The following is a 61,197-nucleotide window of genomic DNA, read 5'->3' as shown; positions in this document are numbered from 1 at the left end:
ACTCAAATGTTTAACCTCAAGTTTTTAACACATTAACTTCAAAATATCTGCAAAATGTGTTATACAGCAGGACAATATGGGTATAAGAATTAAGGTAAACATTTACTTTATGCATAAACCATAGCTCCATCCACCATGGAGCTAATCTCCAAAGGCATGGATTTGACCTCTGTTGTGGGCAAGTTTGTCTTACAACCAAAGGTCATACCTACCACTGCAAGGGGATAAGTATATATGGATCACCTCTGCAAATATAAATCTTGTAATTTGAGTTACTGTTGCCTTTTTATACATTTTACTAAGTAACCCTTAGTATTCTGGACTCCCTAGAAAAGATTTTCCAATATTTGTATAGCTTTACATGGAAAAGTTAATACTTCACCTTAAGACATAGATCATAGAAGGAAAAGAATGTTTAGTTCAGTGATTTTCTAGCCAAATAGCTTGATAGTATTTATTATATGCTATGTCTTATGGTAAGCTTGTCATTCTTTCTGATTCCAAAAGTTAATAGCCTTCACTAAATACTTATTTGAAATTTAAAAATTAGCTGGGCTCAGTGGCTCACGCTGTAATCCCAGCACTTTGGGAGGCCAAGGCTGGTGGATCACGAGGTCAAGAGATTGAGACCATCCTGGCAACATGGTGAAACCCTGTCTCTACTAAAAATACAAAAATTAATTAGCTGGGCGTGGTGGTGCGTGCCTGTAGTCCCAGCTACTCAGGAGGCTGAGGTAGGAGAATCTCTTGAATCCAGGAGGCGGAGGTTGCAGTGAGCCGAGACTACGCCACTACACTCCAGCCTGGTGACAAAGCAAGACACTGCCTCAAAAAAAAAAAAAAAAAAAATTTAAAACTATGTCAGCTTTTCCACCTTAGAGCTTTGTTATGCTATTGTGTAAAAAATAGAGAATGAACGGTAGTAAATAACGTTGAATGCATACTGAATGGCCACAAAAATAAGACATTTTATATCTGAAGACTGTGTTTCTGTTAATCTTAACCAGGGACTCAGAAGCCAGAAAGACCTCTGACTAGCTAAAATTATTTTGAGAAGTCTTTGTACCACAGCATCTGACACATGGAGGCACTTAAATAAATCTTCAGTAAATGCTTCATTGTACTTGAAGATCAATAGCGACTCATTCTTCACCAGTCCAAATAGCTAGTTTCAGAAGTCATTTATCTTTTAATATTTTATAATTCTAGGTAAATCCTCAGGTTCTTATTGAGCTCCTATGGTAACAGCCTTCAAGGTGGCCCCAACCATTCTTGACTTAAGCTGTCTATATGCTTGTATATTAATTCACATCAATATGAATAAGGAGGGTGACCTTGAAGGCTAAGTCACAAAAGCTATGCAGCTTTTGCCCAATCAAACCTCTATAAAGTTTCTTCCTGTCATGGTTAACTGTCCTGTTTTCTTCCATAGAATCATTTCTGACCACTCATTTTAGTTCTAAAAGGTCATCTTGGAACCTACCCTTCTTTAGCTTGCCATCTCTTACAACCTAGAATGATCTATAAATTTAATAAATATGCTTTTCCATTCTATCATTTTAAATCATAGATAAAACACTAGTAGGGACTGGACCCAGTACTGATTCTGAGTTAGGAATGACTTTAAGGTTAAAATATTCTAAATAGCTAAATACCCACTTAATAGGGAGGTGTAGTGTGGATGACACTATATAAGTTTGATCTCAGTTTGTTCTGATCTGTCAGATCCATCACCATCACAGAAAAACAATTAGATTGAAATCATAGATACCAGTTTTTAAAGCATATATCCCAATGTCAAGCTTTACACTTTTTTAAAACTATGACAAATTCCAAAAATTATGAAAAATTCCCTAATAGATTTGTCCAAGGGTGTATGGTGAGATTCCTTAATTAAACAACCAAGATACAGCAATAAGTCTTTTATTTTTTGTACAGGGTGCCACTGCAGGTAACCATCAGAGAACACACTGCTATTTTCAAATATACAGAACTGAACAAAAGCATTTTAGCATGCTGCCTTACTGTACATAGAAAACTGGTGAGCATCTTCAGACACTAAGAACAGGAAATAAAATGGGTTAATGCTATTGGTTGATATGTTTATGAATCACTCAGCAGTGCTAAGACAGCCTGTCTTTACCTGAAAGCAGAATTACAATCACTCACTCTGGCAGCACTGGGCAATTCTAAAATTCAGGTCTCGTGAAAGGTAGGCACAACCAACAAGCAAGCAAGGAACAGATGCCATGTCTGCTTCTGAAGGGAGTGACTGATTTTGAACCAGGCTCTGCAGATTTTAAGAACTGATACTGCCATCTTAATATCTTGAGTTTCCCTTAATTTGTATGTTGGCAGTCAACAAAAGTGAGAATTTCTGAAACAAGCTAAATAGGATTAAACAGCAGAACACTGTCCATATAACAGAATTGCTGCTTCACAAGTTTTGCCCAGTTCTCACCTCTTATCCTAAAAAAGCCTCTCATCTGATAAGTTTTAATGAAAACCTCTAGCAACTGTAATAGACTTTTCTCATAACAGACTTTTCTCAACCCAGCTCTAGATACTAAGTATCAGAAACAAGGCTTGTGAAGTGGATGTGTTCACAGAAAAATGCAGTGTTTCTACTGGAGGTAAGTGTCAAGTTTCCTCTTGATGTTGTCAAAGGAATCTGCTCCCATATAATCAGCCTGGCCCTGTTCCCATCGCTCCTTCCGTTCTTCCGAGGATACAAACGGCTGTGCCATAGCTGGGATCTCCCCAAGGGACAGATGTGATATGGCTCCTGAGACATCTTCCTAGAAAGGAAAGCATAATTGACTCTATGAGAGCTGAAAATCAAACTGTTTTAAAGAATGCAATAAATTGAAGACAGAAAACCCAGGATGAATCATCATGCAAAGTAGCAAAAACTGAAAAGTATTACATGAAACAAACAAAAAAGACACAAAAATATAAAGATTATATGATTTTTTCCTAACGAAATGAAGACTTCTTGACTCAGTGAAAACATTGGGAGAACAAAGTAATTAGGGTTAATGTTTAAGTTCTGCATACCTTTCTACAGAAGCCACAAGAGAAAGCCAGTGTATAGACCAAGTCTGAAAGCTGCAAACAGTTCATTAGAAAGTGTAAGATGGATGGGCAAGGGAACACAAGTCTCAAGATAAATTCTCAATCTGTGTGGGCTCTGAAAGGTTGAGAACTTAAACAAAATGATACCCCAACAGGCTACATTTCAGAAAGAATCTAACTAGAGAGCCGCAACACATACTCAGTTATCACACTATAAGAAGGAAAGTTAAACTGGTTTGAGACTAGGTACCAAACTTCTCTGCTTGTTCAAGCTTCATTTGGATTACCAAGTAGCATCTGTTCTTGTAGCTTCTGTTAATTTGCTTAGTTTTGAACAACTTTCAATTCCCATCTTCACCTTTCCTTGTTTCATAATTCTCAGCCCTTATATTGCAGAAGGAACAGGGTAAATGTGCAAGAAACAGAGCAGACCTAGTCTACATTAAATTTGATTCTCATTACATATAGATGGGTGATCAACTTCACATGTACCAATGCTATCCTTCAAAAAGTACTAAGGTGCAAAGGTATTGGAAATCTTAGCAGAGAAAAAGGAAGGTAAATGAATACAAACAAGTATTGCTTTTAACAGAGAAAATGGTGGAAAAATTGTTTTGACTACTTGTTTTCGTTACCGTATATATGTAAGCATATAGGTATGTATTTAAATACAGTGGAACTTTAAGATGTTTGGATATAGGACTGCACTATAGCTGAGGCAACATAAGGAAGTCCGTCCATTTGGATTAGTCCTGCCCTTGCCTTGCACTTGGCAACAGTAATGATACAGAGGACTCTTTCCAGAGTCCTCTCTGTTCACAATATGGGGGCTGTGAATTTATACCCTAAAAGGGAGGCCCCTGAGGTCAAGCTAAGTATACTGGACATAACTTAAAATAGTTTAGCATTTAAAGTATAACTCTCCCTTCACCTGCCATAAAAGGTATTATCTTAATTCTGGGCTGTAGATGGCTACTTTTAAGCATAGTCCATCTCAAATTTTCATAAGGGTAAGTCTCTTCAGACCTGGGTTTGAAGCCCATTCTGCTACTTGACTAGTCTGTTACATAACTAAGACAAGTTATATAACTTCTTTAAGCCTTAGTTAATTTACCTATAAAAGGAGATATAATACTTAATATACTTAACAATACTTACTAATAGTACTTAATATAGTGGTTTTAAGGGTTAAATAAGAATAGCTAACTTTCATTAAGCATTTACTATGTGGGTTTCAAGTACTGTATGACAGGGGTCCCCAACCCCCAGGCCATGGACCAGCCGTGGTCCATGGCCTGTTAGGAACCAGGCTGCACAGCACGAGGTGAGTGGCGGGCGAGCAAGAATTACCACCTGAGCTCTGCCTCTTGTCAGATCAGGGGTGGTTAGATTCTCATAGAAGCGTGAACTCTATTGTGAACTATGCATGCAAAGGATCTAGGTTGTGTGCTCCTTATGAAAATCTAATGCCTGATGATCTGAGGTGGAACAGTTTTATCCCGAAACCATCCCCCATACTGGTCCATGGAAAAATTGTCTTCCACAAAACCAGTGTCTAGTGCCAAAAAGCTTGGGGACCACTGCTGTACAAATATTACGTCATGATCCATATAAAGAACTTGGAGTAAGAATGCAAGTGTTAGTTTTTCTCCCTTTCTCCTTTCTATATCAGTAAATGCTAGTAAGTGAAATGGCTAAAATCTATACCACAGAAAAGAGAATAATCTCTTATAATATTATAATCTCATAGCCAGGTGATTAGCTGATTATCTGATTATAATTCACCACCATTCTGTTCTCTTATTTATATCTGAATATGTAACAGTTTCATTCCTCATCCTCTTCCAATTCTTTCATAAGAACAAACCTCAGAGAAGACCTTTAAAGTCAGAAAAGATGCTAAAGAGGGTTGTTATAAATGTTATCATGTCATCTCCCTCCTACAAAGATACTTCTTTTTCAAGATCCTATAGTAATCATAGGAGTACAAACATAGGAAATAAAAACAATCCTATAAAAGTATTTACTGTATGTTCATATTGTGATTTTCACTGAAAACACATTCTTCTAAGCAGATGGCAAATATAAAGTAGATACATCTAAATGTTTGCAGTTCCTAAAACATTCAATGGGGTGTTGTTTTCATAGACCACTACTTTAGGAATAATCTCAAAATCTTTTCAGAGGAGAATGGGCTAAGAATTCTAGAGTTAAAATATACGGGTATATACAGAAAATTCTAAATAACTATGTTCTCGGATCCAAAGAAATCTGCCACACAGTTTATTTCTGCTACTTCTTGCTGGTAATGTTTCTCCCCTCTAAGATAGTTATTGTTTTCTTTCCACAAAATTTTATTTATCTCTTTGTTTAAAATGCTGTTAAATATTCCACATCTCTATTGATACAACAAGTTTTTTAAAAAGCAGCATTAAATGATCTGAAGAAAAGAAACAGAACCTACCACATTTACATATGAGCAGGTGTCTTTGACAAGGCCAAATTGTTGAAGCAGAGGTAAAACGTTGGTGGTAAAGATATTCCACCACAGGATGAGAAACTCTGGATGAGTCATGTTGGGATCATGGGCCTCACTTTTGATGTTTTTTGTTTTGGGATCGTAAGTATAATTCCAAGGTTTGACTCGTCCCAGGAAATGCACAACTTTGGCACTTGCACCAAACCTGCCAAGTGAACACAAGTTGAAACAACAGTTAGTAGATTCTGAGTACTGACAAAAAGATAAGCAGCACTTAGCAGCACTTTTCTATAGCTTTTTTTTTTTTAAGAGACAGTGTCTCACTCTGTCACCCAGGCTGGAGTGCAGTAGCATGACAGTTCACTACAGCCTCTAACTTCCCACCCTTAGCCTCCTGAGTAGCACAGGCCACCATGCCTAGCTAATGTTTAATATTTTTTTGTAGAGCCAGGGTCTTGCTATGTTGTCCAGCCTGGTCTTGAACTCCTGGCCCTGAAGTGATTTCTCCTGCCTTGGCCTCCCTATTCTGTGGCTTTAACAGTGTACTTTCCATCCTGCAGTAAGGGTTCAAAATCAAACTGAGTTCACTGTGACATTGTGAGACAGATGCTTTTAAAAGTACTTATTTAGTTGTGTGTTAAATACATACAAAAAATGTAAATGTAGCATTGGTTCAGTGCAACACTGAAGCACCAATCCATTGTGGACAGAACAGGCACACCACTTAGAAAGTATTTGGTATTACCTAGTAAAGTTAAAAATGCTCATGCTGTACAATCCAGCAGCTCAGCTCCTAAGCATATACCCTAAAGAAACGCTTGTGTATGTGCAACAAGAGATATAATCAAAATGTTCACAGCAGCACCAGCACTATTTGAAATAGTCAAAAACTGGAAACAACCCAAATGTCTGTATTAGATTTTTGCTCAGCAAGTATACATTACTCCCAGCCTCCTCAGGGGGAGGGCACTTTCCCACCTGATGTTGGACATGTCCTATGGCTTGACTTGACTAATGCAATATGAGCAGAAGTGACAGTGTGCCTTACAGAAGCATTGCTTATTTCTGTTCACCCTCTGAGAAGTTACAACTTCTGCCAGCAGAATATGCCCTGGGTGCTTGCTGTTTCCAGAAAAAAGAAACATGGAACAGATCTGGACCAAACCTGTAGCCTAGCTCCACACCCTGCTGAGATCATCAGAGCTGTCCTAGCCAACCCACCAACATATATGTAAGAAATATTTGCTTATTGTTGAATATGACTGAGATTTTATAGTTATATAGCCATCTTTTATAAAGGAAAAGTTCTGCTATATTCACAGCATGGAATACAATCTAAAATGAATGAACTATAGCTATACACATGATGCAGCAAAAAGATGAATTTTTAAAACATTTCTGTTGAAAAAAGCAATGGGTCAAATAATTACATATATATGATTCCACTTACATAAAGGCAAAACAGGCCGGCTACAGTGGCTCACGCCTGTCATCCCAGCACTTTGGGAGGCCGAGGCAGGCAAATCACGAGGTCAGGAGATGGAGACCATCCTGGCCAACATGGTGAAACCCTGTCTCTACTAATAATACAAAAATTAGCTGGGTATGGTGGCGTGTGCCTGTAATCACAGCTACTCAGGAGGCTGAGGCAGGAGAATCCCCTGAACCAGGGAGTCGGAGGTTGCAGTGAGCTGAGATTGCGCCACTGCACTCCAGCCTGGTGACAGAGTGAGACTCCATCTCAAAAAAAAAAAAAAAAAAAAAAAAGGCAAAACAAGAAAAAAGGTACTGTTTAAAGATCAGAAAACTATAATCAATATAAATTTCACGATGCTGGTTACCTCTGGGGGAAAGGTGAAGCTCTGATTGGGAAGGGACAAAAAGAGGTTCTAAGGCACTGGTTGTGTTCTATGTCTTAACTTGGGTGGTATTTTTAAACAATGCACATTTTTAAATATGTATTCTTTTGTACATATGCTCCATTTCACAATAAAGAATATCTTCAAAAGAGTAGGAGTAAAGTGTAGTCCTGTTCTAGCTGGCAGGAAATCTATGTATATAAAAACAAAAAACAAACGTGAATGTAACAAGTATCAAAGCAAAAATAGGAACAGTGGGTGCTCAGGAATTCACAGCAGGAAGGGCACTATCCAGCTTCAATGGGAGCAGAGGTGCTAAGATAGTTGGATGTGACTTCAAGCTTATACAGCAGATGTGATCTGGGTAGCTGATGATAATGTAGGGAATTCCAGACAGGCAATGGCAGGTATCAGGTGAGCACCTGTGTGCTAGACCAGGTATCCTCTGTTAGAGCCAGAGAGGAAGCTTTGAGTAGGGAAAGAAAAGTAAAATGGGACAGAACCTCAGGTACTGGGCTCAAGTGTTAGATTTCAGTAGATTTATATTACAGGCAACCAAGATACTTGAGCATGATATACTGTTCAAAATAATACAAACTCTTGTAACCTTTCTTATCCCCTAAAGTTTATTAAAAAAAAAAAAAGTTAGGAACCAGTTAAAAAGCTATCAGAGTTTACTATATTAGGAGACCAAATTCTTTGACATGATGGGGAATAATAATATTTCTACAAGGTAAATTTTACTAATGTGTTAATTGAGGCTGTGAGAGACTGAAGTGAGATGCCCAAGGTCACACAACTATTAAGTGGCAGAGATGGGGTTTGACATGGTTTTACCTCTAAGGCATAAACACTTACCATCCTACCATGCTGCGGCTGCTCCAAAAAGCATGCAAGAAAAATACAGCCTATTTGTAAAGCTCCTTCGCCTTAAGGTTAATTGATCATTTCACAGTTTGTTTCTTCTGATAAATGAAGAGGATATTTGATATCCCCAAGCTTACTCTTTATTTTATACAAATAGTATATGTAACACACAGAACACTCTTGCTCTATTTAATCCTTAAAAGGATAAAAATCATAATGCCCAAATTTGTGCACAGATAAAGCTATCGATTAAATAAGCAACTGTTATGCATATGGCACTATGCTCAGTGTGTGGCCCCAAAAGGCTTTTGTTCAAAGAGGAAGATGGGTCATCTACATAAAAATAAGCAAGGTGACAAGTTAGGGCTATCAGGGCAGTACTGACATTAAGGGCTACTGAAATTCCAAAGTCATGAATGCAGGTGGGATTTTCAGAGGTGGTTTTGTGCAGGAAGTGGGGGCAGGGACAATGCATGGGAAAGAGTCAGATGAGTGCCTTCAACAAATGTTGTAATGAGGATGGGGGAACCCATCACAGAGATCTAACACCTGTGTTGCAGAGTGGAGGGAAGGCACTGCCCCATCCCAGCAATACAAACGCGTAAGCCTAAAACCGAAACAGAGCACATAAGAATGAGATATTCCTTCCACCTCCTCGGACATCCACCCCTCCTGACTCAACTTCCCTGCCTGGAGCCACAGCACCTACTTAGATCCTCTTGTTATTAACTGTTTGATCCTCTTGTTTTAACTGACTGCTAAGCTTCCGCCCATGATTTGCCTAGACTTAATATAAATGTCATACATAGTCATAACATGATAGTAATACTAATTAAAATAAGTTAAAACATGAATATACTGTAAACTGTTCTTTTCTAACCTGCTCTCTTGACAGTTCACTAATGACTAAGCAGTAGTAATAATAAGAGCTCATAATAAGAATATGAAGTATTCATATGTCGCAGGCATTGGTTAGTGTTTGCTTCGTTTACTCAGTTAATCTCCACAATGACAATGTGAGGAAACCAAGGCATGAAGAAGTTAAATAACTTGTCCAGGATCCCACGGCTGGTGAGTGACAAGGCTGGGATTCCATCCAGGCAGTCTGGCTGCACAGCCAAGGCTCTTAGCCATGACTAGGCTGCTATTATAAGACATTCCCAGAATTATAAGGGTATTGTCTGAGAGTGACGTTTGTTAATTTATGGACAAATTAATTTGTCCATATGGACAATTAATTTGAAAGTGAAAAAGGTATGCCTAAGCATCCTGGCAATCCCCCAAGTATAGTTAAGGTCCCAGCAACGAAAGTAACCAACAGGAAAGTATGTTACGAAGTAAGCAACTTAGCATTCAAGAAGACTGAAGAAAGACTTTTCAGAAGGATGCAGTTTGCAACAGAGGTTAAGGAAAAAATGGAAGAACAACAAGAAATGGGTGGTGCTTAAGATCAGCAGGTGACCCACAAGTAGACTGTGCTGGACATTGTCTAAGGACCTCCCCAGCTCCTGTCTCTGGATTTGGGTGTCAGAGCTCATGCAGAGGAAGGGCACAATGGTCCAATCCACCTGCACACAGACTGCCCTCTGCTGTAGGCAAGAATATACACCTGAACCTCTGGCTCTGTCTGTAACCCAGCATAGCTCTGGACCGCCACACGACTGGTTCAAGAGGCCTCTGCAGCCCTCCTGGATACCAGCTCCATGCTGGTTAAATACCTCTCCATATGGCCTATGGCCTTCCTCTTGAATGTCAACAAGAACACCAGTTGGAAACAATCCACACCCTGCATTTCACTGTGACTCAGGCACTGATCTCTATCTTCATGAATCCCTGTCTCTGAGTATCTCTTTAATTCTAAATCTGTTACTCCCTGTGGTCAGGGGAAGGATCTTCCTTCCTCAAATTACCTTCTTTACCTATTCTACCCTGACAAAGTGAAAAACTGTATCCGCTGGATAGTCCTTTCATAGACAGGGCAATTTTCATTTTAAGAAATCCCTTGGTAAGACTGTTTAAAGTAGAAACTGGGATCTTAAGGGATCCTAAATGTGGGTGAGACTGCTTTTTCTGTCCTAAGGCAAGAAATCCCTTGGGTGCCAGCAACACCGGGTGAGTGGGGAGAGACAGGAGAGGTGAGCAGGACTGTGGAGGGCAGTACTGCACAGTGATGTAGCCTCCCAACAGCTACCCACATTGCAATGAAACAAATCACAAAGTGTTAGGATGTAAGTAGGTTTCTTTAAAAATTAGTTGGGGCCAGTTTACTGAGTGGCAAACTTGAAACAGACTCAGAAGTGTGAAGGCACAGAGAAGCATGAGCGAGGAGGTAAGAAAGATTCTGGGGCATACAGAAATCACGCAAAGGATTCAGATATCATAGGTATGCTCCGCCCTGTTTCTGTCCAGTAAGGAATGGAAATGCTTTTAGATGCATTAGGATTGACATTACTTTCTCTCTCTCTCTCTTTTTTTTTAGACAGCGTCTCACTCTCTCACTCAGGCTGGAGTCTAGTGGTGCAATCTCGGCTCACTACACTTCAACCTCTGAAGTGCAAGCAATTCTCCCACCTCAGCCTCCCAAGTAGCTGGGACTACAGGCACAGGCCACTATGCCTGGCTAGTTTTTGTATTTTTATTTTATTTTTATTTTTTGTAGAGACGAGGTTTCACCATGTTGCCCAGGCTGTTCTTGAACCCCTGAGCTCAAGCAATCCACCTGCCTCTGCCTCCCAAAGTGCTGGGATTACAGGTGTGGGCCTGACATTACGTGCCTGGCCTGACAGTACTTTAATCAAACTGTTACACACCTAATATCTATGGAAATGGATAATGGTAGTGAGTGGTCGGAGGTTTTAGAGGACCAGCTTTTTATGAGAAGAGCAGGCCTGGATGAGTCACTGAACACGGAAGGTTTGGACCAGCCCAAGAGCCCTTTGAGGGTGGGAAGAGGGCAGAAAAGTGAGAAATAAGGCAGCTGTTAAGTGGGGGGAAAATGGGGCTTCGATAGGAGGGTGAGAGAGAAGTGAAGCCAGATTTTGCAACTTTGTGTAAGGCAGTCATATCACAAGTATGTTCCTAGAACTCATCTAGGGCAGCACTTGGCTTGATATGAGGCATCTTTGCCTGGACCCAACAATGGCCACCTTATATGAAGGTTTAGGAGTCCTTTTAACTCCCATTATGCTCTAACTGTACAACTAAACAGTTATTTACACAGCAAAGGAACCTGAAGGGCTTGCTCTATAAGCTTTCGTAAGACACATCATACACAAAAAGAATGAGCAACAGGTCTTGAACACTAGTCTGTTTTCATACCTAGAGTTTCAATCTAGATATTAATTTCAAGTAATTATTTTTATGTCTCAATTATGTTCTCTGAGAAATGTCTTTAAAAGATCATTTTCTATCATAATCAATTTACCCTTTAGTCTTTAAAAGGTCATTTTCTATCATAATCAATTTACCCTTTAGTCATTTAGGAAAATCGAGAATTACCATACCAAAATGAAGTAAGGGCAAACGTCATAAGTAAAAGGAGAAACTACTTCTTAAGTTAACCTAAATGCAAATTTAGGGGAACACTTAAAAGGCTAACCCAGGATATTTTTCTAGTGTTTTCTCTCTCCCACCAAATGCAACAAGCAGTTCTTAGTCAGAATTTACATTGCATGGCTAAAAGCAAAATAGAGGCTGGGCGTGGTGGCTCACGCCTGTAATCCTAGCACTTTGGGAGGCTGAGGCGGGAGGATTGCCTGAGTTCAGGAGAGCGAGACCAGCGTGGGCAACACAGTGAAACCCTGTCTCTACTAAAATACAAAAAAAAAAAACTAGCTGGGCATGGCGGCGTGTGCCTGTAGTCCCAGCTACTTGGGAGGCTGAGGCAGGAGAATTACTTGAACCCGGGAGGAGGTGGAGGTTGCAGTGAACCAAGATCACACCACTGCATTCCAGCCTGGGCGACAGAGCAAGACTGTGTCTCCAAAAACAAAACAAAACTAAACTAAACTAAATAAAAGAAATAAATAAAAGCAAAATACTTCACCAATGAATTTAAGAAGGGGAAATGTTGATGTCAGAAGATAGCGTTGAATTGACCTCAACCCAGAGTAAGGATAACCATAAGATTCACTGACTCACTCCCTGACTTACCACTAAACTACCAGCCAGGAATTTGAAAAAAAGGTTGGGTACATGTCACAATTGTCTCTAAATTACTGAGAGCCATTCATTCTGACCCAGTAATGGGGATTTGTCTCAGCTTGCATACATCTCTTAAAATAAATGTTCTAATTTTAACTTGATAGAATCTCAAAAGGGTCGTCCAGATCACAAGACATAGTTTGAATACAAGCCAGCAATAATACTGCTTATGTGAGCCGTTAAAATTATCCCTGTGACCTGATGTTACCAAAAGATCAGATAGAATTTTCATGACTAGTTTAGTAGTTGAGAAACAGCCAGTAACATGTGGATGAGACTACAGAACTGTTTAGAACAGAAAAGAAACTGGTTTATGACAGCACACACAGGAGCAATTTTAGTCCTCACTAAGCTCTTTAGGTGCATTGTTCAACCAGATACTGAGAAAGACGGCACTGCTTGTGCGACACTTCTCTGGGAATCGTGGCAGCAGTGTCAGGCATCCTCTTGCCCACTTCTGTGGCTCCTGTTCTCTATTATATTGCGACTCACTCATGCACCTTCTCAGACTCACTCGCCCACATGGGCAGAGCCACACACAAGCCCTTCTCCCACAACAAACTGCACACCTCTCCTCTCTCACGCACTCACAATCTAAGTTAGGAGTCACAAACCCAAGTAACCAAGGAGTGGGGCTGATCATAGAGAGGAGAAGTGGACTTGCTGAGGTGGGGCCTGAGGAACACAAGAGGGTGCATATCCCATCACTAGAAGATAGCTGCTACCCCCAGCAAACAACTGACCAGACACCCACCCAATTTCTTTGCCTTGCAAACTAATCCTCCCAATAATATCCTGGAAATCAGAACAATGTCAGCACTCGAACCCAGACTTTAATAACCTAGACTAGGACCTAGTCAGCAACATTATCTTCTAGGCTGGCCTCTCTTCACAGACCAGGTCAGGGAAGGACTTACAACACCAGGCCACTAGGGAGACTCTCATGGAGGTAGCATATCATTCTTAGCCTCTATTGGCTGATTGCTCATTCATTCATTCAGCCAAAACATAACACCTGCCTACAAGCATCTGTGCCCATACACTTTGCCTTCCTTCATGTTATCAAGGATAAACTGTCCTGGCTCTTTTTTTTTTTTCTGTTTTTTTTTTTGAGACAGAGTCTTGCTCTGTCGCCCAGACTGGAGCGCAGTGGCGCGATCTCGGCTTACTGCAAGCTCCACCTCCTGGGTTCGTGCCATTCTCCTGCCTCAGCCTCCTGAGTAGCTGGGACTACAGGCTCCCGCCACCACCCCCAGCTAATTTTTTTGTATTTTTAGTAGAGACAGGGTTTCACTGTGTTAGCCAAGATGGTCTCGATCTCCTGACCTCGTGATCTACCTGCTGTGGCCTCCCAAAGTACTGGGATTACAGGCGTGAGCCACCGCACCTGGCCTGTCCTGGCTCTTATCTGAAGCCAGTCTCTCCACTTGTGTTCTAGATGCCACCCTTTCACCTATCCAAGGACATCACTCCAGTGTCTCCCCACAGTTTTCTGCATTGTCCCCACCCCCAACATCACTCCTATCAATACAAAAACATGCTGTGGTGACATCTATCTTGACGCAACAATCACCACCACCCTCTCTCGAACCTATATTCCCATCCAGATGCCACCCCATTAGAGCAGATGCCTCAGAAGAGCTGTCTACATTCACTGCCTCTAATTCTCTTCCTTCAGTCTCCTGGACCCACTTGTCAGGCTTTCTCCCCCACCACTCCACCAGACGTCCTCTTGCCAAAGTCACCAGGAACCTCCACATTCCACATCCAGTGCCAATTCTCAGTTGTCTTCGTATCTGACCTCATATCTGTGAGCATCTGACACAGACACAGATTACTCCTTCCTCCTTGAAATATTTTCCTTGCTTGGCTTCTGCAATACCACACTTCCTGAGTTCCCACTTGCCTTGCTGTCTTTTGTTCCTATTCTTCTATTCTCTTGTCCCTATTATCTTCCTGCCACTGGGTCAATCCTCAGGACTCTTCTACTGATAATCACTCCCTTGGCTACATCATCTTGTCTCATGACTATAAGTATCATTTATATGCTGACAACTCTCATATGTTCCAGACTTCTCTCTGGAGCTCCTGACTTTTATCTCTAGTTAGCTATTTCATACTTTCACTAGGATGCTAATATGCACCTCAAACTTCATACATCTAAAACCTAATACATTCCGTTCATTTCTGACCAATCCCTACCCCTACGAACTTGCTTCCCCCATGTTCTTTCCCATTTCAGGAAATGGCAACTCTATCATTCCAGTTACTTAGACCACAAACCTGTAACAGTCACATTTGACATATCCTACCAAATACCGGATTTTTCCAAAGAAACTGGAAACCTGGGTTTTATGTGAAATTCCCTAATTTTTAAAGCATTGACAATTAAGTTAAAAAAAATTCTGTGTAGCACAAACAAAACATACTTGTGTGATAAATACGGTCAGTGGCCCACAGATTTGAAACTTCTGAGGAAGTTATGCCTTTTTTTTTTTTTTTTTTTTTGAGACAGTCTTGCTCTGTCACCCAGGCTGGAGCGCAGTGGTGCAATCTCAGCTCACTCCAACCTCTGCCTCCCTGGTTCAAGCCATTCTCGTGCCTCAGCCTTCTGAGTAGCTGAGATTACAGGCATGCACCACCACGCACAGCTAATTTGTATATATTTTTATATATGTATTTTTGTTTCAGTAGTGTCAGGGTTTCAGCATGTTGGCCAGGCTGGTCTCAAACTCCTGGGCTCAAGAGATCCACCCTCCTTGGCCTCCCAAAGAAGTTATGTCTTCTTGGGCTCAAGAGATCCACCCTCCTTGGCCTCCCAAAGAAGTTATGTCTTCTTCCACTCAATCCTCATGCCTTTAACCTCCCATGAGCTCCCTCTTCGACTGAGATGGCATTCCTCACCCAGACTTCTGCCCATGCGATCTCACTCCTTGTGTCCTTTTTGCTATTGTCAGAGCAGCATCTAAAGGCTGGGTTGGGTCCAATATGGAAGCTTTTCTCTGGGTGATAAAGACTTAGGTAAGGCACCAGAATATGCAGCAGTCAGATCTGAGGACAGATCATCTGATAGAAATAAACACTTCGGATGAGGTCAGAATGACCAGATAGCCACTCTGTGAAATGGGGCCCAAAGAGGCATCACTATCACCGAGAAAGAAGGAACAAGACATCTGTGCAACCACTGCTTGATTATTCTTCTTAACACTCAAACCATGACAGACTGTGCCATGTGCCATACAAGAACTGTACACCTAAGCAGTGGCTAAGTGGATTAGACTCCAAGCTCCCTTATTCATCTTTGAGGCCTTGAGTGAGCGGAAAGTGTGGCACAAGGTACATGCTCCAGGTTTGCCAACTGAATGAACGATCAGCAGGCCAACAAATGGCTAGAAAAAAAGAGTGACCCAAACTCTTTTTGAGTCAGCCGCAGGGTTGAGTGAATATGTATGAGTGTGAAAAGAAATGAAAATAGACTACGGCTTCCAATAACAATAGTTACGTGGAGAGTTGGAGCCAAGGAGGTGTCTCAGGGAGCGAAGAAAAATAACCAAATCAGAACTACACAGGGACAATAGAATTCACAACACTAAAGGTTTAATTTCTTTGGGGAAAATATTGATAAATAGGTTTGATAAGGTCTTAGTGAATGAATCTGATTCTTAAAAAAGAAAGAAATATGAATATCCTCAGAAATGTTTAAAAGAGTAGAATAAATGAAAAAATATTTAATTTTACTATGTCAGGTCTCTAGTCCTATCTAAACTCAAGTAAAGGGTAAAACAAAATATTTATATGGAAAGTATTGGGTGAATGAGGCTTTGTACTCAATCAGTTTGACCAATTAATTTATGTAGTGGTTTGAAGAAATACCAGAGAATTCTGTCTCTCTGCTTTAAGGTGTGTTTTATATAGCATGAGATGATTCCTAGAGAGCGTTTAGTCAGTGGATATCATAGAAAGCAAAAATGAAACTAAACGATTTTTAAAAGACTAATAAGATTTTTTTTGCAGTGCTATGCACAAACCACACTATATGCTATCTGGATGAAACAAAACCTTCAGTTAGAGAAAACTCAAAAAAACTTATTTATTAAAAGCCTAAGAAACCTACTATATATCCCAAACATTATGCTAAGCACTTTTAAAAATATTATTAATAAATGCATTTATGGGCTGGGCACAGTGGCTCACGCCTGTAATCCCAGCACTTTGGGAGGCTGAAGTGAGAGGATCACTTGAACCTAGGAGTAAGACCAGTCTGGGCAATATGGCAAAACCCTGTCTCTATAAAACACATAAACACACATACACACACACAAATTAACTGAGCATAGTGGCACATGCCTGTAGTCCCAGCTACTCATCAGGAGGCTGAGGCAGGAGGATCGCTTGAGCCTCAGGAGGTCAAGGCTATAGTGAGTCGTGATTCTACCACTGCACTCTAGCCTAGGCAACAAAGCAAGACTCTTTCTCAAAAAAAATAAAATGCATTTATGACTTGTTTTCTGATGCAATACTACAAACTAACTTAAAAATTACTAAACCAAGCATTTTAATTTTCAAATTATGCCGTGTTAAAGAGGATCTTCCCTTACAAAAAAAAATACTAATTCTGTTTTTTTATATTTCAGTAGTCATTCGAAGTGATAAAACTATTAGTTTGTTTCCTTTATCTTTTGTTCTAACCAAATGGTACGGAGAGAAAGGCACTAGATGTGCTACTTTGTGGCTTAAATTCATACTAAGTTTGCTTTATACCAGGGCATCCTTTAGCTGAAGCTTCATGTAAAACCAAAGGCCACAATGTTCTAGATATCCAAAACTCTAAGATTCTGGGGTGTCTAAATACTGCTTTGGGGACATCCTAGTGCATGGTTATCTGGAGTTGGTGAGACAAACACTCCATTCTTCCTTCCATGAAGCCGAAGTTGCTCCAGACCACTCCATGGTCTCTAATTCCACCTGCCACCACTCATGCTGTCCTAGGGAAGGCCAGCATACTATAGGGCTGCTTAGTCCTGGAGACCACCAAGGTTATTCTGAACCCAAGGGTGGGCCTTCAAATTCACAGGGATCTTTGGAGAGTAGCAATGATGACCGAAATGCTTGTAATGGGTTACTTTCATTTAAAAAACATTTGGACCACAATTTTATATTACCTTATAATAAAAAAGAAATGTAACTACCTGTACCTTTTCATCCTTTCCCAAATATAAAAGAATATAAGGAAAAATGTCTCTGGATGGGTCTCCTCAAGAAAAGCAAATATATTTTCTGGCAGAGGGAAGGGAAAATGGGTTCTCTGATCTGGTTCCAATATTCCTCAACAGGCAGCAATGGGCAAGACAAAGCATGGCTCTGAGCAGCCTTATCACAGAAACATAGAGCTGACCCCCACAAGCTGCACAGAAGCAGCAGCATCTCCAGCCGGCCCTGGGCCAGCTGAAATCTGGCTAATGGACGGAGTTATTCCCAACTTTCCCAGTGTGTCATATTCTCTGTGGTTACAATAAACCCGGGGGATTTCCAAAATTAGCACTCATTCATTGAGCCAGGAAGAAGAAAACCATCCTGTTTCAGTAATTTAGATCTCAAACTGGTTTTTTGGGGGCAATTCATTTGGAGGATATAAAATCAACTGGGTTCTTGAGAGAAAGGGCCAAGGTTCTAGCAAATTAAGTCTGTCTTACTCCTCAAAACTTAACTCTGCTCCACCTGCTTCTTGTGTGTTAAAATAAAAGTACTGCAAGCAGTGTCTGCATAAACCAGGCTATCCCTGAAAGGTACAACATGCTCAATGGTGCTAAGGTGGAAATCAGATGGAGTCAAACAGAACCACATGCTCACTGTGCAGGACTGAGTGGAATGGTAACACTGTTCAAAAGTCTTTCTCCTCTGCACTGTCAACTTTTTGCTTGCTAAACTGAATTTAGTCAATTAAACTATAAGCAAATGTCCTATTATAGACAAATTCGGCTCCAGGGGTTACACTGTCATGGTTTGCAGGAACACTATTCAAACTAGCAGGGCTATAAGTAAGGATTAAAATGGATCAGGTTCACATTTCCATGTGAGACAGGTTTGTATTTTACAAGGCCAAGGACTGAGAGGTGAAAAGAATGCTTCTCCTATTCCTCCCTTGACAGTGAATCCTGTTGTCTGCTTTACTCACAACACAGTTGGTGTGTTTAAGAGTCTGCTTGTTCCCATTGTACAAAGGGAAGAGAATGTAATATGTTGGAGACATATGCCAATGGAACAGTTAGGGAGGAAAGAACATGAGATGCTTCTAATCCTTATCTGGAGGATGTTGATAGAGTCTTCCCAGAAAAGAACAGAAAAGGAAACATTGCTGCTACAAAAAGCCAGACATGCTCATTACTGTGGTGTAAGACTTATGGAGAGGACTTTGGATAATGAAATACGAGGAGTGAAAGGCCCTTTGTTTTCCGCTAACTCAGGAATGTCCATACGGGACAGAGATTGGCCCAACTCAGTGAAGGGCTTTGCTGCTCACGACTGTCTCAGGATCGACCTGACAGCTAGGCCCCTGTTCAAGAAATCTAAATCATCTTCTTAGTTAAACACAAATGAGTCAGAGGCTAAATAATAGGATCCTGTCCCTAACAGTGAGATAAACAGTGCAACAAGGCTGTATTAGTTGTAAGGTGTATCAGAACTGCACCAGGGGCTGGGAGGAGTGGCTCATGCCTGTAATCCCAGCACTTTGGGAAGGCAAGGTGGGCAGATCACCTGAGGTCAGGAGTTCAAGGCCAGCCTGGCCAATGTGGTGAAACCCCATCTCCACTAAAAATACAAAAATTAGCCGTGTGTAGTGGCACGTGCCTGTAATCCCAGCTACTAGGGAGGCTGAGGCAGGAGAATCACTTGAACCCGGAGGTGGAGGTTGCAGTGAGCCAAGATCATGCCACTGCACTCTAGCCTGGGCAACAAAGTGAGACTTCGTCTCAAAAAAAAAAAAAAGAACTGCACCAGGGAATGTGCGTGCTGAACAAGCACTGAGCACTTTACATGTATTAATTTGTTTCATCCTCCTGACAACCCTATGAGGTAGGGTTGTCCTCCTCATTTTACATATGGAGGAGCTGAGGCACCAAGTCTTAAGTCACGTAGCAGATAAATGACAGAGTGAGGACATATGCCCTGCCTTTCTGGTTTACGAATTACTCTGAACACTATACTGCCTCTCTCAAATAAAAATGACTAACAATCTAACGTGTACTGAGCACTTGGGTAGACCAGGCCCTCTTCTAACCATGCCACATGATTACCTCCCTTAATACCCACAACAACCCTATGAAGACACGGAGGCAGAAAGAAGTTCAGTAAGTAGGCCAAGGTCACCATCCAGGAAGTGCACTGCAGGATGTGAAGTGAGGTCATCCAGCTCCAAAACCCTTACTCTTAGCCACAGCAGCACACTGCTGCCTGCATCTGGCTTAATCCCCACAACAACTATGAGGGAGCTTTTAACACCTTTTTGCAGGTGAAGGAAACCAAAGCTCAGCAGCCAGTATGGGGAAGACATTGAGTTAGGGCACAAACTCAACTCCTCTAAGTTGTAAGTCTGCAGAGCTTAAGAGTCTGTGTTTTTGACCATGACATATTAATAACTTACCAGAGGGCCATGAACCCCAGAAACTGATGGGAACCTTGTCCCAAAGGCAGCTAAGTACCCTAGGGTCAAGCCCGAGGCAACCGATAACATCAAGGCCTCTCCCCACTGTTCTTACAAGAGAAACTTGTAAGCCACGGTTCTTACAAGAGAAACTTTCCTCAAAGTGTCTACGTGTTATTTCCCTTGGAATGACAATGAAGCAGCCCCAAAATTTTACACCCCACTTCTCTGCCCTCAACATCTCCAACAGTAGTTAAACCATTTGCACTTACACTTTAAATGCCGGGAGGTAGGAGTATATAGAGATGCTGCTTAGGTTATAAATAAACGGCAGGTGTTTTCTGATATCTGTCGTTGCCCAGCTGCTAAAAAATGTGTTCAGTATGCCTTGGTCCCCACCTAAAAGAAAAACATATATAAATTAGTTAACAGATCTCTAGGACAGTTTAATAATTTTATAGGAGCACATAACTGGACCTTTAAAAATAGACACTAATTCTATTTTTTTTTTTTTTTTTGAGATGGAGCCTCGCTCTGTCACCCAAGCTGGAGTGCAGTGGCACGATCTCAGCTCACTGCAACCTCTGCCTCCCGGGTTCAAGCAATTCTCCTGTCTAAGCCTCCCAAGTAGCTGGGACTACAGGTGCATGCCACCAGGCCAGGCAATTTTTTGTTATTTTTAGTAGAGATGGGGTTTCACCGTGTTGGCCAGGCTGGACTCGAACCCCTGATCTCAAGTGATACACCTGCCTCGGCCTCCCAAAGTGCAAGGACTACTGACGTGAGCCACCACGCCTGGCCCTCATTTTTGAGTTAAGTTTCTTAACTTAAAAACATTTTAAGGAGTGGCCATTTCCCTGATTTAACTCATTAATTCGACAAATATCTACTGAGCAGCTACTATGTACCAGATACTGTACTAGGCATTGCAGAGTCAACAGTGCACAAACAGATATCGTCACTGTCTTCACAAGGTGAAGGTGGGAGACACCGACAGCAGCAAATCAAATCAACAAACATCACACAGATGGAGATGAATGCAGTGAAGGAATGTATTGTACGTGGCACTACAGGCACACATGGAAGTGGCTTGAGCTACATCTGATGGGCGAAAGAAGGCTTCCACAAGGAAGTGGTGTTTAAACCAGTATCTGAGGCGTGCACAGGCATACCTGAAAAATGCCGATAGGGGAAAGACGGGGGACCGTGTTCCAGGCAGAACAAAAACAGTGCACACCATAGACCTGTGGTGGGCAGGAGCATGAGGCTATGGAAAGAAGGCCTGGAAGGTGGCCTGAGTAAGTGGACTTGGCGGGAATGAGTTGCATGGCACCAGGTGAGTCTCAGAGAAGGCGGCAGGGACCAGACCACATAGGGATCAGGTTTTACACTTTATTTCCAGTTAAAGATTTCAGACTTTCCCCTGAGTATAATAGGACAAAAAGAATCAAAAAGTAAGAGAGAGCAAACTGGAACAATGGAATTGTTTTCCAGGGCCCACAACTGTTGGTTTATCAACAGAGGGCCCAGAAGGCCACATTACCCCTATGGTGCACTCTCCCACCACTGACCAAAAGTCTCTGGGCAGATCCTGCTCAGTCACCACTGTGGCCAGCGTCAGCTACAATGATACAGCAAAGTGTCTGCTCAGCCCTTGGGGCTCCTGGACTTCATATCTTCCTCAGAAAGCAGGGATCATGGCCATTCATTCAAAAGAAATAAAAACAATACAAGACACATTCTTCCATATATTTCATGTGCTTTCTATTTTAGACTCATGAGATTTCAGAAAACACGCTCACAACCAGAGTCTCCCAAGCAGCAGAACAGGAGTTCACGATATGTGTGCATGTGCATGAGTGCATATGTGTGAGTGTGTATGGGGATGGCAGGCAGGGAGACACCTGCTCTAAGCATCAGGCAGGAATACTGCATAGTCACTCCTCTCCTCAGTCTCCTTTGCCGAAAAATCCAGTTCCTTTCTCAACATACAACAAGTCCAGTTGGCTGTCGTTACTATTCAATTTTCCTTAGTTTTCAAGGAGACTTTAAAAATCTAGAGATCTATTTAATTTTTGGAGTTAAGTAGTAAGATCAGGACTTTAGGTTTAAAGTCCAAGTGTACCTTATCCACCCTCTGCGTATTCTATCCTTTCCAAATACCTTCAATCAACTCTAAGAATCAAAGGCATTCACTTATTGTCTTGAGGAAACCCCTCCTTAAACAGCACCCCTGACAGGTCTCTGTTCCTCAAGGGACAAACAACAGAAAATCAGTTTCACTCTTACAAGTTCTAAAGGACAATAAAGATGGCAACAGAATATGCTTCACTGTTACAAAAATGCAATGGACTCAATGTTTAGATACCCCAAAATTCCTACATTGAAATCCTAAACCCAAAGTTGATGGTATCTGGAGTGGGGCCTTTGGAAGGTGATTAGGTCATGAGGGCTCTGCCCTCATGCATAGGATTTGTGCTCTTATAAAAGAGGCCCAAGTGAGGTCCCTCACCTCTTCTGCCACATGCAGCAGTTATAACAAAAAAACAAAAATAAAAAAGCTGTCTATGACCCAGGAAGTGGGCCCTCTCCAGCCATTGAATCTGCTGGCACCTTAATCTTGGAATTCCCAGCCTCTTGAACTGTGAGAAATATATTTCTGTTGTTTATAAGCCATTTAATCTATGATATTTCATTATAGCAGCCTGAATAGGCTAAGACAAATGACAGACATGAGAACCAAAGACAATTTTAGCTATATAGGCAAATTAATGTATTCTGAGGCACAAACTATCAAAGCCAAAACATCATGCCATTCATTAAAGGCTTATTTTTGATTCTACAGATACCCAAATGTGGGACTAGACACTAATGGCTGAGGTACAGAGGCCTGAAGTCTTAACTAATTTCCTTTTACACATAATCATCAAAATACTGCCAATCAGTTCCATGGGAACAGAAAAAAAGGCTAAGGAAATGTTCATAGCAGCTTTGTTCATAATAGCACAAACTGAAAACAGCTCAAATGTCACTCAGCAGGTATATGGATATGGTACATCCATGTGGGATATTTCTCAGCTATAAGACGGAACAAACTAGAGATACAATAACCTGGATGAATCTTAAATTAATTACACTGAGTGAAAAACTCCAATCTCACAAAGTTACATACTATGTAATTTTATTTATATAACATCAAATAATAAAACTATAGAGACAGGAAGCAGATTGATGGTTGCCAGGGGAGAGGGAAAGAATGACAGATGCAGTTGTGGCTGTAAAAGAATATGATGGGCCGGGCGCAGTGGCTCACGCCTGTAATCCCAGCACTTTGGGAGGCTGAGGCAGGTGGATCACAAGGTCAGGAGTTCAAGACCAGCCTGACCAATATGGCGAAACCCCGTCTCTACTAAAAATACAAAAATTAGCCGAGCATGGTGGCATGCGCCTGTAGTTCCAGCTACTTGGGAGACTGAGGCAGGAGAACAGCTGGAACCCAGGAGGCAGAGGTTGCAGTGAGCTGAGATCACGCCACCGCACTCAAGGCAGGGTGACAGAGTGAGAATCGGTCTCAAAAAAAAAAAAAAAATATGATGAAGGGTCCTTATGATGGAACTACTCTGCATCTTGACTATGGTGGTGGTCACACCAATCTACCCATGTGATAAAGTATATGCAAAAGTGCATATACATACACATACACACACAGAAAAGGGAATACATATAAAACTGGTGAAATCTGAGTAAGGTTGGTGGATTGTTCCAATGTCAATCTCCTGGTTGGGGTGATACATTTTAGTTATATAAGGTACTACCATTAGGGGAAAACAGATGAAGCATATATGGGATCTCTCTGTGTTATTTCTTACAACTGCATGGAAATCTACAGTTCTCTCAAAATGAACAGGTTTTTAAAAAACTCTTACAATTAATGTGCAAAATACAATCAGGAATTAGATGCTAAATTCCACAAGAAGAGAGATTATGGCCTTTTGCTTACCATTATAACGCTAACATGTAGCAGAATGCCTTACACATAGGCAAATTATTTATGGAATGAATGCAAGAATCTTGAAGATATTCTGTAGCAGCAGAAAAATTTAAATGACTTATATTCTACCATACAGGAATAGTTAGTATATTAATACTAACTACTCATGGAATATGATTCAGCAATTAAAACTAATGTCTATAAAGACAACATCAGTACACTGTGTAATATAAAGATATACAGCTACATACACATTGTAATTATAACAAAGAACATAAACATTAATTAACATTTATATTACAAGAAAGTAAATAAAATAATAGTAATTGCATTAGGGGATTGATGTAATAGACGTTCCTTCCCCCCTCTTTTTCCTATTATATTATTCTTGTAATGCTAAAATATTAGTAATACAACTGGGGGCAAGAATGAGAACTGTGCTTAGACCTTTTCTTTCTAAACACTCTTTTAATTTTTATTATGAAGTATACTACCAAAAGAAAAATATATGTGTAGGTTATAAAGAATATTAATAATAAAACTCTACACATTTATCCAATTTGAGAACCTGGACATTATAAGACCTTCTTTAACTGAAGCAATTCCACTTAAAATGACTAACAGCTGCCCATAATGCAGTAAAGAAATCTAATTCCACGGAGGCCTAAATCGTAGTTGTAAAGCAGAACTTCCAAATCCGACCTGCGTGAGCCTGGGAAACAGGAGTCAGAGCTGCTGATCCCTCAAAGTCCCTGGCTGGCTGCCTTTGGCCACAAAAGGCCGTTTCTGTTTACCCTCAGGTACCCTACAAACATCATCAGCCCATCAGCTGTGTGCCACAGGGAGGCTGGGAAGCACTGGTTGTACAGAAAACAAGCAGGGAGGAGAAAAGGCACTGAAGCAGAACTGGCGAATCAACGGTGCCTGTTAAATTGGCAAATCCTGAAACACTCAACAAGAACCTTAGCTCCAGAGGGGACAACAAAGGTCATAAAACTTCCAGGGCCACTGACCTCATTATGTGACTACAAAGGTTTATCACTTAGTCCAAAATTGTGAATTAAAAATAAATTAAATGCCATGTAGAAGTCCATAGCTGAATTTTTAAATTCAGCAGTCTAGAAATCTTAACCACCTTTTCCCAAATGCACAGTTCAACATTTTAAGGTCAGGCAAATGTTTTAATGTCATCAGAAAAATCTATGTATGGTGTTACCAATATCCTCTCTTTAGAAAAATCTTTAAATGACAGGACAGTTCAAAGCAGAATACAAATCTAGGCACATCTGTATTAGAAAACATACAAGGATGCCCTAAAGACTGCTGAATTTCCATAACAAAAACCCTACAACTTTTGTCCCATACATTTTAGTTAGACTTCCAGAGGCCGCTTTATCTAATCTGACAGGTTAAGATAATTTTAATCTCACTCATCTCAGAGCCAGCAAACATGATTAGCAGGCATCACTAGCAGCTGTGATCCGGTACGCCAGGGCGTGGTAACACAGGTGAGAGACAGGGAGAAAGGAAATGGAACAAGGGGCACATCGCATCTGTTTTGCGAACAAAAGCAAGTATCTCATTCTGAATCATCCTTCCACCCGGCTGCCCAAATGCTATGTAATCACCTTGCAACTACAGACTTGGTACTTTCTAGGTCTTTTGAGCAGGGTCACATACCTGGTAACCATGGACGCATTTATCAGAAACTGGGCCTATTTGTTTCCTAAGACAGAAACAAGAGTTAAGTGGTGTCTTTTTAAATCTGTGCATTTGTTCAATGCTTGTGTACTCTGCGTGCTCTTCCACAGTTTGCTGGCAGCTGGCTTGTCTACTGTGGATAACAGGGCAGTGAGTTAATTCTGGTTTAGACATGAGCCCCAGCATCTCAGCCAAAGGAATGTTCCCCCTATAATAGTGCTCCTCAAACTGTGGCCTGGGTTCCAGCAGCATGGGCATTACCTGGGAGCTTGACAGAAATGCAAACTGTTGAGCCCCACCCCAGACCTACAGAATCAGAAGCCACATTTTAATCCCTAGGGAATTTGTCTGCATATTAAAATTTGAGAAGTACTAGAGTCTTTTGAAGAACGACTTCTTTATTATAACAAAGGATAATAACAACTCTTAAAAATGTCATTTCTATAAAAAATGTCTAACATTTTATAAATTTGGTATTCACATAATAGGAAGATTCAGATAGGTTCCAACTCTCAGATACTTCAAAATCCAAAAGGGGACAGATAGGCAAAGTAAATAAAGTAAAAGTCCAGGCATGGTGACTCACATCTGTAATCCCAGCACTTTGGGAGGCCATGGTGGGTGAATCACCTGAGCTCAGGAGTTCAAGATCAGCCTGGTCAACATAGTGAAACCCCATTTCTACTAAAAACACAAAAATTAGCTGGGCATGGTGGCAGGCACCTGTAATCCCAGTTACTCGGGAGGCTGAGGCAGGAGAATCACTTGAACCCAGGAGGCAGAGGTTGCAGTGAGCCAAGATCGCACCATTGCACTCCAGCCTGGGCAACAACAGTGAAACCCCATCTCAAAAAAATAAAATAAAATAAAATATAGTAAAATATGCTTTATACTATAATTGAGCTAGAGACAAGGACTGACATGAACACGTGACTCACTTCTATCTATCTATTTATTATTTATTTATGGAGACAGAGTCTCGCTCTGTCACCTAGGCTGGAGTGCAGTGGCGCGACCTCAGCTCATTGCCTCTGCTTCCAGGGTTCAAGTGATTCTCCCACCTCAGCCTCTCAAGAAACTGGGACTACAGGCACGTGCCACCACACCCGGCTAATTTTTGCATTTTTAGTAGAGAGGGGGTTTAACCATTTTGGCCAGGCTGGTCTGGAACTCCTGACCTCAAGTGATCCACCTGCCTCGGCCTCCTAAAGTGTTGGGATTACAGGTGTGAGCCACTGTGCCTGGACACTTCTTTTTAAAACTAACTTCCTACAAAATGCTTGGCAGATATAATCATTACTGCCTATAGTGAGCATGCTAAGGATTAATAAATTACAGCTTATGAAAGCCCAGCTCTTGGGGATATTTTTATGAGATTTACTGAGGATCATTAGATTAACCGGAGGTGGCTTATGGAAATCCAGGCACTTGGAGCTTGGGCCCCAGCATCACTGCATCTCACTGGCCTCAACCCATTTAAGCCAAGAATAACTGATTTATTTTACTACTTCATGTTATAGCTTTTGTTTTTCACTACTTTGTTAAAAGATTATTAAGTATCAAGCTATTAATTATTACACACTTGCAAGGAAACATTTATTCTTGGCTTAAATGTCAGTTTCTCAGTCTAAGGCAGGTCCTCCTAGTCTGGATTCTTAGTACTCTGAACTTACTATAATCATGATTACATAACTGTGTATTAGTTGCTAAATGTCTGTAAGGTCTCAGAATATAAACTTTATAGAGGCAGGAATAAAATCTGTATTATTTACCAGTCTATTTTTGCCCCTTAAATTTAGGATTTTGCCCAGATTAGAAATTAAAATGATGTTTGAAATAATGAATGGACCTACTACAGAAATATAGGTGAGAGTAACCCTTCCAAGAATACATCTAGACTCCATAAAACAATGCAAGACGGTGAACTGTGCTGCTGATTTTAAATGACTAAGTATTTTTAGGTATTTTGGATCAGAGGGGAGGAATAGTAGCAATAGAGATAGAAGACTTGAGCCTCCATTCCTTCATTTGTAAAATGAGGAAATATACCAGCTGCTCTGTCTACTCAGAGAAATTACTTAATTAATCTGTCATAAAGCCAAGGTAATAGGGATCTTCCTCCATCCCGTATTATTCCTCAGGATACATACTCAAGAATGCTGCCATATGAGAGAATTGGGAATGGAAAAACCACCCACCACCCCCACCCCCCCCAACCCCCACACCACACCACCCCCTCAACCAGAGTTGAGAAGGACCCTGGTTCAGACCTGACTTTGCCTCAGCTCAGAGACACCAGGCAAGCTGCTGCCCTGAACTGTAACAATGCAGGTCCCCGGTGCTAGCTGGATAGCAGGCTCTCAATGAATATTTGTTATATGAATGGATGTATGAATGCCTACCTCACAGGACTGTTGAGAAATAAGTGAAAAGGTAGGTAAAATGACCAGCATAAGAGCCTGCACACATATAACACGTTAGTCCCTTCCTCCTCCTCTATTTCTCACAGGGTTCATGATCTCTGACAGTTACAAAGCTGGAGACAGGTGGCTAAGTTAAAAAAGTATATTCACGGGTACAGTGAGATAACAATAGCTCTTAAAAAAACTTATGTGTGCTCATTAATTTTGCCATTACATGATATGGCTTTTGCTTTTCCTCAAGATACTTATTATCCAAACTATCAATAAAATGACATAAATGCAAGAGAACATAGTCATTTCCAAAACAACTGATAAATACTAGAACAGGCAGCCTAGTGCGTGGGTGGCTAGGGGAAGTCACCATGGGAAGATAACTGTCCGGGCTGACCTATCAAGTCAGGGAACCAAGTGAAGCACACCAAAATCTTTGAGCTCATTTGGTTTGGACAAGTACTATCTTGAAATATCTCAGTCCTTCATTCTTTTTTTGGGCAGGTCCAACATGAAGCCTAATTAACTACAAAGATTTTAAAACCTAGCTCTGGGGTCAATTTTACACTTTAATAGAATATAGCACCAAATCATTTCTGTGAAACATTATTTTAAAATATTACTGTACTCTGCTTATGGGACTCAATTACCACTTAGAATTTGGAACACACAAATATAATGACCTCAAAGCGGATCCTGGACTCTACTTAAATAAATCATACCTAATATTCTGCTACTAATTTATTCTCTCCTATGTTTTCTTCTTTCTAGAAATTCAACTACAGACCAAAATTCCAGTACACCAATCAAAAGTTTAGGATATTTACATTGCAGTAATCAAAATGAGTATAAGATGTTGTTTAAGGATATTCCAAATTACAAAATACGAATTCCTCTGACTTAGGTTTTTGAAACTAACACATACAGACAAAATAGACAACAATTTTTAAGCACTTAACTCTTCAACTATACAAGCATTCTTAAGACACACTAGTCACAGGGGAAAAGAAAATAAACCTCAACTTGCATTCAGGTTGATTTCTTCAGAGTCAAGTTCATCAGCCTCATTTCACCGGTGTGGCAGAAGCAAAACTGCTGATTAGAACCTACAATATAATGACCTCTCTTCCCCTCTTACTGCTAACATGCCCAGAAGTTAACCTTATCTTGCCACATCCTATACAATACTAGTGTATCACTATTTCGCAACAGCTATTGTTCAACTTTTCGGGAAATATGTAATTATAGTGATGAAGTAAGTGCCAAGACAGTTTGAAAATACAACAGTATAGAAGCTTGACTCTTCATTATGGAAAATGAGACACCAGCCATGAATTAGGTTATGTAGTCACCAGTTCTAAAATCTAACAGTATATAATTTTAGGAAGAAAGAGGAGTCCAGGTACCTAGTATGGTTTGCCATATTAGGATTATTCTCTCGGCCAGAGTCACAGAATAGAGAGGTGGAGGGGCTGTGAATAGAGGGCTGGTGATTAGAAGAATGACAGCCACATTCTTTAGCATGAGAAGGGTTGCAAAAGCAGCTGCAAATGCTCAGCCATCAACAGCCTGTGTGGCTTGTCAGTGGACACCAGGCCCCACCAGTTTCTGCTGAACACAGGAAAGAGGTTAAAAGCATGACCTGCGAGATATTCACACTGAGATACAGTCATCTGTAAAACTGGTCTGAGCTGAAAATTCTGGGACTTAAAACTGACTATGGGGGTGGTGGAGGGAGAAACTATGGTTGTGAGAAGATGTGGGTAACTGTGAAAGGAACACCTGAAAATGTTCATCAGTGCCTACAGCACAACACCTAACCAAAATTATTTTTATATAATTCTTAATTTTTATATTTAAGACTATTTACTTTTACTATATTTATAATTTTTATATAATAACTTTGAAAACCAGAGGCAAAGGTTACTGCCATTAGACAAAGTCATTGTCCATAAAGAAATATTTTACTGCTATCAAGCATAAGTCCAACACATCTTTATGTCACATGGTTCACACATTGATTCAAGTGGATAGTAAACCCCTCCAGAGAGAAGCAGCCTCCCAAGGTACAGAGTGAGCTTTCTTTGCTAAGTAAAGCTTAACACGTATTTCAAGTGAACACAACCTTTGATTCGAGAACTGCTAATTTATTCTTCTGCTGAACTTAAACAACATATTGAGAACTATAAGTTCTCAGCTGCATAGATGACTTTTTACCTCTTTCAATTTCTATTAACAGAGAAGATTCAGTCCTTCACCACCAATGAGCCAGTAAATGGAATACCTCAGAGGACGGCCAGCACCTGGAAACCTGCTGCTGAATAATGAATTGTGCTAGAGGCACAGACAGAATCTCACGGTGGTTTCAGATTCTGGCTGAAAACGCAGAAAGTGCTTCCTAGTCGAGCACTTTGCACGCATCCAAGCTTCTTAACAAAGAATAGGTTAATTAATTAGTTTCATATTCTCAAATTATAACCTAGATAATTTACCACGGCACACTACTGTTTGGTATCCACAGTCTTACCTCTCAATAACATCTGACAGTTTTCTAGGTTAGAAATTGGATTCTTTTTACATGACTAAAATCATGTGGATTTCAGGCAGTCGGCAGGCCACAAGATATACTTTAGAATGTGATTCACTTAACTAAAGCTGAAAAGAGTTACACTGAATTTCTGGCAGGATTACACTTACTTCCTTCAAATTAGGAGAGGAGGTGAAGAAAGCTACACTCTGACGGGAAGGTTAAGACAAACAGTGGACTTCTGCTAAAAACACTCTCCTCTTCCTTTTATGCAAAGGTAACTGTTTCAGTATAAGCAGTAGAAATAAGGAATACATCTTTTGAACTTAAAGACTAATACAGCTTTCATTCCTTCTATGAAAGGAAAATAGCAGGAGCTAAAAACATGTCAGTAAAGCGAAGAAGTTTCATTCGGCCTTGACCACGGTGAACATTTAACACATTATTATTTTCTTATTTTAAGGTTGCTTAAAACAAGACTTCACTTCTTGTTAGATGCTGCCATACACTATCAGATACTCCTGCTCTGTTTTAGAGCATGTAGAGAGCAGAGTTTTGCAGCCTCGGCGCTACTGACATGCTGGGCTAGGTAATTCTTTGTTGGAGGAAATCGTCTTGTGCATTGTAGGATGTTTAGCATCCCAGACCTCCACTCATCAGATGCCCTTTGCACCCTCCCCCTTCAGTTGTAACAACCAAAAATGTCTCCAGACATTGCCAAATGTCCTTTGGGGGACAAAATCAGCCTTGTTTGAGAACTATTAGCTTACAGCATAAACAAGCTAAATAGTGAAATAAAACTGCGACTTAAATTTCCCTATTATTTTCAATTACATTTCATATAGCCACAATTCCCAAATCCTCAGCCAAATAATAAAAATAATTCAATTTCTGTGAATAGCAACAGTGAAAACCCAATCTCCGTTTTATGTATAATTTGAAATGTTTTAACTTCCAGTATCTTCACCTCAGCAATCTAACAAACTTATAGGTCTGATGTTTTCATTTTTAAAGTTTAATATTTTGATTTTTAATTTTCTAACTAATTAATGAAAATGAGTTCTGATATCTGCACCCAGGACTGAATCTTTCGTCAAATGAGAAAGGCTGTTTCTGCTATTTCTAAAAGATCTACTTACTGCAAATCTCAGATCTACTCTTGGAAAGGGGAGAGGAGGAAAGAAGCCCCCGCTGTGTCTCCAGCAGAGCTTAGGGCTCTGGCCCAACCCCATGTGAATAGCACACAGCACTGTGCCCTGCTACAATGTCACATATCTGATAGTGAGGCACTGCTGGGAGGGCTTCTAAGAGAATGTCCTTCTTCTTCTCTATTCTGGGTCTTTATTCAAAAGAACCATCAAAAATAATTTTTCAAAGAACTCCTTCTGCATATTAACTATTGGTTTTGTCCTGTGTGTTTTTGTTTTTAAAAACATGGCTTGTTATTTCAGAAATTGGCCTGAAACGAAAGCACAAATTCATTTGATCAACTTCTCCAAAAGATGTGAGGCCCTATATCACAGACAGAACCGTTATATAAATATAACTATAAATACATTTATATGTTATAGAAAATGGATGCTGACTTTGCCAATGTTCTACTTTTTGGCCCGCAGATACCACTCTGACACACAGCCTTATAGAGAATGAGAGTTTGGAAGCAAAGATTATTCACATAGACTTTCTATCTTCTTTTTTATGCCGCCTGAGAGAATGAGACCCAAATTATCAGGCTTATTCCTCAAGTTTCCATAGTGACAATGCTTGATCCTCCTGGAATGGCTGTCAAACTCTCCTGAGCTTACATTTACTTAGGTTTAAAGACAGATGTTAAAGTTTTTCAGTCTTTTAAATTTTTGAATAATCACCGTACATTTATCATACTCTAGATACAGGAAGACAACTTAAAGACAATCCTATAAAATTGCCTATCATAGTTTAGGTTAATCTTTCGCATCTATAGAAAAAGATGCATTTACACACACACACACACACAATATTTCCCAAAAGAGCACAACTTAAAATGCTTGCTCCATCTCTTATATCTTCCAGGCAGAATAAACCACAGCAATTACGTTCCTGAGAAGAGCAGCCCCTAGAAATTACTAATTATTAACAGCTTATCAGACATGAAGATAGCAAATACATACCATCAAAACTACCTTGCTCAGAAGCAAGATGCAACAGCTGATTATATGTTTCAACTGAAGGCTGATAAACGAAGACTCCGGAATTGAAGCAGTCAGGCCACCCTGGGTCTGGTGCTGCCGACAATTCTTCTCTCTCAAAAAGATCATCAATATTTGCTAGGACCTGATCAAAGGGAAGAAAGAGCATTACAGAAATGTTTTTGCTGCAGAATACCCTTCTTGAGTTCTTCCTATGTCATCCAACACAAAAGATGGTGACAGCTGTAAGGCAGCCTGGGCCTCCTCTCCTTCATCCCCTGACATATTTCATGACAGTGGTTCTATCTGAACTTTACCGTCAAGTCTTGACAGCATTCCTAAAATGCCTAACGGGTCTCCATTACCACATATATATATATATATCTTTCTTTTCTACCCTCAAAGCCACACTCACCAGAGTATCTGCATCCATGAATACACATTTTGAATACTGTGTAAGCGACCAGCAGTGGAGCTTTGTCAGCGTGACACCCAACTCTGGCCTCTTCATTAAGGTTAGATGAGCAGAATCGCCACTGTCCAAGACATCTACCATGATGACTTCATCAAAGACTGTCTCTAAAACTTTTCTGTCAAAATAAAATCCAAAATACCACACTTAGCATCTTTTCAGAATAAGTGACCTGTCTACTGTAAGACTGATGCTTTATTACCTTCTCCATCAATTACTAGAACAATGTATTGCTTTGGTAGAATATGTACCCTTAAATCTGTTCTAATTTTACTCCAGGACAAATTGCGTTTATTTGCATGTCCAGTTAACTTCACTAAAGTAGTAAGAACTGCTTATGGTGAGGATGAAATGCTCATCTTAAAACATTATTATAGAAGAAATTTTCTGGGTTTTTGTATTTTATTGTATCACTGAATAGCAGGCAGGTTGTGGAAATAGCTTGCAAAAATGTGTAAAGGGCTCCATTTATCAGGTTGCCATTTTGTAGAATCCAATATAACCATCATTTATTACATGCTGAGCACTCTGTTTAAGTATAACGAGATTCACTTTTATTTGTGAGGTACAATACTTCTCTATGCCCCAGATTAACTAAGGCTTTATTTTAGAAAGCTCTTTATGGTGGATCAGTAGGGTAGACTTGGGTAAGACACTAAATTGAGCACGGGTAAAAATGTATCATACTGAAAGTTTACAACAACATCAGAGATGCAGAACAAAACTGGTATTGTATTCTGTCTCCAAAGCTGTACAAAAATATGTTACAGTTCACACAGTAAACTTGATGTTTTTGAAGAGAAATGGTTAGGAAAATCACTGACCAAAATAAACTGATGGTGGTTACAGGAAATGCAAGACTAGATCTGGTTTCTTAGACATATCCTAATAGACTACAAATTAGGGAACACACATTAGGAGACAGCCTTTTTGGCATCTTCCTAAATTACCATTTAGGAACAAGGGTATTAGTGTGAAAGATATACATATGTATACAGAACGCCTACTTTTTAGAGACCCTTGGCCTGTGCTTATACTTTTTGGGAAAAAAATAAAAAGTCACAAAAAGGGCATTTTCAATTTCTTAGAGGGCCAGGAGACCAGAAAAATAAACACATCACAAAGTTACTAGTGTGCCCGGATATTTTTTAAGCTACTACTACAGACTAGGTAGCTCATTCAGATACTTCCATTTTCTGTTGTTGTTGTTTATTAAGACAGAGTCTCACTCTGTTGCCCAGGCTGGAGTGCAGTGGCACAATCTTGGCTCACTGCAACCTCCGCCTCCCGGGTTCAAGCGATTCTCCTGCCTCAGCCCCCAACCCCAAGTAGCTGGGATCACAGGCACGCGCCACCACGCCTAGCTAATTTTTGTATTTTTAGTAGAGACGAGGTTTTGCATTTTTAGTAGAGACGGGGTTTCGCCATGTTGGCCAGGCTGGTCTGGAACTCCTGACCTCGGGTGATCCAACTGCCTTGGCCTCCCACAGTGCTGAGATTACAGGCATGAGCCATCGCACCTGGCCCAAATACTTCAAAACTTAATTCCATCAGATCAAAGTGAACTAACCAATCACAAAGCAGTTTATACCCTTTAGTGTGTTTCCCTTAGTAAAACCTAGTTTGGAAAGCCCTTTGGTAAAGATTCTAGTGTATTATATTGTAAATAAAGATATTTAGCTTACAAATGTCAACTGGCAATGGATAAAATAACTACTTTTCTAAGTCACCTGAGAGTTTCCCTAGTTTGCAACATGAAACAATGTAGCCCCTGCTGCACCCTGGGAAAGGAATGTCCATGAATTGTGACTGTGTAAAGGTGCATGTAAGAAGGGAATGCCTGACACACTCCTTCAGATCACCCAGAGGAGATGGAGTGAAGGAAGATGACTCCTTCTTCCCCTCCTAGTTGGAACCAGAAAGTGTGGGCCAGCACACCACCTTCCAGAAGAGAACTGAGTTGGAATATCTCCCAAAAGCTAGGAGGAGGTTTCAAATCCAGCAATCCTGCACTCAGCATCTCTCATTTTTCTCTACCCGGTGCTCAACTCCTGAACAGAGCATGGCCTCAATGTCCAATGATGTCAGAAACAGGGAGAAGGATGTCAGAGCCCCTTGGATGCTGGGGTGGCAGCAAGGTCCTCACCTCATGGAGTCTGAGACCTGAGGGGTGGCGAGCACGACCAGCCTCCTGGTGGTCCTGTGCTGTTTCAGAGATGAGCCCAGGACCAGGGCACCTTTGGCGTAGGCATCGTTTGTGGTCAGTGTCACAAAGGCCTGATCTTAATACAAAGAAAAAAAAAAAACACTCATTACAGTATCTTATCTGGAGAAAGCCTTTTCCCCAGGAACCCATTCAAACAGTAATTCAGCAAAACCAGTTCCTCTAACATCAACTTTCTCTATGAATCAAGCTGTAGCCCCTTTGGGGAGAAAACCCCAAGTACCCATTTCAAGAATGGTTCAAGATCATAGCAGGCACATATGGCAACCTTCAAGAGGTTGATTAAGCTATAGAAATTAAATCCGACACGCTAAATTCTCAGACAAAACAATAACTTAATACCAAGAGTTTGAACTCCAGGCAACTAACAGATGGTAATGAAGAGATCAAGCAGCACATTTTCTGTTTCTTCTACAAGGTACTGTAGACAGTGTTTTCAGACAAGCACAAAACCAACCGTCAAACTCAATTCAGACAGTCTGAAAGCAGAGTCCATATTCTTCATTCTGGTGCTTATGTTTATGCCATGCCTTAGGCATGTATGTATGTATGTATGTGTGTATGTATTTTTTGAGACAGGGTCTCACTCTGCCACCCAGGCTGGAGTGGAGTGGTGTGATCATAGCTCACTGCAGCCTCGAACTCCAGGCATTTTATACATAACTGTTTCCTCAACCTGGAGCAAAAGCTCCCCTGCCCCAATATCCCTGAAAAATAACATTGAGTCTCTCCTCAAATATCAGCTCCTCAGAGAGGCCTTCCCTCCTTGATGCTTCTATCTAAATAGTGATCAATCACTGATAAATAGATTTGGAGATCACCCAAGAAGCCCTAACCAACCTGCCTGCTTTTCTTTGGAGAAGATGATGCAGGTCCATCCTGCACCCTGCCCCTCCCCCCGCCCAAACCAACAGACACGCACCCCAATCTCCAATAATCACTTAGTTGCCAAAAGAGAAGGTAAATACATGGATTTTTCTGCCTACTGAACAGTCCCCACCCTCCCAAGACCCCTAGCACAGGCTTCAAGATTTCTCCAGTCATTCCCTGGGACAATTCTGGGCCATGTTCCATCTCCAAGAAACATTAGCAAGTTGGTGGGCATCCAAATGCATAGGACACTTCAGATCCAGTTCTGGTAGGAGTCAGTTGCTTAACCAGCGAGTTGGGGCATTTTGTCATGAAGTCCTTCTCTTTCTGACATGGGTTTCCCTCATTCTCCCTTGCCTGTTTTCCAAGGTGGACGCTGGAAGCAGTGGAAATTCCACTGAGACGTGAGAGGAAGTTGTGGGTTGCCTAGTGGGCCAGCGCATCACTCGGCTGCTGACCGGAGAGCCATCTTCACACATTTTATTAGGACCTCTCCCACGGCAGGCCAACTACTAAGCTGTAGGAAGACCAGTTCCCCACCCCCGAAGGGCCACCAGCTTCCCAGTCACTCACACTCTAGGAAACTCTGAAAAGTAGCACCTGTCCCTTGACAGGCACATCAACATCCGCCTGTACTTGCTTCTATTATCTTCAGGTCATTATAACATGGGTAACATCGCAGTCAATCTGTACCAAAAATACTTAAGCTGGGCAAAATGAATGATCATCTAACTCAAATGAAGTCCAGGTTCCAGGCGATCATGGAGAAAAATGTAATAAGGTGAGCAGGATTCAAGGATTTCTGGAAGCAAGGATATGGATGATTTCCAAGATTAAATAAGGGATAGAACACAGGTTAGAACACCAGACTAGCCAACATTACAAATGACCAAGAAAGACCAATGACAGCTGGGTAGGAGTTTAATCTTCCTAAAGACGGCTGAACTCTGGGTTACACCTGCAATCTTTGTGGCAGTTCAACTGCTGTAATAACCCTGGCTATTAGCCTCAATGACACTGAAGGACCAGCTAACTCGGAGCTTCCCAGTGCTAGGGCTAACTCGTGGAATGGCCCGGACGCCTCGCAACAAGTGAAGCCAAAGCCGGCGCCCTCCCACCAGACGGGGCCCGCGCCCGGGGACGCTAGTCCGACTCCCGGCTTTCCGCAACCCAGCCCCAAAGGCCTAAAAATAGGCTCAGCGTGGCGGCCAAGGCGGGCGGCGGAGCCGGGCGGAGGCCGCAGTATCCCCGCCTCGGGGCCCCCGTTTCCTGGGGTTCCGGGCCGCCAGAGGCCGGGGCAGCTCCCCACGATGCCGCTGCGCCCCGGACTCCCGCCTGGACCCCCCAGGGGAACCGGCTCCCCACCCCCACACGGCCCCGCCGCAGCTGCTCCGCCCGCCGGCCCTTCGCCGTGAGAGCAAGAGGAAGGGCGAGGAGACGGAAGCAGGAACGAGGGCTCCGGCCGAGGGCCCGGGCTCTGCCCGGCTGCCCCATCCCTGCGCTCCGGGGGACGGCGGGGCGGCCGCTGACGCAGGCAGAAGCACGCCCGGCTGCGGCCAGCCAGCAACTTTGCGGCGGTTTCGTCCTGCCGGGAACACTCCGGGGCTGAGGGCGGAAAAGGAGAAGGGAGGCGGCGGCTAGGCAGGGAGCCGGGGTCCCGGGGCTGGCGGCGGCGGGCTGCGCGGCGGTACCTGTCATGGTGCTGCCGGGTGCGCAGGCGGCCGGGGCAGCCGCAGGTTGGTGGCTCAGAGAAGCCGGCACCAGAAGGGAGCGCGGCCAGCGAGGAGGCACCGCGGGGAACCGAGCGTCTGCCCGGTGCGCTCTTATAGCTGCCGTCACGTGGCCGCGCACGCTCTCGCTGCCGTCCGCATCCTCCCAGCTGCGCGGCCGGCAGGGGAGGTGGCCCGCGGGGCTCCGGGTCCCGCGTCTCCCTCGGCTCCTCCTCCCTCCCTCGGGGCTAGGCTGCGGCTGCGGCTCACCGGCGCCCCTGCTCCTACTTCCCCGGGGCGCCTACCCTTGTTAACCGCGCGCCCCCCTGTCCCCGCTAAACCAGGGAGTTTAAGGGGGACTTTGGGGCTGAGTGCGGCATCAAACTCCCCAAGAAGCCAAGGGTTAGGGAACCTTAAAAAACAAGCAAACAAACCCCAGATCACTCTAGTTAAAATCATGAGTCTGAACTGCTTGAATGAAACGTAAAATTTACTCTTTTTTTTCAGAACTTCGATCAGCCTCTATATTCCTTCGTGTACTCACAATGGTTTTGTAGCCTTAACCTAAAAAATATAGTGAATATTTGGTAAATGTTAAATTCTTGAAAAATATAGTGAATATTTGGTAAATGTTAAATTCTTGGAGCCATCTGCATCAATTAGGTATTTAAGTGCTTCATTTAATCTTTGTACCAACTCAGTGAGGTGTTACATATTCATTTTACAGACGAGGAGGAAACTGAGCTCAGAAAAGTTAAATTACTTTTCTTTTTTTTTTTTTCTTGTATTTTTAGTAGAGACAGAGTTTCACCATGTTGGCCAGCCTGGTCTGGAACTCCTGGCCTCAAGTGATCTGCCAGCCTTAGCCTCCCAAAGTGCTAACTTTTCTATAGTCATATAATATAAATGGAGAAAAGTAGGATTTAAACCCTGGCAGTTTGGTTACAGAATCAACCTTTCCACCCAGAAAGTTTTGGTGCCTCTTGTACACAGGGGCTCCAAAAAGGTTAGTAAATTATGGTAACTGTGGTTAGCTAATGTTTTGGCTAACCTGTTTCACAAATCTTGAAATGGTCAATTTGTCATTTTTCTAGGAAGTTGAGAAATACCTTTAATGTGATCACATCCTTCTCTGCTCCCCATCCCCAGTCCAAACACAGCACAAGCCTCGGGTAGTTCAGTTCTCTGCAAACTGAAAACTGAAATCGCTCGGTAAATGTTGAATGAGTACTGCAAAGCCATTTGGAAACCAATCAGGAAGTTGACATCAGTTCAAAAAGCAAAACAGATGCTTAAGAATAAGTGATTTATTTGCAAAGGTGGTACTGCTGTCCTCAAACCAGTTATATCACTGTTTCCTTGTGTGTGGGTGTGGATCTCCTACATCAGAATCACTTGGGGGCACTGGTTAAAGCGTAGATTTTTGGGCCTAAGCCCAGACCTCCTGAATCAGAATCTTAAGGGTAGGTTTATTTTGGTGGAAAATGATTTTGAAATCCATGCATTTTTTTTTATAATATGTATATTCTATGGACTTTTTGAAGTTGCGTCATATACTCTTGATATAACGAAATACTCTGTAGGCATAATCATTATATATTTTTAATATAAAAAGCTGTTCAAAATACATTATTTGAAGAAAAACAGGTTACAAAACAAACAAAAAGAATCTTAAGGGTAGAACCTTAAAATCAGTATTTTAAATATCACCTTCCAGGAGCCTCCCTTGGGTCCTTCCTAGTCTTGACCATGGCCTAGAGACCACTGATCACATGGGAGGCCCTCCCAGTTACTTGGCATTATGTGCTTCCATTGCAGGAAACAGAAAAGTGGAAAGGGCAATAGATGGGTTTCCACTTATTCAAAAGATATAGGCTTAGAAGAGTTGGAGCTCTTTAAGGAACACAAAGGCTATACTTTTGTATCTAAGTGGGGAGAGGGAAAACAAAGAGAGGTACTTCTCAGTCTGATTGCTCTTTTCCAGACTGAGAGGTGAACTTGGAAGAGTGAGATTTCCATCTTTCACCCAGAACCCTCCTGCCATCAGCTGACCCTTAACCATCTACTTCTTGCAGCCTACTATCTCAGGCTAGACTTAGCCAGGGATGTGGTGATGGGGCTGAAAGGGCAAAGCCAGGAGATAGAACTGGGGACAACCGGAAAAACAGAAAAGCTTCCCTTAGAACAAGCTCCTCTCTGCTGCAAATGCCAGGACGTTTAAGTAAAAGGAACGGTTACCACAGCTTCCCTTCCTGAGTTTCATGTATATTTACACAAGTAGAAAGTTTACAGCTTTTACCACTTTGAATCAAATAGGGACATTTTGAGGTTGCTACAATCTGTTCTTGTGCATTGTCTTAATATAGATCATAATGACCCCACTGCCTACTTTTCCTGAGGCTGCCCTGCAGTGAGCTTCAGTCTGGTGTGAGAGCAAGGCCTCTCAAACTTTAATGTGCACACAGATTGCCCAAGGATCTTATTAAAATGCGGATTCTGACTCAGTAGTTTGGGGGTGGGTCTCCCAGGTGATCCCCAGGCTATGGACCCACACTTTGAATAGTGAGGTGTTCAAACATTTTGGATTGTAAGGCCTTAGAGGTAGTGGATAAACGTGGTATAGTGAGGCAAGTGTTTCAGACTTTAGCTTGTTATTTTTTTTCTTGTGAAGCTTGAACTAGTAAAATTACTGAATCCTAAAAGAAAGATTTAAGTTAAAAAAGATGAGTTATACTCTACATCAGTAGGCATGACTATTAACCATTTAAACCTATGCTGAATTCATATATTTAGAATGGTCCAAAATTCATTTTAAATTGGCTTTGTAATGCATTATGTAATTTTTTTGGCAGGATACTTACCTTCCTAATTATGTTTTGTTTAAGATAATGCTGAAATCAGTTTGCATTCTTTTGAGCACACACACTAATTGATGTTGGGGGCAACTGACCTGGAAATATATTCCGGAGCAGAGGGCAACCTACTCTCCTGAGAATCAAACGGTTCCCACGGACGGTTCATGAAATACATATACCACATCTGGCCAGACACAGGAACTAACTAGTCAACTAACTTAAAATTTTGCCCTTAATTGATAACATACACAATCTGTACCTGGGATTGTTGTCAGTAATCACAAAATCAAGCAAAAGTTTGGTTTCAAGAAATAATATCCTTGGAGGCCCAAAGTAGTCCATTCTTCACTTGAAAGCTAGAGTCCCAAACTGCAAAAGTTGCAGTGGCCTGATGGCTGGTTACATAGCTTTTTTTTTTTTTAATCCTTATTGTTACATAACTCACATTTTATAAAATTCAGCCACTTGTGCTGAATTAAATTTAAAGTGTACACCTAAATGGTTTTTAGTGTATTCACAGAGTTGTACAACTATTACCACAATCTAAGTTTAGAACAATTTAATCACCCCAAAAGAAATCTGTACCCATTAGCAGTCACTCCTTATTCTCTTCTTTCCCTCAGTCTTGGACAACTACTAATCTACTTTCTGTCTAAACATTTGTCTATTGAGATTTACGTATATGTTGTCTTGTGTAACTGGTTTCTTTCATTTAGCATAATGTTTTCAAAGTTCTTCCATGTTGTGAAACGTATCAATATTTCATTTCTTGGCCAGGTGCAGTGGCTCACGTCTCTATTGCAGCACTTTGGGAGGCTGAGGCAGGCAGATCACCTGAGGTCAGGAGTTCAAGACCAACCTGGCTAACATGGCGAAACACTGTCTCTACTAAAAATACAAAAATTAGCCGGGCGTAGTGGCACACACCTATAATCCCAGTTACTCAGGAGGCTGAAGCAGGAGAATCACTTGAACCCACGAGGGATTGCAGTGAGGCGAGATTGTGCCACTGTACTCCAGCCTGGGCAACAGGGTGAGACTTGGTCTCAAAAAAAAAAGAAAAAAATTCATTTCTTTTTTATTGCCAAATAATATTTCATTATGGGTATATCACATTTTGTTTATCCATTCATTATGGATGAACATGTTGGTGGACATTTGGGTAGTTTCCACTCTGGTTGGTATGAATAATGCTGCTGTGAACATTTGTGTTCAAATTTTTGCATTGACATATTTTTTTTCCTAAATATATACAAAGAGTAGAATTGCTAGATCATATGGCAATTCTATGTTTAACATTTCAGGAACCGCCAGACTGTTTTCCAAAACATCTGTATCATTTTTCATTTCCACCAGCAATGTATGATGATTCAAATTTCTTCGTTTCTTAGCCAACATTTGTTATTGTCTGAAGTGATATCTCGTTGTGATTCTTATTTGCATTTCTCTAGTGACTTTTGATATTGATTATCTTTTCATGTGCTTACTAACGATGTGTACAACTTCTTTGGAGAAATATCTATTCAAACCCTTTGCTCACTTTTTAATTGGGTTTACTTTGTTATTGAGTTGTAAAATTTCTTTGTCTGGATGCAAATCTTTTATCAGCTATATGATTTGCAAATATATTCTCTCATTCTGAGTTAACTTTTCATATTCTTGGTAGTATTGTTTGTAGCATAGAAGTTTTAAATTTTGATATAGTCCAATTTATTTTTCTTCTGTTGCTTCTGTTTTTGGTGTCATACCTAGGAAACTATTGCCTAACCAAAAGTCATGAAGATTTACTCCTATGTTTTCTTCAGGAGTTTTGTAGTTTTAGCTTTTAAAATTATGTCCATAGTCCATTTTGAGTTAATTTTTGTTAAGTTTTTTATGGTGTGAAGTAGGAGTCCAGGTTTTTTCTTTTGTGTGTGAACATTGAGTTGTTTTAATACCATCTGTTGAAAAGACTATTCTTTTCCCACTGAATTGTCTTGGCACGATTATCAAAAATCAATTGATCATAAATGTGACTAAATTCGATTTCTGGAGTCAATTCTATTTCATTGATTTATATGTCAATCATAATGTTAGTTCCACACCGTCTTGATTTCTGTGGCTTTCTAGTAACTTTGAAATTTGGAAGTGTGAATGAATTTTGTTCTTCTGAGGGCCGGGCATGGTGGTTCACACCTGTAATCCTAGCATTTTGGGAGGCTGAGATGGGTGGATCACCTGAGGTCAGGAGTTTGAGACCAGCCTGCCAAAATGGCGAAACACCGTCTCTACTAAAAATATAAAAATTAGCCGGGTGTGGTGGCTACTCTGGAGCCTGAGGCAAGAGAATCACTGAACCCAGGAGGCAGAGGTTGCAGTGAGCCGAGATCGTGCCACTGCACTCCAGCCTGGGTGACAGAGCAAGACCCCATTTCAAAAAAATTTTTTCTTAATAAATAAAAATAAAATCTTAAAAAATTTTTTCTTCTTTTTCAAGATTGTTTTGGCTATTCTGGGGAATTTGCATTTCCATATGAATTTTAGGGTCAGTTTATAAGTTTCTGAAACAAAGAAAGCTGGGCTTTTGATAAGGATTTCATTGAATTTGTAGATCAGTTTGGGGAGTATTGTCAACTTAACAGCTTAAACCTGCTTTTTTTTTTTTTTTTGAGACAGAGTCTTGTTCTGTCACCCAGGCTAGAGTGCAGTGGTGCGATCTTGGCCCACTGCAACCTCTGCCTCCCAGGTTCAGGTAATTCTACCTGCCTCAGCTTCCCAAGTAGCTGGGATTACAGGCACCTGGCGCCATGCCCAGCTAATTTTTGTATTTTTAGTAGAGACGGGGTTTCACCATGCTGGCCAGGCTGGTCTCAAACTCCTGACCTCAGGTGATCCACCTGCCTTGAACTCTCAAAGTGCTGGGATTACAGGCATGAGCCACCGTGCCCAGCCTTACAGCTTAAGCCTTCTAATCCATGAACATGGGATGTCTTTTTATTTACCAAGATAGTCTTCAGTTTCTTCCAATAATGCTTTGTAGTGCATTGCCTTTTTTTTTTGAGACGGAGTCTCACTCTGTCGCCAGGCTGGAGTGCAGTGGCATGATCTCAGCTCATTGCAACCTCCGCCTCCTGGGTTCAAGCGATTTTCCTGCCACAGACTCCCAAGTAGCTGAGACCACAGGCGTGTGCCACCACACCCGGCTAATTTTTAATATTTTTAGTAGAGACGGGGTTTCTCTGTGTTAGCCAGGATGGTCTCGATCTCCTGACCTTGTGATCCACCCGCCCCGGCTTCCCAAAGTGCTGGGATTACAGGCGTGAGCCACTGTGCCCAGCCTGTGCATTGCCTTTTAAAACAGGTAACAAAACCCAAAATTGGGTCTGTTAGCTATATAAACCCCATGGGCATGACAACTGATTTTCATGTATGTCAGATATTCTGAATTTATGCTGGTATCTAAAATCTGATTATCATGGAGCTTTATACATGGAGTAACATTGCTTTGGTCCTTCATAAGACAACTTTTACAAAACTGTGCTTTGGCATTATCATTAGTAATAACTACCACTTAACCTGATACTAAGGTTCTTTTACATATTAACACATTTAACCTTTCCAATGATCGAATGAGGCAGATATTCTGCAATCCCCACTTCAGAGATAAGGCACAGAGCTTGCCCACTATACTGTAACTGGTAGTTTGTACAGCTGTGATTTGAGCCAGGGAGCCTGCTTCCCCAGTCTGTACGCTTAAGCACTGTTTGGTAATATGTATGGGGTGTCCGCTGCTCAAAAGCTGCAAAAGGGTATGTGTACAATGAAGTAACTCTCCTCTGCCACCTTTGTCCTCCAGCCACCAGGTTCTCTTTCCTAGAGTGGCATTCTGTTCTTGGCTTTCTCTGTGGCTGTAAGGGTGCCTCAGAAATCTCACTATCATGGCTTTTCCAAAGTTCCATTGAAGACATTCACTATGTTATGCAATTTCCTCTACTGAAAGATCCATGGGAAAATTGTCACACTGGTCATTGTATCAAAAAGAAATGTTGCATTTCCTTAACACTTAGATTTTTCCTTATTTCATAGAAACTTTGATGTTTATAAATATATCAAACACATAGAATGCATGTTTTCCTCTTTTGGGGGGCCAATTAGAAACTTAGAGCAAAATTTGTGGCCACTTCTAGTCATTATTTAGGCTCTCTACCCTGCATTTATTTATCTATGCTTTAACTTTTTTCCCATTGTTATACTTGCCTCACTTATTTATGAAGTTGCTTGAGATCCTTTGGAAGTAGGAGGGAATGGGGAATTAATTAGTAAATAATTAAATAAGAGGGTTTCTAGTGGGAGTAGAACAGGAAAGATGAAATTCAGCTCAATTTTGGTGACTCTGGAGGTTTTTCTAGTGATTTGTTAGTAAAATGAATATTTCATAAATTAAAGAGGCATAGTTATTGATCCAGACATGGGAATACTTTTCTGTAATTAGTTAAAATCCTAGACTGGGCCCAGGGGCCCACACCTGTGATCCCAGCACTTTGGGAGACCAAGGCAGGAAGATTGCTTGAAACCAGCCTGGGTGACACTGCGAGACCCCGTCTCTACAAAAAATAAAAAATCAGCTGGGTGTGATGGGGTGTGGTGGTGGGTGCCTATAATTCCTAGGGAGAGGTTTAGGTGGGAAGATTATTTTTTAGCCCAGGAGCTTGAGATTATAGTGAGCTATGATAGTGCCATTGTCCTCCAGCTTGGGCAACAGAGCAAAACATTGTCTCTAAAAAAATAAAAAGAAAAATACAGTGAAGGCTTGATCTCTTAATCTTACTTTTATTACGTATTCTTCCAGTAATGTAATAACAACATGATAGTGGTCAAAAAGAAGGATAAGATTGTCCAGGATCTCTAACTCTCAGTCCTTCAAATATATTTCACCTTTCAAACTTTGGTTACCATATTTGTGATCTTTAAGTTCATGGGTTAAATCATTTGGCAGTTACCTTTTCTTTAAAATCAGCTTTATTGAAATAAAATCTATATACAATAAAAGTCACTTTTTAAAAGTAAAAAATTCAATGAGCTGTGATAGATATAAACTATCACCACAGGTGTAACCATCTCCACAATTATTCACAAAACTTCCCTCTATGCCTTTATGGCTAATCCCATTCCCTGGCCCCTGGCAAACGTAGCTCTGATTTCTGTCTATATAGATTTGCCTTTTCAAGAATTTAATACAAATGTAATCACAGAGTATGTAGTCTTTTGTGTCTTTTTTTTCTCAGCATAATGCTTTTGAGATTTATTCATGTTGTTGAGTGTATCATTGGTTCATTCCTTTGTATTGCTGAGCAGAATTATTTTGTGTGCATATATCACAGTGTATTTATTCATTTGCCAGAAGATGGACATTGGCAGCACTGTTTGTGCTAATATAAGATATGCAAATAACCTAAGTAACCATTAATAGGGGTTAGGTTAAATAAACTATAATATATCCATGCAATAAAATACTATGCTATGCATCTGTAGAAAGCAATAATAATAAGACTGCTCTTAATGTCTATGACAGAATGTTCTCCAAACTATATTGTAAAAGAAAAAAATAAGGTACCTGCGACAGACTAGGAATAGAGGGGAACTTCCTCAACTCAATAAAAAACATCTACGAAAAACCTACAGCTAACATCATACTTAATGGTGACAAATTGGAAGGTTTGCTCCTATGATTAGGAACAAGGCAAGGCTGTTCTCTCTCAATGCTGCCTTTCAACATTGTGCTGAAAGTCCTAGCACAAGATGAGAAAATAAAATCAAAGGTATGCAGATTGGGAAGGAATAAGTAAAACTGGTTTTGTTCAAAAATGACATGACTATACAGAAAATTCAAAAGAATAGACAAAATGACTCCTAGAACTAATAAGCAATTATAGCAAGGTTGTAGGATACAAGGCTAATATATAAAAATCAATCACTTGCCTATATATCAGTAATGAACAAGTAGAATTTGAAATTAAAAACATAATGCCGTTTACATTAACACCTCCAAAAATAAAATACTTGGGTTGAAATCTAACAAAATATGTACAAGATCTATATGAGGAAAACTTGATGAAAGATATCAAAGAATAATGAAATAAATGGAGAGATAGTACATGTTCATGAATAGTGTCTCAGTCTGTTTGTGCTGCTATAACAAAATATGATAAGCTGAGTAGCTTAAAAACAACAGAAATTTATTTCTAACAGTTCTGGAGGCTGGGAAGTTGAAGATTAAAGAATTAGCAGAGATAGTGTTTGGTGATGGCTTGTTTCCTGGTCCATAGATGTTGCCTTCTTGCTGTCTTCTTCCACGGTGGAAGGGATGAATGAGCTCTCTAGGACCTATCTTATAATAAAGGGCACTAATCCCTCAAAGCCTAATATCCTCCCAAAAGGTCCCATCTCCTAATACAATCACTTTGGGGGTTAAGATTTGAACTCTTGAATTCTGTGGCAACACAAACATTCAACTATAGAGGATAAGAAGACTCAATATTATCAAGATGTCAGTTTTTCTCAACTTGATGTATAAATTCAATGGAACCCCAATAAAAATCTCACCAAGTTATTTTGTATCAACAAACTGATTCTAAAGTTTATAGAGAGAGGCAAAAGACCCAAAATAGCCAACTCAATATGAAGGAGAATAAAGTTGGAGGACTGACTTCAAGACTTACTATTAAATCAAGACAGTGTGGTATTGGCAAAAAACAAACAAACAAAAACAGACACATAGATCAATGAAACAGAATAGAGCACTCAAAAATATACCCACATAAATACAGTCAACTGATCTTTGACAAAGGGGCAAAGGCAATACAATAGAGAAAGGACATTGTTTTCAGGAAATGCTGCTGGAACAACTGGACATTCATACATGAAAAAGAAAAAGAATCCAGACATAGACCTTACGCCCTTCCCAAAAATTAATTCAAAATGGATCACAGACAAATGAAAAATGTAAAATGCAAAACTGTAGAACTCCTAGAAAAATAACATGGGAGAAAATCTAGATGACCTTGGGTTTGATGATAACTTTTTGGATACAACACCAAAGGCTCAATCCATGAAAGGAAGAATTGATAAGCTAGACCCCATTAAAATAAAAACTTTCTGGTCTTCAGAGAACACTGTCAAGAAAATGAAAAGACAAACCACAGACTGGGAAATATTTGTGAGAGACATAACTAATAAATGACTGTATGAAAAATGTACAAAGAACCCTTACAGCCCAACAATGAGAAAACAAGCAACCTAATTGAAGAAATAGGCCAAACATCTTAACAGATGCCTCACCAAAGAAGATATACGGATAGAAAATAAACATATGAAAAGTTGCTCTACATCGTATGTCATCAGAGAAATGCAAATTAAAACAACAACAAGATACCACTATATACCTATTAGAATGGCTAAAATCTGGAGGACTGACAACACCAAATGCTGATGAGGATGTGGAAAAATAGGGACTCTCCTTTATTGCTGGTGGAAATGTAAAATGATATAGCCACATTGGAAGACAATTTGGTAGTTTCTTACTCTTAACATATGATCTAGCAGTCATGCTCTTTGGTATTTACTCAAAGAAGTTGAAAATTTATGTCCATACAAAAACCTGCACATAAGTGTTTATACCAGCTGTATTAGTCCATTTTCATGCTGCTGATAAAGACATACCCGAGACTGGGAAATTTACAAAAGAAAGAGGTTTATTGGACTTACAGTTCCATGTGGCTGGGCAGGCCTCACAATGATGGCAGAAGGTGAAAGACACATCTCACATGGTGGTAGTCGAGAAGAGAGTTTGTGTAGGGAGACTCCAGTTTTTAAAACCATCAGATCTTGCAAGACTTATTCACAATCATGAGAACAGCATGGGAAAAACCTGTCCCCATGACTCAATTACCTCCCACCAGGTCCCTCCCACAACACATGAGAATTCAAGATGAGATTTGGGTGGGGACACAGCCAAACCGTATCACCAGCCTTTTTTCATAATTGCCTTCCAACTGAATGGGTGAATGGATATATAAACTGTGGTACATCTGGACTATAGAATATTATTCAGCACTAAAAAGAAATGAGCTATCAAGTCATGAGAAGACATGGAGGAAACTTAAATTCATATTACTACGTGAAAGAAGCCAATCTGAAAAGGGTACATACTGGATGATTTGAACTATACAACATTCTGGAAAGGGCATACTATGGAGCAAAAAGATCAGTAATTGCTAGGGTTAGGGGGAAAGAGGAATGAATAGGCAGAACACAAAGATTTTTAGGATGATAAAACTATTCTGCATGATATTATAATGGTGAATATATGTCATGATACACATGTCAAAACTCACAGAAAATACAACATCAAGAGTGAAACCTAACGTAATCTATGGACTTTGGGTGATAACGATATGCCAATCAGTGTAGGTTCATCAACTAAAACAAATGTACCAGTCTGGTGAGGGAAGCTGATAGTGGGGGAGGCTATGTTTAAGTGGGAACACAAGGTATAATGGGAACTATAAAGTATTATAAAGTATAATGCTTTGCATTTAGCTTTGCTGTGAACCTAAAAGTGCTCTAAAAAATAAAGTTTATCAATAAAAAAGCAAGGCATCACATAACAAGATGTATAGGATGTTGTGATTTGCATGAAAAAAGAGGGGTAAAGGGATTTTATACATACATTTTTCTTATGCATGAAATTATTACTTGTGAGGAGTAGGACAAGGGTGGGAGGAAGATTTTTTCACCATAGACCTTTTTATACTTATTCTTAATTGATTAAAATATTATCTATTCAAGAATTAAATAATTCAAAAGTATATAAAAACGGCCTGTCCCATCCCTTTCTTACAGTCAGTTAAAAAGCCTATTTCTCTATTGAAATACTGCCCCAAATAACTCTTTTCATATTTTTTTAAAACTAAGACAATCACACAATAGTTTATTGATTTTAACCCTGAAAGTTTGGATCCAATTTTCCATCTTCTTGAAACCAATAAAAGTATAAGGAAAATGTTCTAAAATCTCCAAAGAAGAAAAATCAAATCCTAAAAGGATATAGATTCATATGCTAACCTCTGTCTTCCAGTTTTGTCCTTATTTAAAACTTCACCTTAAACGTCACTCATCAGTCTTGATTAATTCTCTGATTCTCTTATTATTTAACTTTTAATCCTCCAATCCAGAAGATTCTGCAGTCAGGGAACACATCGTGCTCTCTGTATCGGGTGTGTCAGAAACAGCCAGCGCACATACAGCTGTCCTTACCAGCTGAGCAGAGTCTTTGGGAACTACTAGTAGCAGGGCCTCTGGCTCTCTGAAGTATTTTTCTCCTGACCTCAAAAAGCAGCCAAACACCTTTTCTAGACAAATGCTGTTTCTTTCCAAAATCAATTTGTCCAGGTGGTCTGTTAGATAGATTGTCAGAAGTGATATCTTTGATAAAACGGGGTGCTTCCATATGTCCCAAGGATGTTAAGTACCTTTCTTATAGATATTCCCTCTGAGTTTCACATACGGTGGTCTCACAGTTTATTGGTGAATCCAATTCTAGCCTAACATACCAGACGTTTAAATGAGTACCATTTCAGGGCGCATGGCCGGGAAGTTCTGTCTCACTCCCTGTGGTAGAACTCACTTGCTTCCAGAAAGTGCTGCCCTCAGCTGACACCAACAGAACTTGCCGAAGAGTTCACATGCTGATTTTTTGATAGGCCCAATAAGGTTAGAGACTGTCACTGCTCCTAAGCTTTTGGCCAGGCCAAAAGCTAGGTAGCGCTTAACAGTGGCCAAGCTGTTTTGGCTGCAGCACCCTGTTTGGCAATAGAATGGTGTAGTATCAAATTCTGGTGACAGCTTTCAGCTCTGTAGTATTCAAGGAAGATCCTGAGCTGCAGAAGGGGTTTTCCTGATGCAAACTGGCAAGAAAAAATCTTTGGCTCAAGGTTAGCCTATGCTGTACAGTTAGTCTATTCACAAGCTCTGAAACTTTTGATTGCAAATCTGTTTATAGAATATAGATATTAACAGACTGTGATTCCTAAATACTTGCCGATGGAGATTAACATGGTGAATACTTCAGTAACTTTTTAAATCCGTTTAAACCCAAATACAAAATTATCTCAATAATTTGACAGAAAGAAACATGAAATATTTTTGGAACTGAACATTTATCTTACTATCACAAGAAACTCCAAAAGTAAAGAACTTGCCAGTTCATCAGAACCAAAAGTGAAAGCAATCAGAAGCATGTATCAAGTAACACAAAGCAGAAGTGAGGAAATATTTTACAACTCAAAGACCATATTGATCTGTGTGTAATAATAAAAAGGCACTTGTTCTCACCTTACTTTTATTTTATTTCATATTTTATTTATTTATTTTTTGAGACTGAGTCTCCTTCTATTGCCCAGGCTGGAGTGCAGTGGCGTGATCTCAGCTCACTGCAACCTCCGCCTCCCTGGTCCAAGTGATTCTCGTGCCTCAGCCTTCTGAGTAGCTGGGATTACAGGCGCCCGCCACCACACCTGGCTATTTTTTTTACTTTTAGTAGAGATGGAGTTTCACCATGTTGGCCAGGCTGGTCTCGAACTCCTGACCTCAAATGATCCACCCACCTCGGCCTTCCCAAAGTGCTGGGATTATCACCTTACTTTTAAAAAATGCTCTCTCTCTCTGTGTATATATATATATATATATATATATATATAAATACCCCTTTAAAAGTTAAGACAAGCACTGAGTAAATTTCCACTTCTACATTAACACCTCTTCAATTTCTGAATGGCCACAACAGCACTAGCTATTCATGGTTCCAAGAATTCGATGTTACTATAATTGCTCTGTGCACAAAATAGTGAGGCCTCAATCAATGTGTTTTCTGAAAACATGTTGCTTTATTAAGAAGTTCTTAAAAATCTTCAGTAATCATTTCAAGCAAAACTATGTGTACATATATATGATGAAATAACTCTGGACATAGAGTCTATTTACTGGCTTATAAAATACATATTCACATGGAAAGTAAAGTTTCTTAACCTCTCAGTTTCAACATATTTGTGTGCAAAATGAAGCTAATAATATCTCCTGCACAGGACTGTTGGAAAGATTAAATGAAACTATATATGTAATACCTATTCTTTACTGTGCCTGATACTAATTAGCTCTCAAAATGAATATCTCTTCTCTTTCAACCAGAACTTATTTTTCTCTTTAATTGTAGGTGAAATATTTTTATTCTTTGTATAAGGAATTTCAGGTAGATCAAGATATTTCAGGAGTTTAGGATATTCCAATAAATCCTTAAGCCTTTATTCAGATGACCCTTTCCTGGTACCAAGAGTAAGTAGTAGAATCTATTCCGGGAGCTGCTTGAGAATTACTGGGAGTGAAGCAACGCATTTCCTTTGAGAATGACTTTTCAGGACCTTGGAGCCTTTGCTGTCTGTCCCTCCACCCTCACTCTTTCTCTGCCTGCCCATAGGCTGGAGCCTGTCTCAGGCTTCCTCTATGCACGCGTCTATCTTCTATATGGGGCAATATCCAATGCCCCATTCGTTTTGCCATTTCCTGTATATCAAACGGAGAAGCAGAGGGTGGGAGCTTATTGACATACTGACTGCTTACACTGGCAATGAGTATCTCTGAGGTTCCAAACTCTGGATTTTTCTGCATGACACTCAAATTTCCATGAAGCAGCTGAGTTTAAGAAGACTTGGACACACCACTCTCTAGTGAAACGACCTCGAGAAACGTTCTAACTTCTCTTAGTCTCAGTCTTATCATCTTTAATATGGGGCACTAAAGAAAGTCCTTTTCACCCCAAGGAAAAGAAAAACAAAACACTTTTTTGTTTGTTTGCTTCCAAACATTGTATACAATAGCCATCCCTCAACCTCAGCCTCACCCTCACCTTCACCTTGAAGTTTCAGGGCTGGGTTATTCTGAGGATCAAATGAGTCAATCCACAGGAGAGTGCTTTTCCTATTGTTGTGACCTAGAGGGTTGGCAACAATAACATTTTCTCTCTCCATGTTTTCGGCTCTTCAGGCAAAACCCCTGCAGTCAACAGAATCACTAAATCTGGATTGTATTGAACTTTGGGATCATCTTTTCTAATCCCTCTTAAATGAGGCCCTGAAAGTACATGTGCTGGATACAAGCAGAAGCCGATGTCACTGGCATACTAAAGGAAAGTAATTCTTCAGTAATACACATGGAGACTTATGTACCCTTCTCCCTCAATATACTGTGAATGAATAGCAGATCATCTTAGGCCATGAATATATTTTTAAATAAAAACAATAACTTCCATATACATAGATCATTTTGCATGTGTGCAAATTTCTAAAAGTTGAAATGGTAAGTAAAAGCGTATGTGCATTTGTTACTTTGATTACTAAATTACTCCCCTTAGGACTTATACAAATTTACACTCATGATAGTAACATATGAAATATCTGAGAAGTGTTATCTCAGTGAAGTTTTGATTTACATTTCTCTGTCAGTGAGGTCCAGTGTATCTTCTACCTCTTTTTATATTTGAGTCATTTCTATTTCTTTTTCTTTTCATATCCTTTGCTCATTTTCCTATTGGACTCACAATTTTTGTTCATGAGGTATGGTAGCTCTTTACATATTATAGAGATGTCTATTTGTCTAATATGAATTACAATTGTGTGTATAACTAGACTATTTTTAACACAGAATAAATTATTTGCCCCAGAGGTATTCAAACATATGATTACTTGCTGGGGGTATTGTAGGGAGCATTTATGGGTCAGATGTCTGGGCAACATGACTTTTGAAATAAGTTTTCATTTTAGCTTTTATGATTTATTGACTATTGTTTTATTAATTAAGACCATAAAACCTAGGCCTGTTCAACTATGCAAACTCTTCATATGAAGCAACCTGCTTTAACATGGTTTACTTACCATCTTCTTAGAAGGCAGAGCCTGAATGTTTGGCAATCACAAATCTGTTGAGTATCCAGTATCCTGCACCTTTTTCCCTAGGAAGAAAGGAGGCAGCTGTGGCCTATCACCTTTGAGTATTTTGGCAAGGAGCCTGGCATCTTGGGAATTTGTCCAGCATGTTTTTCAGAGGCATTTAGACCTTTCTAGAAGAAAGTAAAGGAAGCCAAGGATATTAAAGATTTATACCTCCTGTGTAATTTGGCTGCAAGAAACAAAGTCAGTTTCTGCCTAGCACTTAATGTAAGATGAACTGAAAAATGTAAGGAAACATGTTTAAACATAATTAATAAATATATATAACTTTTTAAACCAAATTTCTGACATCACACATTTTACAGGCAGCTTGAAAACATTTTGCACACTAGAATGATGAAGCATTTAATATTTGTTTCCTGCAGGTAGAGGGACAAGGAGAGCCTTGGATTCCTGAAGCCCCTAGAAGATGTTTCTGCTTATATTGCACGTAGTTACCAACTGCTCAAAATCAGCAAGGCCTCATTAGGGACTCCGGACATGTCAAGAAACAGTATGTGGCTGATTGAAGTGAATGGCTTAGAAACACAGGGCAGTAAGAGGTCAACAATTGCTGGGGATTTTTATTCAAGTGTGTGTGTTTTTTTTTTCTTTTCAATTTTAAGAGCAAGTCTTCACCAACTTAGAGTATCTAAAGTCAGAAATTTTCTAAAAGGAATAAAGTTAGTTTAGGTCATACCAAACAGTCTGTCGTGTCAATTTTATTCTTTTGGAACAATTATCCTTCTCTTAACTCTTTCCTAATTAGCTTTCTGACCTGTGTAACTCTATCTCTCATTTTCCCCCCTTCAAATTTTATTCTTTCTTATCTTCAGCAGCTGTAATCAAGGGAATATGAGGAACATATACTCTACATTTTTTTTGTCTCCTTTCTTTTGGGGCACACATCTTATGTTTATGGACTACCTGATGTTGTTCCAGAAAGATGAGTTCATGATCTTACAAAGGTGCCAGATACAAAAAATTACACAATTCTTATCACAACCCTTGATTTGGAGGTGGTATCAGGGAAGCCAGGAATAAACTCAGTTACTTTGGGAATTTTCACGTGGCTGATCTGGAGCCACGATGAGGTTATAGATAGAAGCGGATGCGCTGGGAAAATGTGAACATGCCAGGCCCTGCTCGGATTCATGCAAGTCAAATAATTGTTGGGCCTACTGTATTTGGTCAGCCATGGAGAACACCCTAAGACATCCCACCTGTTCAGCACAAGGCAGAGACAGTCAATCTTCTCTGTCAGTTAAAAAATAAGGGGGAGGGGACAAAGGAAGGAGAGAGAGAGAGAGAGAGAAATTGATTAAAAATCCCCCCAAAGAAGAAGCACTTCTTTTCTCACCAAGTTATGAGACCACCAGGTTGAATTCAGTAATGATAGGGAGGAGAAAGTTCAAATGGATATCCCATGCACGGCATTAAAAACGGAGCTTGAGCATATGCAAACAGCATGTCGACTGGGGCTCTGAGTGATGGTGAAGCGCAGGCTCTGGGGTGAGAAATAGGCTTGTGCTGAGAAACCATCTGGGAAAACCCTTAGACTAATTTGAATTGAACCAAGCTGAGACCTTAAGCATTTCGTTCCAATGAGATCCAAGCTGAACAATGACACAATCTGAAGGCTGATGTTCAGTTGTGGAGATACCCATGTGTCCTCGCCTAACAGCTGTCACGGTAAGTCCACGCTGCTCCTGAAAGCTAGATAATTAACTGTCGTTTGCTTTGAAGTCCATGGAAAGCTGTTTCCTACTGTGGTACATTTACAACTTCTACAACTGCCATGTCAAATGTTCTGAGCTTCGACCACATCAGTCCCACTAACTCCTTTAGATGTTCAGGTTTCTCAAAGGTATTCAAATCCCTGAAGCTGCCATTTGGGGTCTTTCAAGACAGGTGTTAAAAAATATATGACTTCTTTTTTTAATCATTAGGTTATTAAATAAGTTTACCAAAATATTGCTTTAATTCCATGTTTTTGTTGCTTTTTTTTTAATTGAGGGGGGCTGTTAGTGGCTTTTTTTTTTTTTTAACTGAGGAAAGAGGAGGTATTTTCAAAGGGATCAAATTTGGGAGGAGTGAATGTAGAATTGTTAGATCTATAGAATTGTCCAGATAGTGGCATCTACTAAGAAACATGAATAAGAATATGTTAGTTTATTTTCTAAAAAGCTTAATAAGGGGGCCAGTGTTACTTCTCTGTACTTCAGAAGTTTCAAAATAGGTCTTGGAAAAAATGTATTTATAAAAAGATTCAGATTTAAGGTTCAGAACGAACATAAGCTTAAACTAGTATATGTATATGTTGAAGGTAGCAATCAATAAAGCACAAATGAATGAACAATTTGATTTATTTGTGTTCCGTATATATCTCTCTGTGGCAATATGACAGTCGAATATCTGTAAAGGACTTTGGTTTCTAGATCTTAATCATTCAAGGCAAAATGAATATAATTTTACTTTGAGACTTCTATAAAGGGAAAAGGATTAACATGATATTTTAAAAGAAAATGTTTTACAGCATAATTTTGCAATGGATTTCTAAGACTCTTTGTGAAATTATGTGTTAATTCTATATATATTACATTGTAGCTAGAGGAATGCCAATGTTTTCATGCTGAGATTATTTGGTAGGGTTAGCAAAGAGTAATTGCCAGTTTGGGTTTAACTTTGCAGTAAAAATCAAATGTGGACTGTATTGAGACAAAAATTCGGGACTTAACCTGTTCTACAGAAATCATTTGCAGTTACTAAAGCTTCATAGTTATTTTTCTCTTAAATTTATGTTGTTTTGCCTTTAGGGAGTTGATGGAAAGGCATTGTGAGTGTTTTGTGGATAAAGTTAAAATTGTTTCATTAAATGTTAATGGACTTAATAGTCCAGTTAAAAAAAGTCAATATATTAGCCTGTATAAAGCACTCAGCGCTGACATGGCTTTTGGGCCCATAGGAATTGCATTTGGGCCCATAGAATGGAACATCATATATGAGCATAGGTTAGGAAAGGGTTTTGTTCTTTTGCTATAAGGAAATAATCATTTGGTTTATAAATGACTTCAAATTTTAAGAAAATAGCTATTTCAGATGCAACCAATTGGTTTATTTTGGCCCAAAGAAAGATTCAGACATCTATGTGAACATTAGGAACGCAGCATGGCTCACTGGACTCAATAACAGAATAGAACTTGAGTTACATAAAATTCTGTAATATGCCTCTTTCGTTAGCACCTTTGCTATATAATGGGCTATCAATGCTATTGGGAGGAATTAGTGATTTTACAGTATTTTGCAAATGCACGAGGGATATTTGCTGATTTTTTTTTTTGGAATGGGAATTGTAAATAGGAAATATGTGTCTTGAAAAACGCATTTGTCCTTAGCTGATGTAAGAGATTTAAAATTATGTCATTTCCTCCTGATTAGATGAGAATAAGTGTTTTGTTTTTTGTTTCTTTGCAGTTTGGAGCAGTTAAAAGTACACTGTGTAGAAAGAGCAAGGAAAGTAGGCTCAGCTTAGCCAGAGATTCCATATGGCCTCCCTTATTCTTCTCTTCAGGAATCACCAAATCATGTGGCTTTGGATACATTTTCATCAAGTCTTTTGAAATCAAACAACACTCATTTTAATATAATCTTTTAAACATTTAGAAATATGAATACTTCATGCCTTCTCAACACATCAACCATATGTGGTTATGAACCATTTGGATTATATGTACACCAAGAACATGATAATGGAAGAGTCTCCATTTCCTCCTTCTACTTTATAAGACGATGAGGAATTCAACAATGAGATCACAGAGGGTACGAAATAAAAGCTTAGGCTGGGTGCAGTGGCTCAAGCCTGCAATCCTAGCACTTTGGGAGGCCAAGGTGGGCAGATTGCTTGAGCTTAGGAGTTGAAGACCAGCCTGGGCAACATAGCAAGACCCCTATATCTTAAAAAACAAAAAACAAAAAACAAAAATTAACCGAAGGGTGGTGTCATGGTGCCGTGGTGACACACTCTACACTCCTGCAGTCTCAGCTATTTGAGGATTGCTTGATCCCAGGAGGTTGAGGCTGCAGTGAACTGTGTTTGCACCACTGCATTCCAGCCTGGGTGGGAATGTAAGACCCTGTCTTAAAAAAAGAAGAAAGGACAGAAAAGCTTAAAGAACTTTCATTCATTCAACAAGTACTTTTTTGTTTGTTTTGTTTTTGTTTTTTGAGATGGAGTTTCGCTCTTGTTGCCCAGGCTGGAATGCAATGGCGCGATCTCAGCTCACTGCAACCTCTGCCTCCTGGGTTCAAGCAATTCTGCTGCCTCAGCCCCCAACCCCGAGTAGCTGGGATTACAGGCGCCCGCCACCACCCCCAGCTAATTTTGTATTTTTAGTAGAGACCGGGTTTCTCCACGTTGGTCAGGCTGGTCTCGAACTCCCAACCTCAGGTGATCCACCCACCTTGGCCTCCCAAAGTGCTGGGATTACAGGCATGAGCCACTATGCCCAGCTCAACAAGTACTTTTTCGACCACTGTTTTCTTTTTCCACCAAAAGAAATTTAAAATCTGCACAAAAGTCTATAACTATTTTTAGCTGTAACAATTCTAGCATGAAAGATATAGATTTGATTTAAAGAACTCAGTATAAACAATATTTAAAAAAAAAAGATAACAGAAATGACTGGGGTAGCCACAGAAGAAAACAGGAGACTAATCTATGTGACCTTGAGGAAACAACTGAATTTTCTCGGCCTTAGTGTCTTCAGCCAATAAGAATGAATGGGGAGGCTCTTCCGCCTTGCAATTCTGTGGATCACAACAGATCATTAGCGATAATTATTCTGGTACAATAGGAAAGATTGACACTCTGGGGCCTCCCAGTGTCATGAAGTTTTCTAACATTCTCTCTTGTCTTTGGATGCTTTGAGTGTGTTATCTCATTATATAATGTTTGAGCTTTGAAAGCTGCTAGGCACTTTATTGATGAATGCAAAGCATATTTATTGAAAAAGCACATTTCTTTAGAATCTCTGGAACAAGTTTTGTTTGTTTGTTTGAGGTAGAGTCTCACTCTGTCACCCAGGCTGGAGTGCAATGATGCAATGCAGCCTCAGCTCACTGCAACCTCTGCCTCCCGGATTCAAGCGATTTTCCCACCTCCGCCTCCTGAGTAGATGGGACTATAGGTGCATGCCACCACGCCGGGCTTATTTTTGTATTTTTAGTAGAGATGGGCTTTGCCATGTTGGCTGGGCTGGTCTTGAATTCCTGACCTCAAATGATCCACCCATCTCAGCCTCCCAACTCCTGACCTCAAGTGATCCCCCTGCCTTGGCCTGCCAAAGTGCTGGGATTACAGGCGTGAGCCACCGCACCCTGCCCCCTGGACAAGGTTTTATGCTCAAGTCTTCACTTTGAATTTCTTTTATAGACAAATGGGGGCACTCAGGAAGCTAACAGGAAGAATGTAAGATACAACTAAAAGCTAGCTGAGGCAAGCCTGCGGAGTTATTGCCTTCAAGACCTCAGAAGGGTCAGCTCTTCAAGAGTACTTATGTGTTAACTCAATAATTTTATCAATATCCAAAACCATAAAGTCAATCAGTCGTGGGGAAACTACAGAACACAGAAATAGCTAACATCTATTTTCTACTATTTCTAGGTACCGTTGTAAGCATTTTACATGTATTAACTCATTTAATCATCATAGCAATGCTCAAATAGGTACTATTATCATTCTTGTTTCATGGTTGTGGAAATCAAGCCACAGAGAAGTTAAAGGATTTGCCTAAAGTCACTTAAATTATAAATGGCAGAACTGGGATTTGAACTTTTGTAGTCTGACTTCAGCCCATGCTATGTCCACAATATTATAGTTACCTCTCAACATGGCGAGTGATTTGCCATATTTACAGTGACAAACATCAGCTGCTAAGTAACGAGTGTTACATCCAGTGTTGAAGCCAAGCACTACCCAGCTGGAGGTAGGGCCAGCTGTAGCCTTTAGGCTCAATAGGCCAGAATCTAAGGCCCACGATATTTTCAGGGACCTAAGAAAATATCTTTTAAAATCATAAGGAAAAAATGAATATGATCTAGCCTGAATAGTATTTGTCTTTATACCAGCATAGCCATAAAATATTTTATATATTTAGGGAGGAAGGCACCCGTGAAGGCAAAAGTGCCTAGGATCCATGAAAGTCATAATGGGGGCCTGATGGGAGGATAGAATAGAAGTAGATGGGATATGGACAAAGTTGTTGCTTGGAGGTCTTTCCAGAAGATCGCTGTGTGGTTGGTCCCTTCCTCCACTCTCCATGCTGGGGTACAGGCAAGCTGCTGCAGAGCTCATCTTTGGCAAAGCTGCTTAACTCACTATTGGACCTTTGGCTTCTTCCTAGAGCCTCCCACCCCCACCTTCCTTCCTTTGCCACCAAGTGGGTGCTAGCTTTTCTCCTCTTCTTTCATGCCTTGGCTGTGCTGAGGAAGGTTGCAAACATGTTTTGCTGCTAGGCTGAAGGTAGGTTTGGTTTGATCTGTACAGCATCTTAACAAATCAGTCAGTTGTCATCATTTTAAAAAAAATTGGGTGATTTCACACAAATATCTGGATTTCTGGCTTCTCTTAAAGTCAGAAGGCTTAGTAGAATTGGGCCCATGTTACATGAATCCATTTGGCTGGAGTTGAGTTGGGCTGTTTAGTCCCCTCCTCCTATCTAGCCCTGTAAACACTAGAATTTTAACCTTTGCATTAAGATATAATTTACAGCTTAAAGTGTAATCATTTCCCCAAATTCTTGCAAGTTCACAGAGAAGGAAGGAAGCTGCAGAGATTGCACTCATAATGGTATTCTAGGCTTCGGCCAGTAGGAGGTCCTGGAGGATATCAGAGCTTCTGCGTATAATGTCAAGTAAGGCCTGTGCGTTCTTTTGCTATGAGCAAGGCTTGTACTGAGGCTTCATGTGAATAGCAACCCGGGCAGTCTGAATTTCCAGGATAAAGGTGGGTGGAAAGCGAGAGGAGAGATGTACCACCTTCCCTTCAAGTGCTTCATCCTGCTGAAAGCAAGTGAATATGAATGGAATACAAAATTCCTGCATCCATTATTTTTAACTGTATTGTGG

General features: G+C 40.4%; 1 protein-coding gene across 1 annotated transcript; it reads right to left on the bottom strand.

The window, feature by feature from the left end:
• Positions 1–1,907: 1,907 nt before the first annotated feature.
• GYG1 (glycogenin 1) lies at positions 1,908–38,439 on the bottom strand. Its single transcript, XM_024244546.3, has 7 exons — positions 38,184–38,439; positions 35,545–35,680; positions 33,342–33,516; positions 32,909–33,071; positions 20,398–20,524; positions 5,540–5,759; positions 1,908–2,798 (listed from the first exon to the last, which is right to left on the bottom strand). The coding sequence occupies exons 1-7, from the start codon at positions 38,188–38,190 to the stop codon at positions 2,625–2,627; spliced, it is 1,002 nt and encodes a 333-aa protein (XP_024100314.1). The 5' UTR covers positions 38,191–38,439; the 3' UTR covers positions 1,908–2,624.
• Between the last annotated feature and the right edge of the window lie 22,758 nt (positions 38,440–61,197).

This window comes from Pongo abelii, chromosome 2 (assembly GCF_028885655.2).
Source record: "Pongo abelii isolate AG06213 chromosome 2, NHGRI_mPonAbe1-v2.0_pri, whole genome shotgun sequence".
Lineage (NCBI taxonomy): Eukaryota > Metazoa > Chordata > Mammalia > Primates > Hominidae > Pongo > Pongo abelii.
The sequence above is the reverse complement of the archived record's forward strand: the minus strand, read 5'-3'. Positions and strand labels throughout refer to the sequence as shown.

Bases quoted from the DNA above. Each gene is read 5' to 3' on its own strand.
- GYG1 (XM_024244546.3), bottom strand. The intron at 33,517-35,544 runs GTGAGGACCTTG...TTATTTTGACAG, and splicing joins CAGGTCTCAGACTCCATGAG to AAAAGTTTTAGAGACAGTCT. The intron at 5,760-20,397 runs GTAAGTGCAAAT...TTCACTTGGCAG, and splicing joins TACCTCCCGGCATTTAAAGT to GTTTGGTGCAAGTGCCAAAG.